This window comes from Mercenaria mercenaria, chromosome 13, assembly GCF_021730395.1.
Source record: "Mercenaria mercenaria strain notata chromosome 13, MADL_Memer_1, whole genome shotgun sequence".
Lineage (NCBI taxonomy): Eukaryota > Metazoa > Mollusca > Bivalvia > Venerida > Veneridae > Mercenaria > Mercenaria mercenaria.
Window position 1 is genome coordinate 3895979 of NC_069373.1, and position 52478 is coordinate 3948456.

A 52478-nucleotide genomic window follows, 5' to 3' on the forward strand; every position below is an offset into this window, starting at 1 on the left:
ACTCAAAAATTTACAAAAAGATGATGCAATACCTGCATTTACAATACATATAAAATAAGGCCCGTATGTCAATTTGTGACACACGTCCCCCCTTAAAAAGAAAATTTATAATTTTCTTAAATGAAAACAAAATGACATACTGAAAATAGCAAACACAACAAAAAAAAAACACACTGTCACTATCTGTACACCATATAATATAGCCACCTGTCTACACTCTACTTAAATAATCTGCACCTACATTTTCTCTACCAGGAATTGCTCTAATATTGATCCTATATGGCTGTAATGCCAATGCCCATCTCATCAGCCTGGAATTGCTAAGTTTCGCTTTATTCAAATAAGTGAGCGGCTGATGATCTGTCTCTAATACAAAGTCTTTACCGAACAAATACCGGTGAAACTTAGCTACTGCCCATACTATCGCTAAACACTCCTTCTCTATCACTGAGTACTTTTGCTCCCTAGGTAGCAATTTTCTACTAGCATACGCTACAGGTAATTTCTCTCCATCACTTTCCTGAAGCAATACTGAGCCTAAGCCTACATCTGAAGCATCTACTCTCAATATAAAAGTCTGATCTAAATCTGTCATAATCTCTCTGATCCTCCTCTACAATAGCTGCTCCAACCTTACTTAAAATACCCTTATCTGGTATAGACTTACTATCATCCTTCCTTTCACAGTACTGTTTCAGCATGTTTGCATGAAACGTTTTCAACTTTCCGTCTACATCTATCCTGTAATCTAGTCTATTTACTACCTCTACTACTACGTAAGGACCCTTCCAATGTAACAACAACTTATTATGTTTCGTAGGTAACAATACAAGTACCTTACTACCTGCCTTAAACCTCCTATCTCTAGCCTTCCTATTGTAATACTTCTTGTATCTAGCACTACTTTTTGCTAACTGTTGCTGAGCTATCTTACACGTATCCTCCAACTTTTCTTGCAAATCCATAACATACTGGTAAGTGGTTTTAACCTCATCATTCTCCGTCTTACCAGCCCATAACTCTCTTAGCACAGTTATCGGTCCACGGATTGTTCTACCGTAAAGTAACTCAAGGAGAAAAATCCCAAACTTTCTTGCGGAACTTCACGGTAAGCAAACAACATAGCATTCAAATACCTATCCCAATCTCTAGGTCTCTCACTACACATAACGCTTCAACATTTGCTTCAAACTACCGTTTAAACTTCTCTACTAAACCGTTACACATAGGGGATACGGTGTTGTAGTTAACTGCCTTAATGACAATAACCTACTTACTTCTGCCATAAGTTCTGACGTAAACTGCGATCCACAATCGGTAAGCATTTCCTCTGGCAATCCTAATCTACTATACATATCTACTAATGCCTCTGCTACTCTCTCAGTTTCAATACTAAGTAGTGCTATGGCTTCTGGATATCTAGTAGCATAATCTACCATAGTCAAAATGTACCTGTTTTTCCTATCAGTCATAGGTTCGATCGGACCAACGATATCGACGACAACTCTCTTAAACGGAGTATCAATCAAAGGCATTTTTCCTAAAGGAACTTTACTTACTCTACCCTTAGCTATAGTATGTTGACAAATACTACATGACTGACAATACCTTCTAACCTCTGCCATTACTCCTGGCCAGTAAAATTCGCCTAATACCCTATCACTAGTTTTCCTTATACCCAAATGGCCTGACAGTAACGAGTCATGTGCAACTTTCATCACAGTTTCTCTAAGACATTTAGGTACAATTAACTGTCTACTTTTGTCTAAATTCTGGGCGGTATACTCTCTATATAACAATCTATTCCTTATCTCAAACCTAACTGAACCTTTACCTCTACACTGCTTAATCGTACCTTCCTCACCTTCTTTCTACACAAATCTAAAGTGCTATCTTTCGTTGCTTTTCTAAGAATTCCTCTCTAGATATATCTAAAATCTGAGACGGAACTTTAAGCTTTACTGCTTCTTAACTTGGCTTGCGCCCTAGTTTCTACTGCTGACGCTAAACTACTAAACTGAGGTTCTACAGCTCCCTCTACGTTACCAATTATAACATCATTGGTAGGATTATCTACAACCAACGCCTCTACTGTACCCTTGAAATACGGACAATCAATATCTATTCTAGCTACATCTAGCCTATGTTCACTCCCATCTATGTACTTACATCTACGGGGTTTCTCTAAAAACACACTTGCTTCCAATAAGCCCCGTTTTCACTATCACACATGTACAACCTGTATCTCGCATAGCGATTACATCCCTACCATTACAAGTACCGGGTTTTGTAGGACATGTACTTACACTAAGCATACCTAACTCCTCTACATCACTTAGTTCTATAATACTATTTCCACTCTCTGACCTACTTGACTTACTCCTATCTCTATCTCTATTTCTTCCTCTACCTCTACTCCTAGATCGGTCACGGCCTCTACTGCTATTTCTACTTTCCTTACTATTCTATTCTCCCCTTTACTACTTTCCTGTTCCTGCTCTACTTCTAACTCTGCTGCTGCATTAGCACTATTACCGCCGTACTTTCCACTCCTACAGTAATATGAGCTATGCCCTATTCGACCACACTTATTACACTTCAGTACACCAAAGGGTTGAAAACCTCTACCTCTATTAGCAACATTGCTACTACCTCTATTACTAGTGCCTACATTACGACTACTAGGATATGTCTCTGAGGTATTTCATATGGTTTATAGCTCCGGTCCCTTATTGGTTCGATTCACGACATACTTGGGACCTCCACGAGTCTTTGCAAACAAATCTGCATCTTCTGCTACATCCTTAGCTTAACTAACTTCTTACTACTCAAATTCTGGTATAGTTCTCTATTACATACATCTAAAAATTGGTCCCTAAGTATAAAATCTAATAATCCTTCATACGTTTTCTCTACCTTACTCAGTCTAAGCCAACCATCTAAATATCTACTTATTCTGGCTAGAAACATCACAAAGGTCTCATTATCACGAGGCCTTTCAGTTCTAAACTTTTTCTTATAGCCATCGTCAGTGAGTTCGAACTGACGTAGCAAAGCGGCTTTCAGTTTATCATAATACTTCCTATCTTCCAACGGAAGCCTATCAAAAACCTCTCTTGCCGTACCCTTTAGAAGGAACGGTAAGTTAAGTGACCATATCTCTTTATCCCAATCCTGCGCAACAGCGTACGTTCGTACACATTCAAGTACGCATCCATGGAATCAATTTTCTCATCAAAGGGAGTCATCTTAACCTTTACCTTTTTCTTACTCATCTTTTCTAAGTCTGTCTTAAACTTATGCTCTGTTTCTAATTTCCTACTTTCTGCTTCCTCCTCTCTGTTTCTAACTTCCTAGCTAACACTAACTTCTCCTTTTCCATTTCTAACTTATCCTGTTCTAACTTACGTCCGTATTCTAACTTATCTAATTCTAACTTACGTTCATACTCTATCTTTTCCTTCTGCAATCTAGCTTTCTAACTCTAATCTTTCCTCTCTGTCTCTAAACTACTTTGTCGTTCATATTCTATCTTTTCCTTCTGCAACCTAGCTTCTAACTCTAATCTATCTTTCTCTGCTTCTAATCTACTATGTCTTTCATCACGTTCCCTAGCCTGCCTTCCTTAACAAAGTTACGTAACTCCTCTCCTTCATAACCTAACTCCCTTCCTACCTTCGTTAACTCTACTACACTAGTCATGATTACACTACGTTAACACTATATAACACTACGCACTACAGCTACTAAACAACCTGAGACACTAAATAAACAATCGTGAGGGAATACTAGACTACACTAATTTACACTAAAGCTCTACAGTTACCACTGAAGCCAAAACAAAATACTATACTCTACGTATATACTACACAAAACGTCCTCACTAAAATAATAATACACTAAGTTGCGCAACAGTACTATGTGTCAATCAAGGTTGCATAGGCAAACAATCAACAAGTACAGTGACAGTAGCTGTAACAATACCCTAGCCTTTCAAATATCAATCAACTGTAACTAGTGTTAACACTTTAGTGTAACAAATAAACAAAATAAACCAAAGTGCTTTATCCTAAGATAAAGTATAGGTATAACCCAACTGTGTAGCACTAAAACTTAAAAGTAGGTATAAAGTATATCAAGTAAACAAGCTTGCTAACACACACAAATAAAAAAAAAAATAATACTGTATCTGGTATGTATACAGCACACTAATACCTAATAGGATCACTGGGAGAAGTAGGGCGACGCACAAGTAAGAGTGAGTAGGATAACTCTCAGCACAGATATATGATGGCTTAATCATAGAGTGACACAAAAACCCAAAAGAAAATAAAAGGAACGAACTCACCCCAGAATCCAAGTGTCGTAAACAACTGTCTATCAGTCTGTGACCACAAAAGCTGGTTAGCTGAAGCTACGGATCTGTCTTGTCTTGTCTGAGGTAAGACGTCACTCTGAAAAATGAATAAAAACTATTATATGTGTAACAATAAAACAAAACAAGAGGAATCTTTAACAATTATTGCTGCAGTTAAATGGGTGTTAATAATGTTCGAATAGCTACTGTGTCTGGTCGACCAATCCCACTTCTGACACCATTGTGACAGAAAGGCCGTACCGGCGACAGTAACCATCAAAACAAATCAACACCCTTTACAATATTTACAATTTATTTACATAAGATGATTATTAACAATGAATAGATATGAAAAGAAAAAAAAAAACTGATTATAAGAAAGAAAAAAAAAAAGTTCAGTATCTCTAGATCAAAAGTTCTTATAGTCCATTCTAATCTGACGTGACACAGGTCTTTAATGTAATTGTGAACTTTAAGTAGCACAAACAAAAACATAGCTTCTAATTCATCCCTTTAAACCGTGAATACGTTGATTCCGTGTTGGCTCCCTATGGTGGTAGGTGATTGCATCCCCTGAGCTGACTTCAGAGGATAACAAAAATCATCGTCTTTGCGGTTTACGGCACAACCATGGACGAAAGCTCTGCGCTGGGAATATCACATCCAGGCGAGTGAAGACAAGTGAACCTCGGGCATTGTACTTCCGGGTTATGACATCACCAGGAAAATCGTCTGGCGAAGAAGCTAAAATGTATAACATATGGCAAGCACCATAGCAAAACAAATAAGTCAGGGCATAAAACTGCTCCTTTGGGTACACCATACCTCCGTAGGCTCCCATAAATAATACGTGCTACTTATACAAAACATATGTGCTACTAAGTTCATACGTCACATGATTAAAATACGTCACTTATACTTCCATTATTACAAGATTACTTACTTAAAAGACTAAAGTTAAAGTATGAATGATATGAAAAGTTTATGATGAAACATTATAGATACGGACATGATAAACTGCAGCTATTATTTTACAACTACAAATTAACAAAATTCAATGTAAATCAAACGTTATATCATAGTTGGCATCCATATAATATCTAATGCCATACATTACAACGGACATTAATTAGATGTGCTATAGACTGGCACACAATTACAAATTACAATAATATATTACATACATGGTGCTAGACTTGCCATATAGATTATACATAACAATACAATGCAGTAATGGCGTTCCATAATTAACAAAATGTTTGACATTAAGTTTTTGAAACAAGTGCTTTACAATTATCACGATACAAATTTCAGTATAAATCTAACATCTTATATAAACGAAACGTTTAGACTCCTCTTTCTAAATAATTTTACAAAAGTCTGAAAAATTTAATAAATTATGTCTGACATACCGAAACTAGCCAAAATCATGTGCCAAAAAGTAAATGTTACAGAATTCTGTAAAATGCACAAAAAATTTACCAAATAAAAATCGTAATGCAAAAATCATACAAAAATCTAACAAATAAATTTCTTACCTCGATCGAGCATAAATTTCTAGCAAGAAAATAATTCAGACATAGATTCGTCTATAAAGTCGTAAGGTGGTGTGCGCAAGGCATATCTAGTCCAGTCTATTTAAAGGATAATGTCCCGCCAAATACTAAATTTCATGTGGATTCACGCTAAGCCGTGGACTCCGACTATTTGTGTTTCCACGGGATTCACGATATAGCCGGGGAATCTAACTACTTTGGCGCGGATTTAAATTGACAATTTGAGGCCCATTATAGTGGTTTTGGGGATAAAAACATAAATTACTGAAGTTTATAAAATATCAACTTTCTTATTACTGAACAGAATTTAATGAAATTTACATGGAAATTTAAGTTATGAAATACAGAAAAAACATGAGAGGTATTTCAGGCGTGAAATCTGACATTTACCTCAATAACTCAAAAATTTACAAAAAGATGATGCAATACCTGCATTTACAATACATATAAGATAAGGCCCGTATGTCAATTTGTGACATAGTAATACCCGAAAGTGGGGGAGCAGTATCAATAGATAGAGAGATATTAGTTAACATCCTTTTTTCTTTTTCTATAGTTAAGCAAGTGGATTTTATAAGATAATCGAGAACAGCCAGACTAGATTTAGTGGTGTTCACCCTGTAGTGATTAAGTGGTCTTATACCTATATTTTTGTTATTTTTTATACGTAAGTAGTTCGTCCGGACGCTTATTATGATACAACACGCATTTTGATTAGTCAAGTGATGCATGTTAACCAATCATTTCTCTTGTTTTATTTTCGACCTGCCCGGAAGAAACAAAAACCGATCAAGAAAATTATAAATTTTCAGCATCATGTCTATAACGTCAGGATCAGGGATTCCTCCTAAAACATGGCAGCCACCAAATGTAACACTTGAAACTACGTAAGAGCAGCCAAGTTGTCTCGTACCTTTTATTCTTTCCTTTTTTTTTGACATCACAATTCGGACATACAGAATTCGTCTGATCAAAGAAGTATCCCTGTTTCTCGTATTCTCAGGGTTTCTCATATTCTCGTTTTTTGCCTTCAAGTTGTCAAATAATTTAATGTTTGTTATTTTCTAGACAGGAATGGTACAAAACGAACACACTGAAAATTTAAAGTGATTTGAATTAGTGATGGGCCGATTAGCGGATATAATCGATTGACGGCTAGAAAAGTCCAACCGATTCCGATAATCGATTATGTTTTCTCAGAGTCGATAGCGGGTACGAATCTACACGGGTATGGACGAAGGTTTCCGAAGGGAAATACGGTGCGTGAGAATTTATGTTTACCTGGAAATATCCGAAATATGGGTGGTTTTCAAAATAATGAAGCTTTTTCTTCTCTCTCACCTTACTTTAATTCAGTTAAGTTTTAGAATGTGTTTTGGAGCAAAATATATCCAAATCAATGTACTCAATAAATGTGTGCAATTTCAGCTTAATGGCTCAAGCAGTTTTAAAGTTATATTAAACTATATAGCTAATTTTGTCCCCTGTGCACCCAAAAAAGTGTGACATTTTACATGAAGTATACTTTTCAACTGAGGTTTACTTTTTAAAACCATGCTTTATGTTACAGCTTTGGCTTTTTAATGTAACTTAAACTCTGCACATTTAAATAAAATACTTCTTTTCATTATATACATCTTATTGTTACCAATATTTCACATCTTGTGATGGAACCCTTTTCACGAAAAATAGTGAAAAAAATACTAAATTTAAATGTTGAACACTACAATTTCATAACCCTATTACTTTTCTAAAGTCTTAATGTTTTTCTAAGATCTTTATCCTTTCAGCTGTGAAGACACAGTATGATTTTTTTCTTTAATAATGGACTTTCTCAGAAACTTGATGAATGTCTATACACCTAAAAATGTCCCCTGTGCACCTTTTCAGTTGTTTAAGTGTCAGATTTCTTTATTCTTTAATATAAATGGGATTTTACTTATTTTTGCTTGAAAGGGAGTTACAACAGATACAAAAGCAGCCTTCAACTTCACATATTACTGACTGTTAAACATTCACAAAGCCAAAAGTGAGTCCCCTGTGCACCCTTTTTTGGACATATATCAGTTATCATAGCATTACTGTAATTTGTGGTGGCAGTTCTATATTCTTAGCAGTGTGTATGCAAAATTAGGCATTACTTGATAATAAAGCATTATAATAAGAAACCCTGGACAATTAAAATTCATTGTTTGCATTTTTTCCGAAGTTGCCAATTTTCAAGTTTAATAAGTGGAAACAATAATTTTATTGCTTCTTAAGCTCTTAAGTTTACCTAAATACGTAAATGTTCACTTAGTAAATATTATTAGTTAAAAGAATTTTACTTACCATGAACATATTCTAATAAATAAATATTTTGATACAATTTGTCCCCTGTGCACCCTTGTTAGTAAACATTATAAAGTATGTATGAATTTTCATTTTATCATGCATGGTATTTTGTCATTTTTCTAATATGAATAAGCAGTTCATGTAAACTAAATGATTTCAAAGTGTTTGTTAAGTATAAAGTCACTTATTTTTCAATTAAAGCATTACATTTTGTTGATTTTTCATGTTTTTGTAGTGAAAATTTTCAATTTTGTAGTTATTTGTGGGAATAAACTATTTTTTTGATAGTATTTGTCTAAAGTTTATTACCAGTAGTCTTTTTATGAATAGAAAACTTATAATGGATGAGATTACACTGATCTTCAGTATTGTCCCCTGTGCATCTTTTAAAATAACTCAATTTTGAGTAGACAATTCTAGAAATTAGAATACTGACATTCTTGAAAATTTGGCATGTGGTTTATAAACATGCAACATGTCAAGAAAAAAAGTTGGTTTTTATAATTATATGATAGTTATTTTGCATTCAGCAACAACTTTTTTCTAGGTAAAGTTTTATTTTCATGTCAAATTTGTGCAGAAAGGGTGATTTTAAAAAACCAATGTCCATAAACAATGATTAAATAAGTTTCAAACCATATACATACACCCATTACTTATCACTTATGTTGAAAAAATTACTGTTATACAATTTCCTTGTCATAAAACCATGCAACATTTATCACCACCTTACTGGAAATTCACTGAACTTTCGAATTAAAGGCTGAAATATTTTCTGATTGGCATTTCTCAACACTTTCCCAAAGTTATTTCCTTCAAATCTGAAGTATTTGCTAAAATAAAAAATAGGTGACCACCATAAGAAATAAGTTTGAATTTTCAACCCCTATGTCACACTTTTGCTTCATTATTTTGAAAACCACCCATATGGACTACCTGCATACATAACGGATAAAACAGAAGTATGCCGACAATCAAACGTTAGTATTTCGTTTCAGTTATCCAATGAAAATGGATTTAACATCTTACAGTTAGGCACAGCTGTTAACATGGCGGCGTCCATAGCGTCAATAAAAGTGGGGCAAAATAAATTAGAGAAACTTTGATAAATTTTCGTATTTAACAACGGTATGCCCGAGGGAATTTATCTGTTGAAACTGGACACTAATGCCGTTAGATTTCCGTGTCCATAATGTAATTTCAATGGAAAGAACTTGTGTGTTTTTATGCAGTTGCAGTTGTCATCGAGTTGTCATGATTTTTTCTGCCGAAATTCCGTTTACCCAGTACCGCTGACCAGTGTACATATGGAAACAGATTAAACTCTGATTTTTATCTGATCATTTTTTACCAAGCTTCATGACATTGTTATATGCCATAGCAACAAGCAGTTGGAACATGGTGCTACTCAGTAGTGTCAGGCTATGGTAACCATTGTATGAAAATATTTATATTACCGAAAAATAACTGAATTCATTTAATGGTTTTCTACAATCACTATTTTTGTCAGCCAGAGAAAGACTGAAATATCTGTACTTCCTTGCTGTATGCTAGATATGTTACAGGTACATGTATACCAGTCAACTGTCACAAATGACAGCTATGAGTCTATGATACATGTACACCAGATTGCAATTTATTATTGTTTCCCTGTCTGCAACTAATTAGTCATTACTAAAGTTTCTGTTTACCAGGAACCAGCTTTGAAACATCTGATTAATGGTAGTTCTTTATTTTTCAAAAGAGCATATGAATTTTAAGTAAAACAGTCATTTTAAAGACATGACTATCTGAATAAACAAGTATGAAAATAAATAACATTCAACCGATTATTTTTCCGATACATCGCATCGGTTTGCTAACCGATTCCAACCGATAATCGGTTGGAGTTTTCCAACCGATGTCCCATCACTAATTTGAATGCATATTGACGAAACGAATACAGGCTGACTCGGACCATGGCTGATTCGGACCAAATTTACTTTGCTTATTCGGCCCAAATTGTCTAAGTTTTCCTGACACTGATGTCATTAGTAAAAATAAAATTTATGAGTATTAAGTTTAATAGCGAGTACCCCACCCACTATCCAGAACAGCCCAATGCATATATTTTTGAATCTTACTAACTATGGGAACGTGAAAAGATGGAACATACCCTTTGTTTTTAAGCCAAATTTTAAATTCGTTAAACTGATATTAATTATAGCAGGGGATATTGAAAGTAACCCTGGGCCCACCAGAAGTTGTTGTAATCAATGTGATCGTATTGTCAAGAGGCTTGACAAGGCTGTACAGTGTGACGAATGTGATGAATGGTCACATGCTAAATGTGCAGGAATAAGTAATGATAAATATAAAGAACTACAGACTTCATCTGAAAATTGGTTTTGCAAAAACTGTGTATCTCCGTGTGGTATATGTACAGAGGGTGTCTATAATTCTGACCCCGCTATCGAGTGCGATGCATGTAAGGTATGGTTTCACAATTCTTGTGCCGTAGTGTCGCAAACGGAATACATGGTAATACAGGCTACTAACTGCTCTTGGTCGTGTCCTGAGTGCAATGCAATTAATCTGTCGACATCTTTTTCAAGTTTTGCGTCTAGTGTTGAAACGAGAAATCAGTATGAAATACTCTCAGAAAGTAAAATAAATAACCAAAGACCACAAAAGAAAACTGTTAAGGCAAATTCCATAAAAATTGTTTCTATGAATGTAAATGGAATACGTGGAAAGAAATTAGAAATTCAATCATTTTTAGAGGTAGAAAGTCCAGATATTGTTGCTATACAAGAAACAAAAATTGATTCATCAATTAGTACAAGTGAAATTATACCGGAAACATTGAACTATGACGTTTATAGAAATGACAGGAACCTACATGGGGGAGGAACAATGCTACTTATTAAGACAACATTAAATTCAGCTCCGTTAGCATTTCTAGAAAATGAATCGGAATCTGTTTGGTCTAAAGTATCTCTGAATGGGAAAGATCACTACTTCGGAAGCTGGTACAGAGAACCAAGCTCACCAGTGGAACATATGAACTTATTAAGAGAACAATTTCTTAAAATTAAGGAGAAAGTTAAATCTTATATAATACCAAATATACACATACTCGGGGATCTGAACTTTAGGAAGATTGACTGGGAAAAGAAAATTAATAAAGAAACGGGGTCAAGTTTAAGTGATTGTGACGGCCAAATACTTATAGACATTTTAAATGAGAACAGTGCTGAGCAAGTTATTATGTTTCCAACCAGGGAAAATAATACTTTAGATTTGTTTATTACTACAACTCCTGACCAGATAAAGAACATTAATTCACCTGATAAATTTAGTGATCATGATGTTATTATGGGAACATTTACAAATTTTAAACCCTATAAAAAACAGCAAAAGAGAACATTTTTAGTTTACTCCAAAGGGGATTACAGTACAATGAGAGATGAAATGACTAATTTTAGTAATGATAAATATTTTAATGGATATCAGAACGATCGTTGTGTAGAAAAGAACTGGAACCTATTCAAAACTGCAGTATTAGAATCTATAAAGAAAAACATTCCTAGCAAAAGAAGTAAGGGAGCGAAGTCAGTACCATGGATATCTAACAAGATTAAATCACTTATTAAAAAACGTAATCGTGTTCATTCAAGTTTTAAAAAAACAGGCAACACCAGACTGAAAAATAAATGGCAAAAAATTAGACTATCAGTAAAAAAAGAAGTAAAAACCGCGCATGATTCATACGTAAATAATCTTATTGGGGACATCAAGAGCGACTCGAAACCTTTTTGGAAGTACATTAATAGTAAAAAATCAGAAAAATCTGGAATTCCTCCCTTAAAAACAGAAGATGGCAGGACAGTTGAATCTGATAGCGATAAAGCAAATGCATTGAATAAACAATTCACAAGTGTTTTTACAAAAACTGAATATTCATCAGTACCTGTATCTTTTAAGGATGGTAATGTCAAGATGGAAAACATAATAGTGACATCGAAAGGGGTAGAAAAACTTTTAATAGGACTAAATGTAAATAAAGCGATGGGACCTGATTCGTTACATCCAAGAGTGTTAAAAGAGCTCGGCCCAAGCATTGCAGATATTCTGGCACATCTATTTCAACAATCAATTAATGTAGGCAAAATACCGGATGACTGGAAAATGGCAAATATATGCCCATTATGTAAAAAGAAGGATAAATCTTTACCCAGTAACTATCGCCCTGTATCATTGACTTGTATCTGTTGTAAAGTGCTAGAGCACATCATTTGTTCAAATTTGATGAAACATTTTGAAGCCCATAATATACTTAATAGTAGGCAACATGCATTTAGGAAACATCACAGTTGCGAAACTCAACTAGCAACAGTGATTAACGACTGGGCATATTCAGTAGACAGAAACAAACAAGTGGATATTTTTATTCTGGATTTTGAAAAAGCGTTCGATACCGTGCCTCACGAACTTCTAAAATCTAAAATGCATAAATACGGTGTAAGACCCAATATTTTAAATTGGATTGACTCATTTTTGGTAAATCGCAGTCAGTGTGTAATTGTTAACGGTGAATCATCAAAGGTATCATCAGTTCTATCTGGAGTACCACAGGGAACAGTGTTAGGACCCATTTTATTCTTAATACATATTAATGACATTTCTGATAATATTGCATCAAATATCAGGTTATTCGCAGATGATTGTGTGTGTTATCGGGAAATACTAACTGACAACGACTGCTTTGAATTACAAAAAGACATTGATAAATTAGGAGAGTGGGCAATAACATGGGGGATGAGATTTCAACCAGTGAAATGTAATATGATGACCTTATCTAGAAAAAAATCAATCATAAAATATCAATACACCCTTAAAATACTCCCCTGGAATTTCTGAAGTCAATCAATATTTGGGGGTTAATATAACATGTGATCTTACTTGGAATAAACATATTGAAGAAACGTGTAATAAAGCATACAGAACATTGGGATTATTAAGACGGAATCTACAGGCTTGTCCTCAGGATGTCAAACTTCAAGCGTATAAAGGTTTAATAAGACCAGTTTTAGAATATTCAAGTACAATTTGGGACCCACATCAACAATACTTACAAGAAAAAATCGAAGCGGTACAAAAACGATCAGCTAGATTCATCACGTCAAACTACAACTTCGACCCAGGAAGCATGACCGGAATTTTAAATGACTTAAAGCTAAAACCCCTAAAGGAAAGAAGAAAACAGAGTCGTCTAATTTTATTCTGTAAAGGTTTAAATAACACCGCGTCAGTACCAGTGGACCATCTAGTTAAACCTATACGTGTCACTAAAAACAGACACGAGGAACATTTTAACCTTATATATGCCAGGACAGACGTTTATAAGTATAGCTTCATACCTAATACACTACGCGATTGGAATTCTCTACCACGCGAACTCATTCAGAGCTACAGAACCTCAGAAAAACCAGTGGATTTATTTATTAGTTGTATTAAAAAGTTGGACTAATTATAAGTTCCCAACACTTGGCGCAGGCACGGTGAGAAAATGTCGATGAGATGTATCACCGTAAAATATCAAGATCAAGATCAAGATCAAGAATGTCTGATGCAAAGAATAATTAAAGTCCTTATTTAAATGCATAAATGATGCATTTTAGTTTGTCAAAACTTCTTGCCCGCTTGTACAGTGTATATTTTATGTCCTTTTTTCAAGTTAAACCTCAGTATAACGCTTATTTATTTAAAAATCAACATTATTTTCTGAAAATTGCTGAACCATCCTAAATTCATGGTCATTATTGACTGTTAATTAAAAGTTTGAGGTCTGAATCAGCCAAAATATATGGTCATTATCTACTTTTATTCAAAGTATGTGGTCCGAATCAGCCAAACAATTTGGTCCGAATCAGCCACGGTCCGAATCAGCCTGTTTCCTGACGAAACTATCAGCATTTTACTCAATTTTCAAAAAAATCCTTATTTTTTTCAGGTGGTGTTAGCAAATTTGCCATAAATTATTGATTATGCAATTAATTGTAATATTTCTTGATGTATTTACTACAGAATATATCTTTTTATAACACAATGGCAATTTTAATGTTTTAAATTCTACAACTTATTTGTGATGAAAAGTCAAATCTAAATCCACGGGAATACGAGAAACTTGGTCCATTTTTGCGGGTGAGGGTGGTATCAAATACAGAAACAAAATGATTAAATGGGATAATTTCAGTAACATTTTATGACTCCATCTGAAAGACAAGTGAATTTTCTACAAAATAACACCCAAATGCTGTTTATGAAATGGTTAATCTGTTACTAGGAATAAAAACTACCCCTTAGGCCCCCGAGAATATGAGAAAACAGGATATATGCCCTTTTCCTGTATCTTCGTGCCCCCTACGTATTCCCCCATTTAAATCCCAAAATTAGGCAAAATACATTCAAAAATGTATATATGATATTGAAGATAAACCTTAAATTTATCTTAATCATGCAAACTTTTTTCTTTGGATATCCTAAACAGTCATTGTGAAATCTCAAGATGTTTCCACCATGTGTGTAACCTAAGTCATGGCTGCCATTTTCCTATATCATCGTGCCACTTGTGTTATTTGGGTCGCTTATGTCATTCAAGCATGGAAATTTTCCCCTTAGATGAAATTAGGGTTAGGAGAATTGGCAATGACCTTGGAATGAAACTGTCATAAGTTTTGGAAATGAAAATTTGGATATTTTAAAAATAATTGCATTGTACCTGGTTTCTTTTTAAGCAGCTACATATTTTTAATGATAGATATTTAATTAATGTGGATTAAAGGCAAGCTACATGTTTTTTATGCATTTTGCCTTCTTTGTTTACGAAATACCATGTGCTTATTATGTTAACACAATTTAGTGACGTCAGAGCTTTTGCATGAACTAGCAGCGCGTGTAAATGACAGAGGCACGAAGATATAGGAAGGCACGAAGATACAGGAATTGGGGATACCGTCCATCATGATCTGTAATGGTTGGCACTTGACGGCATTATCCTGTTATTTGGTCCGTGGACCAAAAACTTTCGGGTCTTATTTTCTTGTAATAATGTAACTTTCTTGAAATTTTTTATTGGTGTTTCTCACCGGTAATGGCTGTATATGTGGGTCACACATTAAACCGGAATCCACCTAAAAACCGGAATACACCGGAATACACTTTGCATAACCGGAATACACCTGTATTTTTTAATTTAAAGGTATTTTTGAAGTGTTTTTGATATAATTCAATCATATTTATCATAAATAATTAACATACCAAAGGAAAATAAAATACATTCACGCAAAATGATTTTATACGAGATTGAAATTCGGCGACTGTGATAATGTGATAATCCAATCAAACTCTATCGGGACTAATCAGAGACACGTGTTTGTTACGCCGCATACATTTAAAGGATGTTAATTGTGCTATGGCAATGAACGCAGTAAACGTTTGTATATTTATATATTAAACATGATATAATTCTTTTGAAAACTGATTTTTCAAAATATATTTTCTTCTTAAACATGTTAAATTATCAGATTAATTCTGAGGAAATAATTAAATTAGTTCCAATAATAAACATATGGTCGGTCCTTTCCGATCAGCGCGGTTTATGCGCTGACATGTGTTTTGTGTATAATTCATTTAAAAATCGAATATTGATATTGTTTTCTCAATTTCTTTTCTTTTTTATTTGTTATACGAAATCTGAAGAAATAATTAAATAATTTCCAATAATAAACACGTGACATGTCCCTTCCGATCATGTTATGCCCTTTCCGATCAGCGCGGTTTATGCCACTCGTATTTTGTCTATAAATCATTTTAAAATCGAAAATTGCTATTTTTTAATTCCTAATTTATTTTCTGTGTTATTTGTTAAATGAAATATGAAGAAACAATTTATAATTTCAAATAATAAACATATGACAGGCCCTTTCCGATCATGTTAAGCCCTTTCCGATCAGCGCGGTTATGTCATGACCCGTATTTTGTCTATAATTCATTTATAAATTGAATATCGATATTTTTTTATCATAAATTATTTTCTTTGTTTCATTTTTTAAATAAAATGTGAAGTAACTATTAAATAATTTCCAATAATCAACATTCCGGTATCTAGTCACAGCGACGTAAGCGTGCAACATTTCAGTAAGCTCGCTGAATTTCAATCTCGTATAAAATCATTTTGCGTTAATTAAAGTATTTTATTTTCCTTTTGTAAACTTATTTTATATTATACTCAAATGTTTTCTGCATTAGCCCCTACAAAAATACCATTTATTATTGAAATACGGGTATATTTCGGTTATGGAAATTTCCGGCGCGGACGCTGAACTTCAATCTCGTATAAAATTATTTTGCGTGAACGTATTTTATTTTCCTTTCGTATATTAATTATTTATGATAAATATGATTGAATTATATCAAAAACACTTCAAAAATACCTTTTAATTAAAAAATACAGGTGTATTCCGGATATGCAAAGTGTATTCCGGTTTTTAGGTGGATTTCGGTTTAATGTGTGACCGGTATATGTTATTGGGGTCAAAAAGTAGTCCATCCTAAAAAGTAGTTCCTACAGTGTTGCAAAAAAGTCCCTATTATTATTATTATACCAGATTTATATAGCGCCCTTTTCATGATCAATTTCACGTTCAAAGGTGCTTTACATAGTTCAAATGCAGCCACACAGGGCGCATAATTCATCCTCTACTAGTACAGACACAGAGCGATCTGACCAGAGGGACAGAGTGAGACAAAGCCCCCTCGACAGAGAGATCAGAAATCAGATACAGGCTTGTCCGGCTAACTTAGCCTAGCTCGTTGCGAATAGACAGCCTAGTTCTTTAACGTGCCCAGTCTATAGCACTGATACACGCAAGGATTGCCTGGGTTCCTGGCCAGTACACTTCTAGTTGGGTGGGAAACACTGAAACGCTTTCTGAAAATTCCCGAGTAGCTGCCGGGGATCGAACCCCCGACCTCAGGATTGGAAGGCCAGTGTGCAAACCACTGAGCTATCTGTCACCCTAAAGTCTTTTTCATTCCTCTATAGTCTGTATCAAAATACTAATGCCCTTTATTCCATACAGTGTCAGCCCTTTTTTAACGCCGATTTTGGGGCCGAAATTCGGCCCCATTCCCCAGGCAAAATAATATACTTTTATCCCCAACTGCACTAAAAAATTCCCCAATTGCAAGTCGTTTCCACTGCAGATAGATTAATAGGTCTGAATGTATATGCGTTCTAAACACCGCTTCTAGAAACGCCGCAATCGGAACATCTCAGATATTACCGTTAGCGTCGGTCATTGGGAAATTCCCTTTCCAAAGAAAAGTCTTTCCAGAATTTCTGATTCGCAGATATTTTTATCTACAACAATCCGATTTTGCGGATATATTTATCTATTAACAAGCCGAATGCGGAAGTAATGAACTAGAAAATCTGGAAATATTGTTAAGTCCAACGGCTCACAAATAATTTGAGCGATCCTGAAATGATTTCAGTCGCGGTCGCGTTCATTTCGATTGAAATCTTGCGTTCTTTTCAGTCTATTTCGGTCCGCCCAACATTTCACTCGCATTCGTTAAATTTCAGTGAAGAAAGTTTGAGAAACAAATGAACTAAAGCAGTTCGTTTGGTTCTTTCACGTGCCCAATATGATGATATTGGGTCATTTGGGGTTAAAAAACTAGGTCACCAGGTCAAATCAAAGGAAAAGCTTGTTAACACTGTAGAGGTCACATTTATGATTATATCTTCATGAAACTTGGTCAGAATGTTAATCTTGATGATCTCAATTTCCAGTTTGAATCTGGGCCATGTAGGGTCAAAAACTAGGTCACTAGGTCAAATCAGAGGAAAAGCTAGTTAACACTCTAGAGGCCACATTTATGACCATATTTTGATGAAACTTGGTCAGAATGTTAATCTTGGTGATCCATAGGTCAAGTTCAAATCTGGGTCAGGTGGGGTCATAAACTAGGTCACCTAGTGGTAGAGCGTCCGCTTCGAGTGCGGGAGGTCGTGGGTACGATCCCCGGCCGCGTCATACCAAAGACGTAAAAAATGGTACTAGTAGCTTCCTCGCTTGGCGCTCAGCATTAAGAGGGTAGTGCTAGGACTGGTCAGCCCGGTGTCAGTATAATGTGACTGGGTGGGGTATCATGTCACGTGTCTACCAGGGGTCACGCTGTCGATCGCCACTTGAGCCATTTGCGACAAAAAAATAAATGTGGCTCCGAAATTTTCTAAGTGGCGAAAATGGCCCGAAGCTACGTCTGTCTACAAAACTACGATTATTGCCAGTTTTAGGAACCAAAAGGTGTGAAAAATCGATAATCTGTGTAGACAAACAACATCTGTTATTGAAAGGGAGGAAGCCAATTTGCAAAATTTTTATTTGACCAGTCAGTTAATTGGCGATAATTAGATTATTGAACAACAAACTGGACAATTATAATCATCATTTTGTGCGCTTGATACCTTTTTTATGAGCTATCGGCCGTAGACAATCTGTAGCAAATTTTATTTATCATGTTAGTTGCCGAGCGTTAGTTTGGGCAAAAACAAATAAAAATGCTTTAGATAAGCAGAAATTGTAAGCATTGAATAGATATGATGACAGAAAAGCAATAAAACATAGGTATTTTACCAAAAATTTAATTCTAACTTACGTTTTCCGTTATTTGTCACCCGTTTTCGCGACCTTCATTTTCGGAAATTTCTGTCATTTCTGACGAGATTTTTTAGTGCAGTCTTAAATAAAAACCCAACAAAGAGTCTACATTTAAGAAACTGAATATGAAAACTGTTGCAAAAGGAGCTCATATTTTAAAGTTCTTTTCGAGAATAAAACATGTGAAGGCATCGAACCTCACCCACTAATAGGCAGTGTGCAAAATAAGACACTGCTTTTAAAAACAAAATTTCTTCTTTTTTGACATCTTTATTTTAAATGTGATGTTCTGAAATTTTTTTTATTAAATGGCAGATGTTTATAAAAATGATAATTTTAGAAGTTAACAAAAATTGACTTTCTAAATAGCTTTTTAAAGGGTTACTAAGAAATATGTATAATCACTACATTAATTTTTTGAGTGGTATGAGTACTTTGGTACATATAATGTAGTCTTACAAGAACGTCAATGCTATGCGCTTCGCCGTTGTTGGCCTCATAATTTCATCTTCGAAAAAAAGCAGTGGCTCAGAGAAAAAAATTCCCAGTGTGACCCCTGGTCTACGGCGTGATATTCCAGTGAGGCAGCACTATAAAGTTGGGCATTGTGCTCACTGCTACAAGTAGACACAGTCGTTTATATGACTGAAAAATTGTTGAAAAAGATGTTAAACCCGAACACACACACACACACAAACTAGGTCACCAGGTCAAATCAAAGGAAAAGCTTGTTAACACTCTAGAGGTCACAATTTTGGCCCAGTCTTAATGAAACTTGGTCAGAATGTTACCCTCAATAAAATTTTGGATGAGTTCGATATTGGGTCATCTGGGGTCAAAAACTAGGTCACCAGGTTAAATCAAAGGAAAAGCTTGTTAACACTGTAGAGGCCACATTTATGACTATATCTTCATGAAACTTTGTCAGAATTTTAATCTTGATGATCTCAAGGTCCAGTTTGAATCTGGGTCATGTAGGGTCAAAAACTAGGTCACCAGGACAAATCAAAGAAAAAGCTAGTTAATACTCTAGAGGCCACATTTATGACCATATCTTAATGAAATTTGGTCAGAATGATAATCTAGGTCAGGTGAGCGATACAGGGCCTTCATGGCCCTCTTGTTTTTTTTAAGTTCATAACAAATATTCCAGTTTGGCCTAGGCAGATTCGGAATCGGTCTAGCCAAACTAGAATTCTAGTTTAGTCTAGGCAGATCAAGAATCGGTCTAGACCAAACTGGAATTCTACTTTGGCCAAGGCAGATTTCCGATCTGCCTAGATTCCAGTTTGGACTACGGCATATACATTTAATTTTTTTCTAAAATACAAAGTTACTATTTCTGCACATGAAACTGGAATTGAGATTAGCAACTTTCACACTCTCAGGGGTGTTTTATTGATTGATATAGATTTCAAATCGACTGATTGTTAGTTGTCTGCTTCGGCTGTGGCACAATAACAATTGTGAAAATTAGAATTTATTTTAGGGATGGGAACGAATGTTCGAATATTCGAATATTCGAAAATCGGTCAAATATTCGAATATGAAAATCAAATTCAAATATTCGTAAATTATTGTATATTTTTTTCAAAATAAGTATCATTGATTTTGGGCAATATGAGCATGCTAATTCTACAGAATAAAACCATGTCATGTTAGTTTATCACGTATCAAAAGAAGTCCAATTAACAAGAAAATAGCAATGCATACTTGGCAGGGGCCATCGTTACTTATTAACAGTTTGCAACAGGCGTCAATGTGTCAGATGCATGTCAAAAGATGTCCAATTAACAAGAAAATTGCAGTGCATAATTACCTGGGGTCATCGCTACGGATTAACAGTTTGTATTGGGCGTAAATGTGATATATTTTTATCTTCTGTTCATTTTTATTGGCGCCTGTTTTATGTAACAAGTTGTAGATTTTTTTTTTCGAAAACAATACCAAACTTGTAGATATTGTCGATCTTTTCACAATATTTTGTACGACGTTTCAGACCATCCACAGAATCGGTTTTCATCCGCAATCGGCCATATTCGAATTAAATTTTGAAGTAGTTAATAATAAAATCATGAAAAACGTATGATTGATGCACAAGTTCATGTAGAAGGAGGTTTAAGTCTGCCTTACTTGCATTTTACACGACGATTTTTACACGCCGATTGAAATTTTTGTGGCGGCGGTAATACAATAGCGCGTCACGTGTTTAAATGGGACGACCTGCTATTTTTAGATACAATTGCGACGGTCTAAATTATAATCGTTTTGATTTTTTGTATCATTTTGCTAAAACACTGAATTAGTTAAATATGTTCATGATTATACTGACAGAATCGTGAAATAAAACGCTAGGATCGGCGGGTTTCGCTATGTAGGATCGGGTTACCCGAAAGTTTAATTTTTTTGGCCTTATTTACGATGATCCACGCTTTAAACAAATGAATACGTTGTGTATATGACAACCACTTAATAAGAATTTAAAGCTTCCATTAAAACTAACCGAATATTCGAATATATTCGAATATGGCAAACCGAATATTCGAATATTGATTTCAGTATTCGTTCCCATCTCTAATTTATTTTTATTAAAAGTACGAAAAACAATTTACTGCCGTGGTTCTGGGACGATCTGTGTATGAAAAGAATTGGAACCACTGCCTTACCCTTGCATGATCGTAAGAGGCGACTTATAGGGTCTTAACACTTGGTTTTGCTGTAACTCTGTGATTCCAGCAGGTATACAGATTTTGATTCCATACTTAATGTTTTTATTTCGATGTAAATTAGATGTGAAACCAAAATTTGTAGTCCTGTTTGATGCCATATAACCTATACTGTGTTGGTGCGCCGTAAAACCCAAATAAATAAAAAATAAACAATTTACTGCCTTTACTAACTGCTGATTGGACGTTTAGACTGATTAACCGTTGACATTTCATAATAAGAGATTAAAATTATTTTTTAACAATCTGTGTGCATTCTCCTTTAATTTGTCTCCTTTTTTCTTCAGAATGGGTTCTGTTGTAGTGGAATTATACTGGAAACATGCTCCCAGTACTTGTAGAAACTTTGCGGAACTGGCCAGACGTGGGTACTATAATGGTGTAAAATTTCACAGAATTATCAAGGATTTCATGATTCAAGGAGGAGATCCAACTGGAACAGGTACTCTTATATACTTCATTCACTTTAAAATGCTGTCTCAGTTTTTATGCCCCCAGCATCTACTGATGCGGGAGGCATATAGTGATTATCCTGTCCGTTTGTCCGTCCGTATAAGGTTAACCAAATGGGACCGTTTCGTCTAGCATCAATACCCCTTACTAGAATGACTTGATACTAATGCAGATGTAACCTGTGACCATTCCTCATCTTCAGACATCACCTGACCTCAGTTTGACCTTGACCTCATTTTGGACTTAGGTTGCTTTATATGGGCCATCTCTTGGTTAACCAAATTGGACTGTTTCGTCTAGCATCAATACCCCTTACAAGAATGAATTGATACTAATACAGATGTTAATTGTGACCATTCCTCATCTTCAGACATCACCTTGACCTCGTTTTGGACTTGGGTGCAAAATCTATCGACAAGGATGCCACTGGGGGCATCAAGCATTTATTGAACGCAGCTCCTTGTTTTAGTCACAAGATTGTATAGGAAAATAAGGCTGACATTGTTATCCATGTATAAACGTTTGGTCAAGTTGATTTTGTGATGAAGTAGGTAAATGTAAAATTATTAAGTAGGTCATTGCAATATAATGAACTATGTTAATGTAAGGTAATGGAGTAGGTCAGTTTAAGGAAAGAAAGTAGGCAAATGTAAGATAATTAAGTATGTCATTGTAACATATTTCAGGTCAGTTTAAAGATATGAAGTAGGCCAATGTAAATTAATGAAGTATGTAATAAAGTAGAGATAATGAGGATGGTCAGTGTAAGGTAATGTAGTCAGTGTAAGTTTATAGAGTAGAGATAATTAGACCTTTATCACGGACACAGACATGGAAATGTAAATGTAAACGTACTCTGTACTTCAGTCAAATTTGCGGGGTTTTCTCAAACATGTTTTAGGAATCATGGTAAATTGTTGTACTTAGTGTGTATTGAGAATATGTATAATCATAATTATAGCGATTTTCTTTTAAATTGTGTAGAGGTTTAACCCTGCAAAGCTGCATGCTGTATATGCTTACAGAAAAACACAGATCTTTTGACGTATTTGTAATTGTTTGGGAAAGGGTGGGTGTTCTAAAATAATAAAAAGATACACAAGGAATTGAAAAAGAAAGGAATATGAATAGGAATTACAAAAATAACTGATGGTTAGTGTAGGAGTGTATCTAGGGAGGTTAAAGGGTCTGGGTGTGTTTGGGAGAATACTAAAATATAAGAAGAACATAAAACTTATTTATTTGTTGTCTCATGTTTTGGTGGTCAGGGTGTAAGAGTCAGTGGGATTGAGGTAAAAGGATATTTAGAAACAATATCGGCCATAACACGGCCTGTAAACCCCAGATCTACATACTTTTGATGGCTAGCAAGGTAGTGGAGGAAATTGCTAATAAATGATACTTCCGAGGAGGCTCTTAGTAGTAAAAAAGACTACTTTCTGTAACAATTTGGGACCTTATTTCAATTAAACGTGCAATATAGTTCTAATCATAAATGACTGTAACTTACATTTATGAAAATTGATTTTCAGAGGTTTACTGTTTAACGTTAGCGCTTTTGAGAGTAGCGATTTAGGTCCTGTTCAAAACGAAAGTTAGGTTTTGTACAACATTAGTATTTCACAGAAATGGTACCTATTTATTTGAAAAGCTTACATTTTTACAAAATAAATAATGTGGTTCACTGTTTGTTCTAGCCTGGCTCCCTGGCTGCATGGTTATTTTTTATATAAATACAGGAAACATTTTGTTAGAAAATTTTAAGCCTCTAAAATAGCACAATTTTATCTGATGGCTGAACCATGTTTGGAGCCAGGGGCAATAAAAAATGTCAATGTAGAAACAACCCTCTGGAGTTACTTCCCTCTTAATGAAGAAAACTGATATATGTAAATAAGAACAAACATAGGGACGGGAGCCAGTCTATGTTTGTTCTTACAGGTCTTTTTACACTTCTGAGATGAAGCCATTGCCGCATGTACATGCATAAAGAGTTGGAGCATAATTTATGAGATATTTACCCTTTAACAAGATCAGTCCTGAAGAAATGATTCTTTTTTATTATAGTGACTGTAGTAAAAAGGCATTGAGGAGGTTCACCTAAACATTTAACCAATGCTATTACAAAATATGAGGTTTAATGATTATAGGAAAATTTAGAAGGTGGCTAACTTTGACCCGAGAGCAAAGAGCAACATCGACACCGACGTCGGTGTGAGTTCGATATAGACATCCTTATTCGTTTAAATTGATTGAACTCAATTACTGTAAATAACAAAGAGATGTTCCACAAAACTTTGATTATAGGTAGCTTTCCATATATGGGGTAGATGCAGCTAATTTCAACTTGTTTGTTACTGAAAATAGAAACAAAGGTTTTCGGCCAATAACTAAAGTTTGGAATGATATATTGTCACCAAACTTGAGAAATAGCATGGTTATTAAAAACCGCTTGTGATTGCATTATTGTGACAGCTGCTTGGTTCAAAGTCCTGTGTCTAAATTAATAGATAAAGTTCTGCCATAAACTATACTTATTTGAGTGAAGAGAACTATCCATGGGCTATTTGAGTTGAGGTCAGAATTGTTTTACCCATATAAAGAAACGGCTACCGTCCAATGAATTTAGTTCAGAATGTATTTTCTGTCACTACGATGAAATTTGTTTTAATTGCGTTGTTTGCTGATAGACTGGCAAATGATTCTCATAAATTTACAAATTAAAAAAAAAAAAGATATTTTATCAAATGGCAGACAGTAAATAAAATTACAGGTATTAAACTGAACATGTTTTTTTCATTAGATGTATACGTAAATGTGTTCTCCTTGGAGACGATTTATTCGCAGCAGAGGATAACACTGCAAAGAGATATGTTGTGCCTTGATAATTTGGCGAAAACCTTTAAAATATCTTAAAAATAAAACAAATCCCTGTGGTTTCAATTTTTGTGTTTTGAGAAATTCCCCAGACTTTGACCATAGTACATAGTACGATTACATTGTCCGTGTCCGTTATAAAGGTCTATTAGGATGAACAGTGTAAGGAAATAAAGTAGAGCTAATGAGGATGGTCAGTGTAAGGTAATAAAGTAGAGATACTGAAGTTGTTACGTGTAAGGTAATAAAGTAGAGATAATGAAGTTTCTTAAGTGTAAGGTAATAAAGGAGAGATAATGAGGATGGAAAGTGTAAGGTAATAAAGGAGAGATAATGAGGATGGTCAGTGTAAGGTAACAAAGTAGAGGAAATGAGGATGGTCAGTGTAAGGTAATAAAGTAGAGATAATAAAGTTGTTCAGTGGAACATAATAAAGTAGATATGAGGATGGTCAGTGTAAGGTAATAAAATCAGTGTAAGGTAATAAAGTAGAGATAATGAAGTTGTTCAGTGTAAGGTAATAAAGTAGAGGTAATGAAGATGGTCAGTGTAACATAATAAAACAGAGATAATGAGGATGGTCAGTGTAAGGTAATAAAATCAGTTTAAGGTAATAAAGTAAAGGTAATGAAGTTGTTCAATGTAAGGTAGTAAAGTAGAGATAATGATGATGGTCAGTGTAACATAATAAAACAGAGATAATGAGGATGGTCAGTGTAAGGTAATAAAGTACAGATAATGATGATGGTCAGTGTAAGGTAATAAAGTAGAGATAATGAGGATGGTCAGTGTAAGGTAATAAAGTAGAGATAATGATGATGGTCAGTGTAAGGTAATAAAGTAGAGATAATGAAGATGGTCAGTGTAACGTAATAAAACAGAGATAATGAGGATGGTCAGTGTAAGGTAATAAAGTACAGATAATGATGATGGTCAGTGTAAGGTAATAAAGTAGAGATAATGAGGATGGTCAGTGTAAGGTAATAAAGTAGAGATAATTTAGGATGGTCAGTGTAAGGTAATAGAGTAGAGATAATGAAGTTGTTCAATGTAAGGTAATAAAGTAGAGGTAATGAAGTTGGTCAGTGTAACATAATAAAACAGGGAGAATGAGGATGGTCAGTGTAAGGTAATAAAGTAGAGATAATGAAGTTGTTCAATGTAAGGTAATAAAGTAGAGGTAATGAATATGGTCAGTGTAACATAATAAAACAGAGATAATGAGGATGGTCAGTGTAAGGTAATAAAGTACAGATAATGATGATGGTCAGTGTAAGGTAATAAAGTAGAGATAATGAGGATGGTAAGTGTAAGGTAATAAAGTAGAGATAATTTAGGATGGTCAGTGTAAGGTAATAGAGTAGAGATAATTAAGATGGTCAGTGTAAGGTAATAAAGTAGAGATAATGAAGTTTTTCAGTGTAATGTAATAAAGTAGAGACAATGAGGATGGTCAGTGTAAGGAAATAAAGTAGAGATAATGATGTTGTTCAGTGTAATTTAATAAAGTAGAGATAATGACCACACTGGTTATTCGGGTACCTACTCGTGTGAGCGATACCGCCCTCGTGTGATTTATGTACATGTTGGTGAACAGGAAATTCACACCTTTAACAGGTTATTATACCGTATTTAACTGAAGATTTGAAAAGTTTTAGTATTGAATGTGTAAGAACATACCTTAACTATATCCATGTAAAATATCTATCTAATATAATCTGAATAACTGTGAAAAAAATACGTTGTTTGCTGCGAAAATGAAGATATTTTAAGGCGATGGTATATATTTTCACGATTGATGTTATTATTTCGGATTATATGAGGAAATTTTTGCTAGGAAAATGAAAAGCAGTCATTCTATGTGATAGCCGTTACTTTCATTTCACAAAAACTGGAATCACAGTAAAATTAGATCGATTTTTTCGGAGACAGTGTGTAGAAAAAAAGATACCTCTGACGATGTACCATGGTACCATCCTCGTTGTTTCTGTCAGTCGAGTGGATACCGTCCTCGTTATTGAAATGAGCATTACATTGAGGCAGACCCATTTTCTAATTTAGCGATAACATGCAATGACCAGCCAAGATAAAGATAAAACTTTGGTCTTTTATGCCCTCCAGCTACTGGAAGCAGCCTATCCGGAGAAAAACTTCTCACATCGCTTCAAATTCGCTATCAACTTAGTATCAAGATCCATCTACACAGACACATTCTTATGTGTATTTTCAATTGAATATTGCTTCCGTACATTTTGTCTTGTTATTTAAGTTGTTACGGGGTATAAAATGTTCATAGCAAAAACAAAATTAAATTTGTTCAGAAATTCTATGTTTCTTGTCGAATATTTTATTGCGATCGACCCATGTTTCTAAGCTTCGTTTTGAGGAATAAAGCCAGTAATTCGGCCGAAAAGTAGTCGAAAGAAGCCGGTAGTAAACAGATCCTTATTTCTCCATGTTTTGTTTTTTCGAAAATTCGTATGACACAAGTGCTTTAATCACACATTTTACTGCAAGAATACATCATGCTTGCATGAAATGAGATGGTTTATGTTTATAGGCCTACACTCCACACTGCAAGTTTTGCGGATCGAAACCGAAAGTAGGGGTTTATTGTGCGGACATGAGCATATTTTAGGGTAGCAGACCACAACTGACTGGTATTTTACTAGGAACTATTACACTCCCTCTTTATTTTCATCGTTATTTTAAGTTATGATAGAACTTCCATGAAAAATAGGTGTTGGAAAAAGTGATGTTCTATTAAATTTAAGATAGGTAAAGAGGACATGAAGTTTAGCAGGTTTGCAGGTTTGTCGAACAATTCAAGCATCGAGAAATTTGCTTATTATCAAAATGTTGAAAATCAGAGCTAAAAGGATGGGAAATGAAAAAAAAAAGAAAACGAAAACGACGAAAAATTTTGGTGAACTGGGTCCACCCTATGCTTGCTCTGGGTAACTTTTTGTACATCATTTCAAAGTTATTACAGCTCGTCTGATACTTAAACTTTAACAAAATATCATCTTACCTGTCTTATCGTCTGTTGCTAATTCTGTATTGCAAATGGTGATTATGAATCTAAGGGGAGTAAGTTAAAGTATAAACAAACCAATCTGCTCTTATATTGTGCCTTTGTATTGTGCCTTTGTAGATTACAAGAAAGCGTTTGATTCTGTCGATCGTGTGTGTTTATGGAATGAATTGCTGCAGCATAACATTGATGACAAAGTCTTTGAGGCTAAATATGCAATATATGATAAAGCCAAATCTTGTGTAAAGAGTAGCCAAAGTCTATCAATTTTCTTCGTTATAGCTCACTCTGGTGTACGACAAGGTGAAAATTTATCATCGATCTTATTTTCTGTTTTCTTGAATGATTCACTCTCACGTATGCCTATTTTTTTCAGGACTAGTGGAATTATCAAACAATGTAAAGGACCTGCTAAATGATATTTCAGAAATGTTTTCAAGTTATTTTTGTTACTTTATGCAGACGATACATAGTTATTTGCAGAATCTGAAAATGATTTACAAACTGCATTAAATGTTATGTCAGAATATTGTTATATTTGGAAACTTACAGTTTATTCCAATAAAACTAATGTTGTTATTTTTTCACGTGTAAAAATGTGAAATAGGCCTACCTTTTATTATAATAACGCGGCACTTGAAGTAGCAGATGACTTCAATTATCTAGGAATTTAATTTAACAACAATGGTTACATCAATAAAGCTAAAATGTATTTGGTTGACCAAGCTAAAAAAAAATATGTATGCTCTATTGAAAAAAATGTAGGAAGTTGCAGCTTAGTATTGATTTACAATTACGTTTATTTGAGTCTGTGGTTCAAACATTATGGATCAGATGTATGGGGTTGTGGTGATGTTAGCATTGTTAAAAGTTTTCAGCTTAATTTTTTTTTAAATGGTACTGAAGGTTAAAAAAGTCAAAACCTAATGTCATGTTTTTGGCGAGCTTGGTTTATTACCAATAGATGTTATAATTAGAAATAGAATATTGAACTACTGATGTACAATTATTAATGGTAAACAAAAAAAAAAAAAAAAAAAAAAAAAAAACCGTATACTTTACAGTTTCATGTAGAGACTCCATCAGAAAATGTAAATTATTGTTCCTGGATTTCATATGTAAAAGAACTTTAAGAGCAACTTGGATTTGCTGAATACTGGTTGAATCAATCATTTTCACCAGTGTATTTCCGTGGTATTGTACAACAGAGGTTGAAGGCCAGTTTATTCAATCTTGGAATGAAAAAAACTTTGCAAATTTCCAGAAAATGTTTGTGTTACAGAATATTTATAACAACCTTTGAGTTTGAAAATTAGTTTAAAGTTTTACCAACAAATCTCGCAATATCCATGTGTCATTTCCGATGTAGGAACAATCTGTTACAAGCTGAAAGAGGGATATTTTTGAATATTGGGCACAATAACAGGACTTGCTATCTGTGTGATAATACATCTTTAGGAGATGAATTTCATTACATTATAGAATGTCCGTACTTAAATTTAGACAGAGTAAAATATATACCAAATGACTTTCAACAGTCAAATGTAATGTCATTTCAACGTTTATTTTATAGTAATGATAGTACTCTTCTTTTTAAGTTAGCATTGTTTGTACAGAAAATACTTCAATTGTTTTGGGATAAATAGGTTTTTGTCACTAGCAGTTATCTGCTGGCCAGTTAAAACACTGTTTTCAAACCTTGTTAATTCTATTTATCTTTTAGCTTACAAAATATTTGTATCAGATCTATTATGACCGTTAAACTACTGTTTTATTTTATGTAGGCCCTTTAAGTGTTTGTTTTGTTAAATTTGTTGTTATTATAATACTGATGCCCGTATAGGTCCAGTTATAAATAAAATCTTGAAATCTTGAATCTCACAGATTTCCTCCCTTGACGTACATTCAATGTTTACAACCGCTGTGAGGAGTTTGTGAACAAACATTAAAAAGAGATTGGATCTGATAACCAGACTTCCCTATCTGCTTCTTTTTCTTCAGTTAGTCACCTGTAAGACACTTATACAGTAGTGTATATTGTATGCACTTGTAAATAAATCGCATAATTAGCACGAACTTATATAATGGAGGGTGCACCTATAATTACAAGATACGATAAAAGGCAGATTTATGAAGCCGCCCAGAGAGAGGGTCCGATTTCCCTTTCAGGAAAAAAAGGAGGTCAGTCTTAACATAAGCACATTTGCACGGTGCGACGACAAGTTTGGTCGCTTTCATAATGAGACTGGAGGAGAAAAAGAAAAACTCCAAGAAGGCAAGATGATAGAATGTGTAGAATAGAGGGTGGGTGTGAGTGAAGATTTGATATTGGTGAAATACTGCTAACTCACTTCTTTACATTTCTAATGTTAACATTCTAATCAGATAGATCTACTAAAGGCCGGGTTTCACATTTCCAGTTCTTATTTCCAGATCCTCAAGGCGATTACCTTTAATTGCGTTCATTTAAGTGTACCATATTGCGGAAGTAATCGCTACAGGGAGTTTTATAAATGTTCATTGACATAACGAGGACGGTACCCATGTGCAAACGGGTAGGTATCATTGTTTATTTTCATCCATCGTCAGAGGTACCATCAAAAACAGCGACAGGATGCATATAATTGAAATTTTATCAACAAAAATAACTTGCAGGTACACGATCCATTCGTTTTGTAGTTGAGTATGCATAGTTTTACTAAGGAGAGTGCCAAATTCAGTTATCTCAACTTCGAACAAAGAAAAATACGTCTCAAAACGTCAAATTACATGAATTTCGTTACATTTCTTCAAATTTTGTAGTCATATCAATATTATTGAGGACTGATATTTTCACCAGTGCGAATTAATGCATTTCCTCGGACGATTATGTCTTTAAAATGTACAACATGCTTAAATATGTGTAATACGTTGGTATTGTTTTTATATACCCTATACAACCTACATGTATATAAATCACACGAGGGCGGTATCGCTCACTGGAGTAGGTACCCGAATAACCAGTGTGATGACAGACCTGGGTTCAATTATTTTCAAAAGTAATGAATTAATTACAATTAAAATAGAAATGCTTCAGTTAAATTACAGTTATAATTACTTGCTTTTTTACAGAAGTAATTAATTATTTACAATTATTTTAAGGAAAATAATTAATAATATTTAATTATTTGGCAATATATTCACAAATAGAATCATGATGTTACTATCAAAGAAATATTAATGATGCAGATTTATAAGTGTTTTTTGAATTTCAAAAACATGAACACCTCAAAGTTTACTGTCTGTCAGTGAACATCATTCACAGATTTATGATGCAGTAGCTTGTTTATAATTCCTTATTGCATTTAAAAACATTAATGCTTCAATGTTACTGTCGGTTAGTGCCCTACTCTATCAGTTTTATACCCTACATTGAAAACAGAGCTTGAGAACACTTCTTACTTTCCCACTCTGTACAATTGATGGCATTATTCTCTTCCTTTAGGCTAATTATACTACCAGTTATTGTAATTAAATGGCTTAATATTCATCAGTGGTCTAGCAACAGTTTCAGGTACATATCCAGGTAGATGACCCCTATTGATTTTGGGGTCACTCCATTGAAGGTCAAGGTCACAGGGGCCTGAACATTGAAAACCATTTCCGGTCAGTAACTTGAGAACCACTTGACCCAGAATGTTGAAACTTAATAGGATGATTGGTCATGCAGAGTAGATGACCCCTAACGATGTTGGGGTCACTCTGTGAAAGGTCAAGGTCACAGGGGCCTGAACATTGAAAACCATTTCCGGTCAGTAACTTGAGAACCACTTGACCCAGAATGATGAAACTTCATAGATGATTGGTCATGCAGAGTAGATGACCCCTAACAATTTTAGGGTCACTCTGTTAAAGGTCAAGGCCACAGGGGCCTGAACATGGAAAACCATTTCCAATCAATAACTTGAGAACCACTTGACCCAGAATGTTGAAACTTCATAGGATGATTGTTCATACAGAGTAAATGACCCCTATTGTTTTGGGGTCACTCCGTTAAAGGTCAAGGTCTCAGGGGCCTGAACATTGATAACCAGGTCCAATCAATAACTTGAGAACCACTTGACCCAGAATGTTGAAACTTCATAGGATGATCGAACATGCAGAGTAAATGACCCCTATTGATTTTGGGGTCAGTCTATTAAAGGTCAAGGTCACAGTGGCCTGTTCATGTAAAATCATTTTTTGGAAATAACTTGAGAACCACTTGACCTACAATGTTGAAACTTAATAGGATGATTGTTCATGCAGAGTAGATGACCCCTATTTATTTTGAGGTCACTTGATCAAAGGTCAAGGTCACAGGAGCCTGAACAGTGACTTGAGAACCACTAGGCCAAGAGTGTTGAAATTTAGCGGGATGGCTGGACATGCCAAGTAGATGATCCCTATTGCAGCTAACCATCAGTTTCTCTTCGACTTTCGCTCCTGACCCCTATTGACTTCTTGCCTATAGGACTTTGCATTGGGGGAGACATGCACTTTTTTACAAAAGCATTTTCTAGTTGACAATTATTTTGCATTTGTTTGAATTTTAATTAATGAATTACAATTAAAATAATTGATTTTTGTCCCAATTATTAATTATTTTCAATTAATCGAAAAACTGTAATTAATTATAATTAATTCAATTATAATTGTAATTGGACCCAGGTCTGGATAATGAGGATGGTCAGTGTAAGGTAATAAAGTAGAGATAATGAGGATGGTCAGTGTAAGGTAATAGAGATAATTAAGATGGTCAGTGTAAGATAATAAAGTAGAGATAATGAAGTTGTTCAGTGTAATTTAATAAAGTAGAGATAATGAGGATGGTCAGTGTAAGGTAATAAAGTAGAGATAATGATGTTGTTCAGTGTAATTTAATAAAGTAGAGATATTGAGGATGGTCAGTGTAAGGAAATAAAGTAGAGATAATGATGTTGTTCAGTGTAATTTAATAAAGTAGAGATAATGAGGATGGTCAGTGTAAGGTAATAAAGTAGAGATAATGATGTTGTTCAGTGTAATTTAATAAAGTAGAGATAATGAGGATGGTCAGTGTAAGGAAATAAAGTAGAGATAATGATGTTGTTCAGTGTAATTTAATAAAGTAGAGATAATGAGGATGGTCAGTGTAAGGTAATAAAGAAGAAGATAATGAAGTTGTTCAATGTAAGGTAATAAAGTAGAGATGATGATGGTCAGTGTAAGGTAATAAAGTAGAGATAATGAGGATGGTCAGTGTAAGGTTATAAAGAAGAAGATAATGAGGATGGTCAGTGTAAGGTTATAAAGTAGAGATAATGAGGATTGTCAGTGTAAGGTTATAAAGTAGAGATAATGAGGATGGTCAGTGTAAGGTAATAAAGTAGAGATAATGATGATGGTCAGTGTAAGGTTATAAAGTAGAGATAATGAGGATGGTCATGTGTAAGGTAATAATAGTAGTGAAGTATAATGATGATGGTCAGTGTAAGGTTATAAAGTAGAGATCATGATGATGGTCAGTGTAAGGTAATAAAGTAGAGATAATGATGATGGTCAGTGTAAGGTAATAAAGTAGAGATATGATGGTCAGTGTAATTTAATAAAGTAGAGATAATGAGGATGGTCAGTGTAAGGAAATAAAGTAGAGATAATGATGATGGCCAGTGTAAGGTTATAAAGTAGAGATAATGATGATGGTCAGTGTAAGGTAATAAAGTAGAGATAATGATGATGGTCAGTGTAAGGTTATAAAGTAGAGATAATGATGATGGTCAGTGTAAGGTAATAAAGTAGAGATAATGAAGTTGTTCAATGTAAGGTAATAAAGTAGAGATAATGATGATGGTCAGTGTAAGGTTATAAAGTAGAGATAATGAGGATGGTCAGTGTAAGGTAATAAAGTAGAGATAATGATGATGGTCAGTGTAAGGTTTTAAAGTAGAGATAATGATGATGGTCAGTGTAAGGTAATAAAGTAGAGATAATGAAGTTGTTCAATGTAAGGTAATAAAGTGGAGATAATGATGATGGTCAGTGTAAGGTTATAAAGTAGAAATAATGATGATGGTCAGTGTAAGGTTTTAAAGTAGTGATAATGATGATGGTCAGTGTAAGGTAATAAAGTAGAGATAATGAAGTTGTTCAATGTAAGGTAATAAAGTAGAGATAATGATGATGGTCAGTGTAAGGTAATAAAGTGGAGATAATGATGATGGTCAGTGTAAGGTTTTAAAGTAGAGATAATGATGATGGTCAATGTAAGGTAATAAAGTAGATAATGAAGTTGTTCAATGTAAGGTAATAAAGTAGAGATAATGAGGATGGTCAGTGTAAGGTAATTAAAGAGGTAAAAGCAAGGTTGTGAAGAGCTCCATGTAAGATCATGAGGTAGGTTGTAGAAGGTAATGAAGTCAGTCAATATAAGTTTAGTTAATGAAGTACAGGTAAGGAGGTAAGTCAATGTAATGTTAAGAAGTACGGCAATGTTAGGTAATCAAGCAGGCCAGTGTAAGATACTCAAGTAGAAGTTAGGCAATATAAGGTAATGAAGTTAGTCAATGTAAGGTAATGAAGTAAGTCAGTGTATAGTAATGAAGTAAGTCAGTGTTAGGTAATGAAGTAAGTCAGTGTATAGTAATGAAGTAGGTCAATGTAAGGTAATGAAGTAAGTCAGTGTATAGTAATGAAGTAAGTCAATGTTAGGTAGTGCAGTAAGTCAGTGTATAGTAATGAAGTAGGTCAATGTAAGGTAATGAAGTAAGTCAGTGTATAGTAACGAAGTAAGTCAATGTTAGGTAATGGAGTAGGTCATTGTATAGTATAAAGTAGGTCAGATTATAAAGGTATGAAGTGAGTTTAGTGTAATATGAATAAGTCATCTTAGGTATGAAGTAATCAAAGTGGTAAAGATAATTAAGTAGGTCAACTGTAAGTACTGAGTAAGTCAGTGTTCGTATGACGTCACAATCTGGTTCATGTTAGGTCATTCGGGTAGGTTCATTATTAAAGTAATAAAGGCAAGGAATGTACAGGTCGTTCTAAGGAAGTAAATAATACAATTTAAGGTAAATGGAATAGGTCAATGTAAGGTTCATTACACGTGTGTAAATATATATGTAATGATTAGGTTCCATGTAAGGGTAATGAATTGTCAATGTATGGCAATAAAGCAAGGTAATGTAGCAGGTAAGTGTATAGATAATTGACGTATGCCAGTGTAAGGTTCAGAATAAGTCAGTGTAAGTAATTAACGTAAGTTGCCTCGATGTTAGTTTATTCGCGGTTCATTGTAAGGTTATGTAAGTTATGACAGTAAGGTAATGAAGTGCTGGCCAGGGTAACGGTTATGGGGCTGGGTCAATTTAAGGTAATGAAGTAGGGGCCATGTAATTTTGAGGATGTGGCAATGTACGGTACTAAAGTGGCTACCTTTAAGGTTACCAAATCACCGGCGTTATGTAGCGCGAAGCCTTGTAAAGGTATTAAGTAAGTGCAATAGTAAAGTTCAATTATCTCATGTCCCGGCATTCTGTGAATGTAGCGCACGTTAAGAAAGGCAGTGTAGGTCAGAAGTAGGGTAAATGTACATGTTATGAGTGGGGTAAATATAAGTCATGAAGTAGGTCAAGTAAGGTCATTAAGTATGTCCCGTGTAAGGCAATAAAGCAAAGTAATGTAGCATGTAGATATCCAGGTACTGAAGTAGTTCCAGTGTAAGGTTTTTCAGAACTTCAGTCCGTGTACTGTAAGACGTAATCAGGTAAGGTGTACTTAGTGGGTCAAACTGTAAGAAATTATGCAGTAGGAAATATAAGGTAATGAATTAGGGGGCCAATGTAAAGGTTAAACGAAGTGGTGTTCCATGTTAAGGGTATGAGAAGCCAAGTAAATGTATAATGAGCAAGGTTTATGTAACAGTTCTGTTAATAGTACTTAAGTTAGGTCAATGTAAGGTTTTGAATTGGGTTCAGTGTCGGTAATGAGTTTATGGTCAGAATGTAATGTGTTATGAGTGTGTCAATGTAATGATAATTAAGCTACGCCATGGTAAGGTAATAAAGCAATGTTTGTAACGTCTGTGTAAGGTAATGAGTAAGGTCATTGTAAGGTTATTGAAGTGGGTCAGATTGTAGGGGTAATGAAGTAGGCCAATTTAAGGTCCGAAGTGGGTCAATGTACGGTACTCAGTAGCCTATGTAAGGTAATAACGCAAGTTGGTACAGATCTGTGTAATGGTAATAAAGTAAGTCATATGTCATGGTTAATTGAATGGGTCCAATGTACTGTAATGAAGTAATGTCATCTAAGGTTGATTGAAGTGGGTCAATGTTTTATAAGTGGGCAATGCAAGGTTCATAAATAAGGTATTATGTAACCGTCTGTTAAGTCATTCATTGTAAGGTTCATTGAAGTGAGATCCATGTACGGTAATGTGAAGTAGGGCCAGATGTAAGGTATGAAGTTGGGCAATGTAAGTAATGAAGGTAGGCCGATGTAAGTCAATAAAGCAGGTTTGTAACAGGTCTGTGTAAGTAAAAGCTAAGTCCTTTGCTAATGGTTAAAGTCTGAAACTGTGGTCAGTGTAAGGTTATGAGTGGTCAATGTAATTCTTTGTTTGTATTACAAGTGGGATCAATTGAAAAAACTGGTTAGTCATTGTATTCAAGACAATGCAGTAACCTATCTAAGCTGTAATGAACTAGGTCACTATGTAAGCAGCACTTAAGCGGATAATTTAGCAAGGAGGTCAGATGGAACAGGTAATGCAAGTAAGATCAATGCTAGCTTGGTCATGTAAGTTACGAGCTTGTAAAAGGTTTACTCTGACTGTGGGTTAATGAAGGTAATGAGGTAGGCCAAAATAAGGTTATGAAGGGGTCAATGTAAAGGTAATTAAGCCACGGTAATGTAAGCAGAGTCTGTGTAAGGTAATAAAGGAGGGTCAGATAAGGTATATGAGGTAAGTCAGTGTTAACGTTAATGAAGTCCATCGTGTAAAGGCTATTGAATGTCTATTAAACATTAAGTATATCAATGCGCTTTGCTTATGAAGCGTGTAATGTTATATAGTGCAGTGGTTCAATGTATCTCCAATGGCATTATTAGTAGGACTAATCTTAGTTAATTCAAGAGAAGGTAATGCAGTAAATCAGTGTAAGGGGTATAAGTACATCAGTATAAGTAATCCATTAGGTCGACTGTACTGGTAATACTCGCCTTTGAAGTCCTGGATCCGTCCATTGTTAGTATTAAAAGCAGGTAAATGATCAGTCAGTCCTGTGTAAGGTTACGAAGAAGGTACAATGTGAGGTAATTGAGAAGTCAATGTAGTTATGCAATAAGTCCTGGAAGGCAATTAGTGGTCAGTTGTAAGTAATGAGGGGGTTCATAGTAACATTATTAAGTGGGTCATATGTGCCGTCATAATGTAGAAGTTCCTATGTTATGGTAATTGAACGTACATCAGCTGTAAGGTTATGAATGGGGGACAATGTTTAAAAGGTAATGATACGTCCATATTCGGTCAATGTAAGGTAATTCTAAAAGCAAGGTAAATGTATCATGTCTGTGAAGGTAATTAAGTAGGTCAATGTAAGGTTCAAGGTAATGAGTAAGTCAGGGTACACAGTCTGTTATGAAGTGGTGCAATGTAAGAACTTATTGTTGTCAAGTGTCATTCCTGGACTAGCTTATGAAGTTGTGGACAGTCACCTGTCAAGGTAAAGTTGAAGTAGGCAGCAGAAGAAGTTCAGATGTGTAAGTGGTCAATTGGTTCCCTTCCTTTTTTTGCTCCAGTTGTAAGTTCAATGAATTTAGTCTACTCGGGTTTTAGCAGCCCCCTATGTCCCATAGCGTGCTCTCATGTAACCCGCGTCATCTCTAGTAGTGTCAATGTACCATTCCCGTATCGCTTGTTTGTATCCATTTGAAGTGCGGTCCGTGGACAGACTTTCCATGAAGAATAGTCCCAATGTTATGGCTCCTGTAATGAAGTAGTTCCCCTCAGTGGATGTAGTAAAAACGAGCAGAGGTAATAAAAGTAAGTCAGTGTAAGTGGAAGAAGTACATCAGTGAACGGTTTCTTACCCTGACAGTGTGTCCAATAATAAGGTAATGAAGTAAATGTAGTCAATGTAAGGTAATCCAGGCAGTGGTATGTGACAGAAGGTGTCTGTGGCTAAGGTAATGAAGTAGGCTCATATGTAAGGTAATAAGTGACTGTATAAGGTTCGGCGGAAGGTTGACTTAGCTTAAGTGGGAAAAGGTTAAATTTCCTTATGAACGTTAGGTTTCTAGTGTAAGCCTGATGTAAAGTGGTGACCTCAATGTAAGGCTATTGATAGTTCAAATAGGTAATACATAAGGTCAATGTTTTAGAAAAACCCTAAAGCCAGCTTATTATTTCTCACAGGGTTCATCGACAGGTATGAAGTTAGGTCCATGTAAGGTCTACAACTATACGGTCTCTTGCTCGATAGACTTCAAATATTGTCTCCTTGTAAAATCATTGCCTCCCACGCACAGTCAAATGTATAAAATTGTAGAGGACTCACTGTCGTTACTACTGGGCTTTAACATTGAATCGGTCATAGACTGACATGGTGGTGACATCAACTATGACATAAAGAGAAGAGACGACGTCTCTAAATTAAACCGGGTAGTGCTTCAAATTGTGTACTCGCGTCATTATAAAAACATAATAAATTCTCCATGCTAGGGGTTAAGACCGTACTCCAAAACTCCCTACGAGTGGGTTCCAAATCGTGCTTTGCTTTGTCACATAAAGAAGCCATCCAGCTGGCCTATGAGGTTCTACTCTCGCATCCATCTGTGATGAAATAATATAGGGAGGGACACTTGGGGTCTCCTCTACTGACAAAAGCTGGAAACTCACCATGTGACCTATAATTGTTTGTGTGATGTTAAACCCAATGAAAAAATCTTGTAAATGGTTTCAGGAAGGGGAGGTGCCAGTATATATGGAAAAGAATTTGATGATGAAATTCATGGTGATCTCAAACATACAGGTAATGTATGAATGGGCTCATATGTGAGGCCATCCTTAAAGAACTGTTAGTTTGCTGCATGTCATCCCAGAATTTTAGGGTTAGGTACATAGGCAATTTTTAGCTCGACTATTATAATAGTGGAGCTATCCTACTTGCCCCGGCGTCGGCATGAGCGTGAGTGTCACACAAATGTTAAAGTTTGCTACCACCACCAATATTTTCAATCCTTGATATATTGCCTTGATATTGTCTACTTGTTAACAATCAATGACCCCGAAGTCTGTAAAATAGGAAGGCAACTCTGTCCAATCAATTTGAGACTGAATTATTGCCCCTTTTCGTCCTTAGAATCTGCTTATTGTAATTTAAAGTTTGCGTACCACCCCAAATATTTTTCAAAAGTCCATTGAGATTATTATTGCTTTGAATATTTTGCATACGTGTTTACCAGCATGCCCCATCTGTAAATAGGATAAGCAACTCTATCAAGCATTTTGACTGAATTATGGCCGCCTTTTTGACTTAGAATATGTCTTGTTAGTAATGTTAAAGGTTTACTCATAGCTTATATTATACTATCAAGCATGGATCGTGAGGTGCACACTGTCCATTGACATACTCTTTTAAGACTTTAGTTTAGCAACGTGATTACATACTTTAATAATAATTCACAAAATTCATATATTTTACAGAACTAGAAGAAGGCTATAATTAATGACCTGTTACTGATAACACTTGCTCAGATTAAAACAAAATAGAATAGGTCAATTTTTGTAACCCCTGAAAAAAGAAGTTGTAAGGTGGGTATAGTGGTTTCAGTTTGTCTGTTACTATACTATATTCATACAGTCTGCATATGCAATCTTATGCACGCCTTATCTCTTGAACCCATGCACACAATTTTAAATTAATGAAACTTGTCATAAGTGGTCAGTAGTAACCCTGGTTGTGCATGGATATGCTCGGTCGTTTTTGGGAAGGACTTTGTTTTTAGCTACCTGAGCACGAGTGCGCAAGGTGAGCTTTTATGATCGCCCTGTGTCTGTCATCCGTCGTCAACAGTTTGACTGTTCACACTTTATAGAGGTTACAATTTTGACTATCTTAATGAAACTTGGTCAAGAGGTACCTCAAGAAAGTCTTGGATATTGGGTCATCTGGGTCAAAACGAGGTCACCAGGCAATCAAAGGAACAGCTTGTAACACTGCTAGTCTAGAGGATCATTTTGGCCCCTCTTATACACGAACTCTCAGAATGTAACCCTCAATAAACCTCTTTGGATGAGTTTGATATATGGGAATTCATCTGGGGCAAAAACTCAGGTCCCACCCATGGTCACATCAAAGGAACACTTATAACACTGTAGATGGAAAGGAGAGGCCCAAATCATTTATGACTGTATCGTCATGAAACCTTGGGTCAGAATTTTAATCTTGATGATCTCAAGGTCCCAGTTTTGACAAAATCTGGTCATTAGGGTCAGAACTAGGTCAACTCAGGAAATAACAAATCAAAGGAAAAGCTGTTTACTCTTGTATAGGCCAATTTATGACCATATCTTATAAAACTTCAGATGTTAGTCTTGGTTTGTATAGGTCAAGTCCGAATCTGGGTCCAGGTGTGTCAAAAACTAGATCACTAGGCCAGTCAAATCAAAGGAAGCTGATTAACATTCGAGAGCCAACCTTTCTTGACTGTATCTTCATGAAACGTAGTCCGAAGTTATCTTGATAATCTTTAGGTCACGTTCGAACCTGGGTCGTCAAGTTTCAAAAAATAGGTTACCGGAGTCAAATCTGAAGGTAAAGCCTTGTTAACACTGATAGAGTGGCCACATTTATGACTATAGCTCTTTTATTGAAAACTTGTCAAAATGGTATCATCTGATATTCTCAAGGTCCCATTCAATGTGGACTCTGGGTCATGTATGGATCAAACGAGGTCCACCATGTCCAATCAAAGAAAAGCTTAGGAATTTTCAACATTAGAGGGCCAATTTATGACCATATCTTAATAAACTAACTTAGGGTCAAATGTAATCTGGATGAGCTACTAGTCTCACAGTCAGATCTGGGTCAGGTGGGATCAAAACAACTAGGCCCCAGTCAAAGGAAAGCTTGTTTATACTGTAGAGGCCACATTTGCTAATGACTGTACTTCATGAACTGGTCAAAATGGTAATGCTTAGATGATCTCAAGGTCCAGGTTTGAATCTGGATCATGTCGGATCAAAAAATAGGTCACTAAAGGTCCATTAAAAGAAAAGCTATTTTACCTACTTTAAGGGCCACATTTAACCATATATTAATGAACTTGGTCAAGAATTTAATCTTTATGGTGCTTTAGGTCAATAGGTCAGGTAAGTGATACAGGGCCTTCATGGCCCTCTTGTTTTCTTTTTTTTGTGATAACGACTTTTTTGACCCAACCTCTCAAAGGGAGAAAACTTCTCAAGAACTGTAAATGAACCTTTTAATCAGATAAATATTAAACTATGGTTTAAAAGGTCATTTAATTATACAATGCTTATCAAGTGTTTTATGACACGGCTACCTAACGCTAGCGCCACAAACCAAATTGTGGTGATAGGAAAAGAGCTATCGCATTTCCGTGGTGCAGCTATCGCCCGTTTCGACTTGTCAACACGTGAGTAAATTTTATATTTTATCTTATATTTTATTGTATAAGAAAAAAGAAACCTTTTTCGAAATCGGATATGTAGTTCCGTGTAACAACACTTACCTAGCAGTTTGGCTGTGATTCATTAAAATATAATGCAAATTGTGTGCCAGTAGCTTTTCTATCTCCCAATTAATGACATTGGCATATTTTCATATCGCTAGTATTCGAACACCATTCCGTGATAAGACAAAACCACACTGTAACACACTGTCAAAGAACATCCTGAGCATGCAAATCGTGTAGATTGATTACACGTATTGCCCATACACCAAAGAATTATGAAAAACAAAGTAAAAAAAGTTAAAACCGACTATTTTTGAAAATGAAGATGTCGCTATCAACTCAAGTGGTGCGATATACAGTAGTGTGGCGCTGTTGTATTAGATTAGTGGCTGAGTATCTCCATTTTAATAAAATATGAAAATGTCTGATTGCAAGGCACGGAAATTTCTACAATAATTGGGATATTATCGACCTATCCCCACTACACCAAATTAACGTTACTCACAAATACATGTAGTAACCTCTACATGATTGCAAAATACTCTACATGTATATGATTCAATTGTACATCTAAGCTCTATTGATTAATCAATTTAATAGATGAATTGAAATGTCTGTGTACTCACTTTCAGAAGAATTGTGAAGTAGGTCTTTTGTTTACAATGCACTTCCCAACTAGGTATAATAACAAAGGCAAGTAACTTTCAGAATCTTAATATAACAAATCAATTCTACAACAAATCTTTGTTTGAATAAAGTATTTCTCTAATTTTTCACGTAACCTGAATTTAAAGTACCCTTCCTTTGTATTTAGGTAGAATATTTAAGTTTATAATAAATTCTACATTAACATTTTAACCAAAGGAAAATATTTTACTTTAGACAAAAAGAGTCCCAAGGTCTGTGATATTTTGTTCGCTTTTTTTCTTGGATAGAGAATGTTTCATAAGGTAAATAAACTATGCTACTATGATCGCGTTTTTTTCTTTCGTAAATAACCAATTCCTTTGCAGGAATATTATCAGTTAGACAATGTTGGTGTTTGTTTGGTTCCGGATGCGTCAGCATTCGTATACTGACTGCCGTAAACAAGCGCCCACCACTACTGTAAGCGCCAATCACTAGAGTTATAGCGGCCACCAACTTTTAAAAATCCTGATATTTCTTCTAACCCGAGATTCTGTTATTCATGGTGTGGTGCGTATATAGTGAGTTATCATTTCTACAAATAAACATTGCAATGCGCAGGTATGTTCTTACAGTGAGTCATTCATCGGAATTCGTGTTTCGAATATGGCCGATAATGAACACTCATTTGCCAACTGTACAGATTACGATGGAGAAAATCTCCTACATAAACCACAAATTTTGCATAATTATTTTAATGAAATAACAGCCAACTCGCTAGTTAAGGGTGTTGTTCACAACAAGTATCGTAACTACATTCTCCGATTTTTGAAAAAAAGTTCTATCAATTAATATATAAGATAAAATATCCAATTTTTACTCACTTGTTTACAATAGAAGAGAACGGGCCGATAGCTGCACCACGGAAATGCGATCGCTCTTTTCCTTAGCACCATAGAGAATTTGGTGGGTGGCGCTAAGCGTTTATTAGCCCGATGTTTAGGTCATAATCAATGGGCGAACTAGACATTATTAACTATTACTGCCCAAACAAAGACCTTCTCTAGTCATATTGTGTATAACGACTCCCTGTCTACAATGCCCTTTTCGAAAGTCTCTAAGGTAAATGGTCACTGTATACAGTCCCATTTACTGTATAAAGACTGGCTTTGGATTGGTAATTTGGGTCACTGAGATTCTAAAATAGAAAAAAATGGTTTATACTAGAACGCTGTTTGTCATGATGCAATTGAGACACTGGTTTTCGTGAATTATTTCCATGTTCTTGTCTTGTATTTTACAGTAAAAGAAATTTACACAGATTTTGATTACCCTGATTCAATTGTATTACTTTAATTTATAATAAGAATCCTAATAGAAGTCCTATCATGTATCTTTTTTGATTAACGTTTCTAATGTAATTGCTCCTTTGTATGAAAGCCATGGATTATATGCCATTTCCACTACCATTTAATGACCTGACAAGGACTCATGAACTGAGCATAGCAACATTTATTAGTTCATTCACGCAAGCCAAAGGCTACAGGTTGTCTTTCGGATCACTTCACACTTCACCGTCCGGAACGTCCGGCTTCCGTAAAAAACTTTTTACGTCAACGACAAATCTCCTCATAAACTGCTAGGCAAATTTGCATCCAAACTTCACAGGATGTTCCTTGGGTGAATCTCTAACACATTGTTCAAAAGGAATGGACATATCCATGCAGAACTCTGGTTGCCATGGACAACCGAAAGGAAAAACTATTAAAATCTTCTTCTCAAAAACAGCAACCCTAGAGCTTAGATTTTGGTTGTTAAGCATTGCCTAGGGACCTCTAACTCTCTACAAATTTTTTTCAAATCATGACCCCGCCCCAGGGTCACTTGATTTTACATAGAAATCTTACACAAAATCTTCTTCGCGAAACCAGAAGCCACTAATACCTTAGATATTTGACAGTAGCCTGCCTATTGGACCTCTACTAAATTGTTCAAATCATGACCCCGTAGTGAAATTGACTCTTCCCCAGGGTCACTGATTTTACATAGGAAAATTCTTCAAAAATTCTAAAATAAAAGGCAGAGAAGCCTAGATCTTAGATATTTCATGTGCATTGCCTAGTGGCCCTCTACAAAATTTGTTCACATCACCGACCCCGCGGGCAAAACAATTGACGCCAGAGGCCCCAGGGTTCACTTGATTTTACATAGGAAAACCTTAAAAATCTTCTTCTCAAAAGCAGGAAGCCCTAGACCTTAGTATTTGACAGTAGCACGGCCTAGTGGACTCTACTAAAGTTGTTCAAATCATCCGACCCCGGGGTGAAAATTGACTCTGCCCCAGGGTCACTTGATTTTACATATGGAAATCTTCTTCAAAAATTTCTAAAATAAAGCAGAAGGCCTATATCTTAGATTTTTCATCACATTGCCAGTGGACCTCTACAAAATTTTGTTCAAATCAGAAACCCCCGGGTCAAAATTGACCCGCCCAAGGGGGTCACGTTGTTTCATATGAAAATCTTTCGAAATTTTCTTAAAATAAACCAGAAGGTCTAGCGCTAAGATATTTCACAATGTTGTATTGCCCTAAGTGGACCTCTACACCATTTTATTCAATCATGGCCCCAGTTTTCAAAACTGACCCCGCCCCCAGGGTCCGTGCTTTTACATAGGAAAAATCTTCAAAAATTTCTAAAATAAACCAGAAGTGCTAGATCTTAGATAGTTGCATTTAGCTTGCCTATAGACCCTCTACAAAATTTTCTTCAAATCAAATGACCCTGGGGTCAATTGGGCCCCGCACCATGGGGGTACTTTGATGTACATAGAAAAACTTCAATATTTTCTAAAATAACCCATAAGCCTAGAGCTTAGATATTCGACATGTAGCATTGCGCTAGTCCAAACTTCTCTACAAAATTGTTCAATCTTGTACCCCCCACGTTCAACATTGACCCAGCCCCGGGGGATTACTTTTATTGTAATCGAATAAAATTTTCCCAAAAAATTTACTAACAATCAATCATCAGTGTTGACCTTTAGAAACTATTAACTCTGTGAGCGCTCCAGGGTCTCATGACCTCTGTCATTTTGTTGGTGGTGGTAAGACTTCCCAATTTTCTGTATTTAAACCGCAAATCCACTTAGTTAACTTAGTAGGTCAACTGTCAATCCCAAGGTTGCCAGCTCAGTCCCCAAGTGAGGCAAATTTTCCATGTTTGCTAATTTGATCAATCATACGTGAAGGATGAACACTTATGAATATTGCACTTTATGATGAACTGTTCTACCCACAGCAGAGATGGATAGATGTTGTCAGCCAACATCTCTTAATTTTAAAATGTTTAATTGACACAGTTACTTTACGCCTTTTGAAGTACTGTTTGGTTTGTCAACAATTGTTCAAGTCCATTGATTTAACAGACATCATTAATGTCTCCCCCCCGGAGACATATTGTTTTTTGCCCGTCCGTTCCGTCGTTTCATCCGTCCTTACGTCACCTTCATTTCCGAAGCATAACTGGAGACCATTTGACCTAGAAGAACCTTCAAACTTCATAGGGATTGTAGGGGCTTCTGGATTAGGATACCCCGTTGTTTTTTGGGGTCACTCCGTCAAAGGCTCAAGGTCCCAGGGGGCCTGAACATTTGAAAAACCATTTCCATCAATAACAAGAGAACCACTTGACCCAAATGTTGAAACCTTCATAGGATGATTTTTTCATGAAGATGAATGACCCCTATTTGATTTTGGGGTCACTCCGTCAAGGTCAAGGTCACAGGGGCCTGAACATTGAAAACCATTTTCCGATCACTAACTAGAACCACTTGACCCCCCTACTGTTGAACTATCATAGGATGAATTGGTCAAAAGAGTAATTGACCCCAATATTGAAGATTGGGGTCACTCTATCAAAGGCTCAAGTTCTACGAGGGGCTTGAACATGGAAAAACCTTTACCGATCAATCTAGAGAACCAAAATTGACCCAGAATGTTGAAACTTCATAGGATGTTTGTGTACAGCCAAAGTAAGATGACCCCTATACAATTTTGGGTTACTCTGTGAAAGGTTCTCGAAGGCTCATCAGGGCCCAAACATTGAAAACCTTTTCCGGTCAGTAACTTGAGAACCAAGTTGACCCAGTTGATAAACTTCATAGGAGATGGTTCTGCAGAGTAGATGACCCCTCACGATTTTTAGTCCTCTGTTAAAGGTTTCAAGGGCCCGGGGCCTGCACATTGAAAACCATTCTCCAAGCAATAACTTTGGCAGAACCTCTCGATCCCAGAATGTTTGCAAACTTCATGGAGATTGTTCATGCAGAGTAGATGACCCCTATTTGTTTTTGGGGTCACTCCGTAAAGGTCAGGCTCACGGGGCCTTAACATTGATAACCATTTCCGATCAAAACTCGCGGAACACTTTGAACCCAGAATGTTGAAACTTCATAGGATGATTTGAACATGCATAGTAGATGACCCCTATTGATTTTTGGGGGCAGTCTATTAAAGGCAAGTCACAATGCCTGTTCATGTAAGATCATTTTTTTGGAATACTTGAAACCACTTGACCTACAATGTTGAAGGACTTAATAGGATGAAGTGGAACATGCATAGTAGATGACCCCTATTTATTTTGATGTCACTTTGATCAAAGTCAAGTCACAGATCCTTGACCCTGACTGATAAAACCACTTAGAGCCCAGAGTGTCTTGAAATTGAGTGGGATGCACTGACATGCCAAGTAGATGATACCCTATTGCAAAGCCACCATCAGTGTACTCTTTTGACTTCGCTGCTGACAAAAAACCCTATTGACTAATCAAATTGCCTATAGGACTTTGCATTGGGGGAGACATGCGCTTTTTTACAAAAGCATTTTCTAGTTTAGTCTGTTATCCGCTTGCAAAAGTTATGTTGGCCCTGAAACCTTGGAAAAAAGTTTTGGCTGTTCTTCAGTTTCAAACATCTAATGTTTACTGCACAGTACCATGTATTAGCATGTTTTATTTGTTTCTAGGGGCAGGTATATTGTCCATGGCTAACAGCGGTCCGGATACAAATGGCAGTCAATTTTCATAACGCTTGCTCTCGACTAAACAGTGCTGTGATGGAAAACACAATCTTTGGACGGGCGTAATGGAATGGCATGGTGTTCAAGAATTGGACTTGGATAACATCAGCTCAGATAAACCTGTTGAACGATATCAAAATTGTAAAAGCTGTATTACACTACGTGATTTAATGATATAAAGCTAACTGGTCTTTTTTTTTCTGACCGGCCAACAGCATATGTCTTCTGGAAATACTTCCTGCCACACATGCTGTAATTTTTTAGAAAACAAAATTCAATACATACGACATACGTCCTCAAAATGTTCTATTTTAGGCATCTGTATAGCAGAAAATCACTGCAATTCTCCCTTCGCTGGCGACAAACTTGTCATGAAAAGATAATGTTTAGGTATTTCAGATAAGTGCATCTGTTAACTGTAAGGGCATACTGTTTCATACCTTTAGAAACATCTTGAGGGGAAAACAGCGACAACGTTTGTAATATATTGATGGATATTTAATGCTAGTAAAATATTCTAATTCATTTTAACTTAAATGTTACTGATTTAAGAGCTGTTGATTATATTGAGCCCAAGGTTAAAAGCTGAATTAAGAGACTACTCTCAAAACTCCAGCATGGGACTGATCGTTTCTGAGCACAAATTGAAATTGACAAATGGCAGGCTTCATTCATAGACTGGTCTCCAAAATCGGGGTTTTGAATCTTTGGACCAAGATGTAAAACCGTCTTTTTGTCACAGCTGTAAATTACAAGACAAAAAGCAGATTTGTAAGATAGTAGTGAGACATGATTCATCGAGAAGGTTGCACGGAATTCAGCTTTTAAGTATAGGTGGATGGTAACCCGTCATCTCATTATTAACGCTTTCTCTCTGAAATACGGTTAAGAATTATCACCAAACTCAAGTTTCTTGTCGTCCTGGCCAGGGTCCTAGCCCATACGAGTCGAAATCGGCTAAATGGTTTCATTTAAACCCGTATATATTCTGCAAGACTAAAAATAGAAACAATCCACCACAGTTGAGCCTAGTGGTAGAGTGCCCGCTTCGAATGTTGGAGGTCATGAGTTTGATCCCTGGCTGTGTCATACCAAGTACTGGGTGGGGTATCGTGTCCGTGGTGTTTTTACGGTGTGGCATATTTCCGTGAGGCATAAAGATAAAGTTGGAGGCATGTGGCTTCCCTGCTACAAGTAGACACCCATCGTTATATGCTGACAGATAAATGGTTGAAAAAGACATTAAACTTGAACACAAACACACAAAAATAGAACAAGAGGGCCATGATGGCCCTAAATCACTCACCTAGCTGCTTGTTTGAACATTTTGGTAGGTGCTTATGCAAGGACATGTCCGATGATTATTATGAAATAGTGTCCTACATTACATGTAGGGAAAAGTGAGCCATGTTTTTGATGGAACCAAATTAGTTTAAAATCTTCGTAAGGTCCGATCCCAAGAAACTTTTAAGCAAAATTATTTTAAAAAATTGTACTGCTTCGCTGTTTCTGATAAAAAGATTTCATCAAACTTTCCCACTAATTACATCAGAGAAAAAAGTGACCATAAGCCCCTCAAAGATATTTGGCATGAATACAACACAAATCCCACAGGGTTCCTATGGACCAGGGTACATCGATAATTGGAACTTCAATCAAATTGCGCGAAAAGGTCCGTTTTTGATGTTGTCTGAGAGTGTCATTATAGTGCCTCGGATGAACGATATAAAACCGTATTTGAGAGCTGCAGCCTAGACCTTTCAAGAACATATTTTCAAAACATAATTTAGTGTACTAATGTTGACTTCTAACGGAAGCTGAAAAGGTGCCATCATACGGCTAACTTGTATCTACGTTTAATACGTAAAGGCTGTGGAAATGATGTACAGATTTGCTAAAATGCTTTTTGTTCAGTCCATTTTTTGTCTCAACTGTCAGGTTTTCGTACAAAGTGTTAAAAAATGTCAAAAAAATCACTCATCGTTTTTTAGATAAAAACTATGACTTTCTCCCCCCCCCCTAATAACCTTAGGATAGCCAGCACTTACTTATGCTATCCTCCAGGCATAGCCTACTGTGGTTTGGACAAAACACATAAAATGATGTCCCTTTTGTTCGCACCCATCAAATGCTATTTTTTCCGCGTCAACATGTACAGAAAATCTGACTAGTAGCAAAATGCTTAATTTTGAAAACGAAATGCCATAGTTTCGACTACTTCTGTAAATCCTATTGTCAAGGGTCACCCTGTCTCATGTACATGCGCGGGTCTGACTATTTTTGTTTCTTTTTTTTTGGCTATTGTGGAGTCAATTTTCAGCACTTTAAACGATGAAATTACCTGGGCATTAGTACTTTCCGCTGTCGCTTTTCAGATCATCTACAAAGATATGTGAGCCTGGAATAAACACAAAATCCCATCCCTGGGGTTCTAAAGACCAAGGGTAACATTGATAATTTTTGGAACTTCATCAAATGCTCGAAAAAAGGTCGTTTTGTATGTTTGTCAGAAGAGTGTCACTATATGTCCTCGGATGTACAATATAACCGTATCTGAGATGCTGCAGACCTAGATATTTCAGAAAATGTTTTCACAAAACATAATTTCGTGTAATAAATGTGTTATTCTACTGAGCGTGAAAAGGGCCACAGACCACTTTTTAAAACGGTTTGATATTTAAAGCTGCGGAAGGATATCCTATAGGCTCACATAGAAGAACCTAAACTCTGTACTTGTACAAACACCTTGAAGCCTTGACACAGAGTGAGCGTTAGGGTCATGACCCTCCTTGTTTTTGAATTATCTCCTTTATTCAATTTTCTTACTTTTTATTATCTCCATTGTTTTGTTTCTAATGCGGTATTCCCCCTATTGGGACAGCACATGCATGGGGCAGCATCATTTCGGTTTTACTGATTCCTTGTTCCTATTTTTTACCTTCTGAGGGCCCCCTGTGTTCAAACGCAAGTCAAAGAACTGGTTGAAACTCTTTGAAAGAGGACCCCCACACCAGGACATCTAGGCCCAGTTTCTCCGTAAGTGCGGCAACAGCTAAAAGTAGAAAATCCTTTAAACAACAGCTTCCCATTAACCACTTTATGAATCTTCACAAAACATGTCTGTAGCATCCATGGGTGGTCCTCTGTCAGATTTGTTCAACTGGTTTTGCTTGGTACCTTTTAGTGGCTACCAAGGCTAAAGATTTTTTAGCAAATCCTGAATCACAATGTATTTCCAACAAACTTTATCCATAGAGGAAATCCAGCTTATTATGTTTTGTTAATATTAATTATACCCATAAACATTGTGACAAAACTTGGTAAACAACCGATTAGAACGGAGTGCAGACAATGTCAATTTTCACATTTTTTGTCATTTAATTGTCTTACATTTACAGCCACAGTGGGGTGGCAAGCTATCCTCCGGGTCCATCCTTTTCAAATGCTCCTAAATTTTGTCCACAACTAATTCTCTCCCATCTAATGAAGGAAAACTCAGTCTCTTGACAGTGACGCATGCGAAACGAATTTACACAACATTCCCCAAATGAACACTGGTCATCAGCTTTTATAACATCTTCAGTCATCTACTTTATCTGGATCTGAACTATTTGACATGTGAGCCTAACTATTATATTTTGGACACACTCTTTAACACTGACGGAATATATCAGCGATTTTAGACATAAAACAAAGAACGCCATTGGAGGGCTGCTCATCAATTTCTTTATTAAGCACCTTGCATAATAACTACTCATAACCCATAACATCACAATGATGACTTTTCATAATTTTAAGTTGTTGTGTTGCTCAGTAGCTCCAGACCGATCTGGCTGTGGTACGCTCATCAAGCCTAGTTTCTTGGACAGAAGGTTTGTAACAACCTTACCGCTCTTATTTTCGATTGATTAAAAAATTGAACTTGTCCACTTCTTTTCACATTTGGGATAGTCCCATTTTGGTCTATTTGTCAGATAGAAACGGTCTTAATCCCCAACATATATTATTCGACTGAATTGGCGACTCACATGTGTCTAGATTATGCCTTCTTTTTGTTTCACAACAGTTTTTTCAATTATTGGATCGAACTGCACTATATGTGCAGGCTGATCATTATCTACACTCGTGCTTGCATAAAAGGCAGACTCAATCTTCATTTCGTCGTCCATCGCATATTTGTTACGGCATATTCCATGATGGATCATAGTTCCTGTTAGACTGTTGGCTTGTGTGCAAGACATAACCTCACGACTCTCAGAAGATCTTTAGTCCTCCGAGTCCGTCACCATCTTATAGTTCTGTATTTTTTTTCATGAATTTTTCTATGTCCGAATAGTTTTTTCCGGGAGTTATGGCCCTTTTTTCAACTTTAAAATATTGCAACTAAATCAAACTTTGCGTACTTTTACTCCAGACCTATTTTTTCTGTCCAATTGGAATGAAACTTGATATACATCATCATCATGAAGTGAACATGCTTATAATATTTTCTACACTTTCGCTTAGATTATTTTTTTGTCTTTAGAACTTTGATACAATAAAATACATTCCTTTCCAAAAAGGATGAAAATTGGTACACATCACCAGCAGTACTTTGCTGTTTTGTTATGGTTCCTGTCCTTGTTTTGTTTTTGTTAGTATGTCCGCTTTTTTGTATGCTCATCAGATGTATGGAGCATTTTTTACATAGGGATGTCGTGTCGTTCATGTTGACATCATTCTTAACATTTAAAGGAAAAATCATAAAAAAAATGTGGCCGATACATGACTCTAGTAACAACAGTCTTTGTGTTGTGGTAAACCATTGTCGTGCCCAATATCATCTTGGTGGGCATTTAATCCACTGAGATCAGCTTGTCAGGAAGTTCAGTCACATTCGAAGAGCAATTGCGAAGAACAGTAATTCTGGCAAATCAATCAGAAACATACCCCTTGACGCAGAAAATATCGGCAATCCCTTATTTTCTGGCATATTAACCAGAAATAACAATCACCATGATCAATTCTAAAACATTGTCGTGGT

At 35.6% G+C, this 52478-nt stretch overlaps 1 protein-coding gene across 1 annotated transcript; it reads left to right on the forward strand.

Annotated features, from left to right (window-relative positions):
- The first annotated feature begins 6641 nt into the window (after window positions 1-6641).
- Window positions 6642-47472, forward strand: LOC123530031 (peptidyl-prolyl cis-trans isomerase-like 1). The gene is made up of 4 exons (XM_045310714.2): window positions 6642-6800; window positions 21973-22127; window positions 39014-39082; window positions 47402-47472. Exons 1-4 carry the CDS (start codon window positions 6730-6732, stop codon window positions 47461-47463), a joined length of 357 nt encoding a protein of 118 aa, XP_045166649.2. The 5' UTR covers window positions 6642-6729; the 3' UTR covers window positions 47464-47472.
- The last annotated feature ends 5006 nt before the right edge of the window (window positions 47473-52478 follow it).

Bases quoted from the DNA above. Each gene is read 5' to 3' on its own strand.
- LOC123530031 (XM_045310714.2), top strand. From the start codon at position 6,730: ATGTCTATAACGTCAGGATCAGGGATTCCTCCTAAAACATGGCAGCCA. The intron at 6,801-21,972 runs GTAAGAGCAGCC...TTTTTTCTTCAG, and splicing joins AATGTAACACTTGAAACTAC to AATGGGTTCTGTTGTAGTGG. The intron at 39,083-47,401 runs GTAATGTATGAA...ATTTGTTTCTAG, and splicing joins TGGTGATCTCAAACATACAG to GGGCAGGTATATTGTCCATG.